Source organism: Erinaceus europaeus, chromosome 17, assembly GCF_950295315.1.
Source record: "Erinaceus europaeus chromosome 17, mEriEur2.1, whole genome shotgun sequence".
NCBI lineage: Eukaryota > Metazoa > Chordata > Mammalia > Eulipotyphla > Erinaceidae > Erinaceus > Erinaceus europaeus.
Window position 1 is genome coordinate 69106154 of NC_080178.1, and position 72089 is coordinate 69178242.

Sequence of the window (72089 nt, forward strand, 5' to 3'; positions counted from 1 at the left end):
TGCCTCCACAAATAGGTTTCTTGGTAACTAATGTAAATTTAATTTAAGATAAATATCAACCTTAGTTCTGTGACCATATTTTCAAAATGATAATTGTCAACTCTTTTAAATATAGAAATCAATGCTATATATTTTTAAATGTCTATATATTTGATGGAGCAGTAAGAAATTGAGAGGGGGACATTATATAGGAGGGAGAGAGAGAAACAGAGAGACACACCCACACACCCACACACACACACACACATCTGCAGCACTGCGTCACCACTTCTGAAGCAGTGAAACGGTGTCTTTGCACATCGCGATGCTTGTTCTCAACCTGGTGCTCCGCCACCTGGTCCCCATTATCCAACTTTTAACAGATTTTTTATTAGTGATTTACAAAAATTATAAGATAGCAAGGGTATAATTCCACATTTTCCCAATCACCACTGTCCTCATTCCCTCCACTGGAAACTACAATAGGTCACCCGAGATCACAGATATGGGTTGACTACTATTCCTAAAACTATCTATCTATATTTTTATGTATTTTTCCATTTTTTTCTATGGTTTGCCTTCTCTTCCTAAGTCACACCTACTATTTTCTACTATTTTTTTTCTTCTCTCTCTGTGTCCTGATGGAGTTGGAGATTAGAGCCCTCTGGTCTTCACAAGCAGTAAGGCAGGTCTGCAGGTATCTATCTTTCTCTGCACCTCTCTGTCTTCCCCTCCTCTCTTGATTTCTCTCTGTCCTACCCAACAACAGCAATAACAATAATAACAACAACAATGGCAACAAAAAATGGGAAAAATGGCCTCCAGGAGCAGTGGATTTGGCAGGTGGGGATCTGGGGATTCCAACCTGGATCCTTACACTGGTCTTTTGAGTTTTGCACTATGTGCACTTACCCCACTGCGCTGCTGCCTGGCCCCTCATCTCTTTTCTATGATCTGTTCAGCAACTTTCCTATGACTTCCTTCACAAATTACTAGGACACTTTGCATCCTTTCTCCCATCTATTGACGTCTATTACTAGCTACTTCATTTTTTCTTCTTTATACTATGTTTCAAGTTATTTTTCACCCTTTCAAAAACAAAGTGAATGTGATGGCCACATTTTTAGTATTAGTATAGATTGAAAAAGTAACAGTTAACATGTATGTCTAAGTATTACTCTGTCACTCTAAATATATTTTAAATAAATATCCAAGTGTCTTATTCATTGTCCCCAGAAGGGTAAAAGAGTTAGATGCTTATTATTATTATCTTACCAATATGAAAAAGACAACTATATGTATAGTTTTGCTCAGTGTTAAATAGTCAGTTCTGCTCTGGGTCAGCAAAATAAGTCCCTTGGATTGCGTGCTTCCTTGCCAGGTGCACGACCCAGGCTAGAACAGGGTCCTTTCCACATTGGAGGAACTTTTGTCGGCATGGTCACTCTCTCTGTCCCTTTCTCTGCCTCTTTGTCTCTGTCCCTCTATATCTGAAAAAGTCATCTGGAATAGTGAAGCCTTAACAATACAAAAAAAATAAAATAACAAGCAAGTATGGTTAATGGACAAGTTATTAAAAGTGAACTATAGGGAGCCGGGTGGTAGGACAGCTGGTTAAGTGCACATGGCGCTAAGCACAAGGAGCAGCATAAGGATCCTAGTCCAATCCTCTGGCTCTCCACCTGTAGGGGGGTCGCTTCACAAGCGGTGAAGCATGTCTGCAGTGTCTATATTTCTCTCCTCCTCTCTCGATTTCTTTCTGTCCTATCCAACAACAACAACAGCTATGACAATAATAACAATAACAACTACAACAAGCGCAACAATAAGGGAAACAAAATGGGAAAAATGGTCTCCAGGAGCAGTGGATTTATAATGCAGGCACCAAGCCCCAGGAGGCAAAAAAGAAAAAAGAAAAAGAGTGAACGCTAAAAGAAAAACTGAGAAGTGAACTAGTTATTTTTAAATTGCTTTAGTTGCTATTGAATCTTTTTATAATGCTATAATAGAAGTAGACATGTAATGATCTTTTTTTGTGTGGTTCTGTGAGGCAGTTGCTTGGGAGAGCTAAGCTTTGTACTGCAAAGTCATCAACATCAGCATTTAACATGCATATAATTACAGATGTGCAGCAGCGGAATAACTACAGGTTGTATTCTAAGTGATTGACATTCCACTTACTATGATAGTTGCTTATATCCACTTAGCCCATTGATTTCAGAACTTCGGAGCTATATTTGTGTGCTAATAAACATTGTGAGAAGAAAAAAGATGATCAATATTATTCATGAGATTTATCGAGATTTGACTGCATTTTTATGAAAGAGTATTACAAATGGGTCCATGCACATGAAATTCTTTTTAACATTTATTTATTTATTTTCCCTTTTGTTGCCATTGTTTTTTATTGCTGTTATAGTTATCATTGTTGTTGCTACTGATGTCGTCATTATTAGATAGGACAGAGAGGAATGGAGAGAGGAGGGGAAGACAGAGAGAGGGAAAGAAAGATAGACACCTGCAGACCTGCTTCACCGCTTGTGAAGTGACTCCCCTTGCAGGTGGGGAGCCGGGGGCTGGAACCAGGATCCTTACTCTGGTCCTTGTGCTTGGGACCACGTGCGCTTAACCCACTGTGCTACCCCCCGCCCCTCGCCCCTAATGAAATTCTATCTGTATAAAGTTGGAAGCAGATTAACCTACTTTACATCCTTCATCTCAGGTTCCCTAATCCTTCCACTTGAAATGTTGAAAGGATCTCCTGTCAGGTTTTCTTGTCTTTACTATGCCAATTGCCTCGTAGTTTTTCTTTCTTTCTTTCTTTCTTTCTTTCTTTCTTTCTTTCTTTCTTTCTTTCTGTCTTTCTTTCTTTTTTTAACTCTGGCTTATGGTGGTGCAAGGCATTGAACTTGGGACTTTGGAGCCTCAGGCATTGAGGGTCTCTTTGCATAACCATTATGCTATCTACTGTTGCCCTCTTTTTTCTTTTTTTTAATAATGCATAGCATTTATCTTTAATCTGTTCTCTGTTCTCTCTATAAAATGTATATTTTGTCACTTCTCCAAACAGAGCTTTTGTTACATTTATATAGAAAAACAGGTGTTCTGAAATAAATAAATAAATAAATAAATAAATAAATACATGACATATTTCTCACTCTAGCCTTTGCCCACGTGAATTCCACATAAATGTTGGACTCATCATGTAACAGGCTGGCTATAATAAAGGACTTGGAGAATGGGTGTGTGTGTGTTCAAGTTCTGTGACTTATCTGTTTGACTTTGGACAAAGTTTATTAACTCTTTGTCCTTCAGTTCTCACTCTGGAAAAATGCAAGAATGATAGTGACATCTACTTTCAGGGGCTTTGGGAGGAGTGAATGAGATAATCAGTTATAGAAAGTGCATAGCATGTTGCTATGAATATTATCCATGATTGATTATTATTGTATTTTGGTGAATTACAACTTATATCTTGTTTAAGTTCTAGTTTGTCTGCTTTCTCTTGCTGTGAACTGTTTTCATAACTTTTCTCCTTCTACTACCAAGAAAATTAAGCATCCTCTCTTTTTTGCCATTCTTCTTTATTCTACGGGTATTCTACTAAAATAACAGTTAACAGAAATAGAGTTATTGTATATCTATCTTGCCCAGAGTTGTGAGCCAATTTTGTACTTAGGATTTAAGTTATATTTATTTTTGTCTGTCCAATGTTTGCTTATTCTGACATAGTATGAGGACTTAGTGAACATATTAAATATATGATGAAAAGTAGGATGAAGAGATTTTAATCAGAAAATATTCTAAGGAGACTGCTAAAATACCTTGTCTGCATAGTGTAACTGCTTGGCTGGGCTGTTGACTGACCCAGGTTTGAGTCCAGAATCCACTGCTCTACACTCAAGGAAGCTTCAAGCCTGTTTTACCTTCCCTCTGTCTCTCTGCCTCTCTGTTTCTTACTTTCAATTTGAAAATTTCAGTCAAACTGCACCAAAGTAAGACTCTGGGGTGGTTGGAAGGATGGGGAGTTCAGGTCCTGGAACAGACTAGCAGAGGACCTGGACCTGGGGGGGGGGTTGTAGTCTTGTGTGAAAAAATAAAAAATGTTATGCATGTACATGCTACTGTATTTACTGTCAACTGTAAAACATTAATCCTCCCTCCAATAATGAAATTTAAAAAAATTAAAAAAGAAAAATGAAAATGGAATGAAACAAGAACAACTAGGGGGAAAAAAGACATAGAAATATTGCTAAAAATCATTTAGGAATTTCCCCTATTTCTGGGAACTATGTGACCATAAATACTTGGTAGAAAAATTTTTTCCCTAAACACATTTCCTAATATTCTGAAATGGAAACTGTATGGAAAATAGCACTTTTTCTTTCCATTTTACCTTTGAAGAATTTTTTCCCCCACTTCCCAAGTAACATGACTTCTTCTTCTTCTAGCGCTTGCCAGTAACATGACTTTTTAATTGACCTAAAAAACTAAAATGATTTGTTCAGCAAAAAGTCCCAGATGACTTTTACCAGTGTAACTCAGCAAACTATGTGAGTACAATAGTAGAAATTTACATTGAATTGTGTCATGCTTTTGTATTATTCTTAAAGCTACAGTATTGGAAGCAATATTATTTGCTATTTAGTTATATTTTTTCTGATAAATATTGATTTCACAAGCTGCAGGTGGGAGAATAAAACCTTGATTTTTATTTTATTTATTTATTTTTACTTTTTTTGTGTCCAGGGTTATTGCTGGAGCTCGGTGCCTGCACTATGAATCCACTGCTCCTAGAGGCCATCCCCCCTCCCCATTTTTGTTGCCCTTGTTGTTATTATTGTTATTGCTGTTGCTGTTGGATAGGACAGAGAGAAATGGAGAGAGGAAGGGAAGACAGAAGGGCAGAGAAAGATAGACATCTGCAGACTTGCTTCACCGCTTATGAAGTGACTCCCCAGCAGGTGGGGAGCCATGGCCTAGAGCCCAGATCATTATGTTGGTCCTTGTGCTTGGTGCCATGTGAGCTTAAGCTGCTATGCTACTGCCCAGCCCCCGATTTTAACTTTTGTACTCAGTGTTTAATTCTGACTAGAAATGTTTTCATATATCCAAAATTAGATCAGATATTCTTACTAAAATGGCATCTGCTGATCTCATTATTTTTCTAATTGTATATAAAAAATCAATTTCATGTATTTAAATTAAAAATTGTGAAAAAAAAGTAAAAAGGGGCCAAGTGGTGGCACGCCTGGTTGATCTCACATGTTACAATGCACAAGGACCCAGGTTCAAGACCCCAGTCTCCACCTGCATGGGGAAAGCTCCACAAGTGGTGTCTCTCACGTGCAGAGCTGCAGGTGTCTCTCTTCCTCTCTATGCCACCCCTTCCATCTTGATTTCTGGCTGTCTCTATCCAATGAACAAATAAAAACAATAAAAATGGAAAATATAGTATCCTTTATTGCCTACAATCAGTGTTTCTCTTATTCTTTCTTTTTTAAAAATATGTATTTATTCCCCTTTTTTGCCCTTGTTATTTTATTGTTGTAGTTATTATTATTGTTGTTATTGATATCATTGTTGCTAGATAGGACAGAGAGAAATGGAGAGAGGAGGCGAAGACAGAGAGGGGGAGAGAAAGACAGACACCTGCAGACCTGATTTACTGCTTATGAAGTGATGCCCCTTGCAGGTGGGGAGCTGGTGGCTTGAACCAGGATCCTTATGCTGGTCCTTGTGCTTCATACCATGTATGCTTAACCCTCTGTGCTAAAGCCCAACTCCCCTTTTCTTATTATTTCTTAAAACATTATTTCCATTGCCTTTTTCATGTTGACATACATTTGAAAAATTATTGTAAATATAATTTACTCGGGAATTTACCTTTAGACATTTGAGGGAAACTGTATTGGATAGTTTAGAAGGTTGACTTTTTGTTTTAGTGCATAAGTTGACAAATCATTTTATAATCATTTGCTTCAATAATAATACTATCCTGTAAAAAACAACCATACTCTTAAGAAATCTGCATAAGGAAAATATTCACTAATACCTTCAAGGTGATTTGTGTTATTTCCTGATCAGCTTTAATAGCTTTAAATTATCTGTCTTCAATCAAGGCTGTATAGTATTTTTTAAATTCAAAATCCAGATGGTTTAACCTTCACTCAACTTTGACAATTACCCCCTCCACAAGCAGTGTTATATATTTCAATTAATTTCAATGTACATTGACAAAATATCCTGGTAAACTACAGAGAAAAAGCAGTAACACTTTAGGCTCAGTTACACACTGAGTGTCGAACAGAGCCACAGAATATAGATTAGTCACGCATAAATTTTAATATTGAATATTGTAGCATGTGCTACATAGCTGCTTCCTAAAAAGGGAATGGTGGGTATGTTGAGGTTCATATTCTATAGTTCTGTTAGATTTGTGCTGGTAACTAGCTTGATTTGCCCAGATCTATATAAAAATAGTGATGAAAAGTAACAATGGGCTTGAAACTAACTCATAGATTGTCTACACAATGGAAATAAACACTGACATCAATTTCTTGTAAATTCTAATTTGATATTTTTGTGTTCTGAGTACTCAAAAATTAGTGAGTCATAAATAACATTCATTTAATTTACCATTCTGAAAACTGAGAGGGCTGGATTGAGATATTTTGCCTTTGCTGTACTCCCACTTAGTGTGAGAAGCCCCTAGACTGTAGTCATTTTCATATACCTTGGCTCATAATGACTCTTCTTTGGGGATTTACAGAGATGACTGTAACTTTGATCCAGAAACAAGTCATATTTATTTTTATGCCACATTCATAGAAATGAGTTATCTCAGTCACCTGAGATAACTGAGGGGACAAACAAGTCTACAAGTTTCAAGGTTGGAGACTTTGGGGTAAAGACGGGAGTGTAGTTACACATCTAATGGCAGATTTGCAATGTTCCAGAAAGAAATGAGGCTGTAAAATTCCATCTGATGTCCTTTCATTTTACAGAGTCCTGGTGCTGTGATCAATTGTCTATGGCAGGAATAAACAAATAGAACTTGAGGATCAGCCTGCTGTGTTTGGAAATAAATTTAACTTGAAGGCCAGGGAGATGGCACAGCTACTTACTGGTATATCAGGTTCCATCCTAGGTACCACAATAAGCAAGAGCTGAGCAATGCTCTGACCAAAAATAAAATGCAAATGAACAAAAATTATCACTTGGTGGTCCAGGAGGTGGCGCAGTGGATAAAGCATCGGACTCTCAAGCATGAGGTCCGAGTTCAATCCCTGGAAGCACATCTACCAGAGTCATGTCTAGCTCTTTCCCTCTCTCCCTATGTTTCTCATAAATAAATAAATAAAATATTAATAAAGAACAAAACCAAAAACTATCACTTGAACACAGTCACAACTATTGCTTTGCTTAGTTGAGTCACAGACTTGCTCTAGGAAATAATATTCTTTCTTACTGTTCTAACTTCTTTTCTGTTTAACAATGGTTTATTTCTTTTATACAACTTATATTTATTTATTTATTTATTTACTGGGTAGAGAGAGCCAGAAATCAAGAGGGAAGAGGGAGTTAGAGAGGGAGAGAGGCAGAGAGAGACACGTGCAGACCTACTTCACCACTCACAAAGCTTTCCCCCTGCAAGTGGGGACCAGGGGCTTAAACTTGAATCCTTGCACATTATAACACATGCACTCAACCAGGTGTGCCACTATCCCTTCATTATAATTTATTTATTTATTTATTTATTTATTTATTGCCTCCAGGGTTATTGCCGGGGCGCGGTGCCTGCACCACGAATCCATTGCTCCTGGAGACCATTTTTTCCCCTTTTGTGGCCCTTGTTGTTTTATTATTGTTGTGGTTCTCATTATTATTGTTGTTGCTGTTGTTGGATAGGATAGAGAGAAGTCAAGAGAGGAAGGGAAGACAGAGAGGGGGGGGAGAAAGATAGACACCTGCAGACCTGCTTCACCGCCTGTGATGCGACTCCCCTGCATGTGGGGAGCCGGGGGCTTGAACTGGGATTCTTATACCAGTCCTTTACTTTGCGCCACGTGTGCGTAACCTGCTGTGCTACCGCTGGACTCCCCCATTCTAATTTCTATAGACCAGTTATATTTCTTGACTCATGGTCTCTTATTTTAAATGCATCCCCTCCATTTCATTACCACATGTGTATTTCCTATTCTAACTATCTTGCCTTCCTCTGACTAGGGTCTTTGTGAAGTCAGGTCTACTAGAATAGCTCAGTTTAATATGTCATGTCTATATATTTTATTTCTCTCATATTTATAGTTGCCAACAGGGTTAATGCTCAGGCTCAGTGCCTGGACAACTACATTGCTCCTGGCAGCATAGTTTTTAACTTTTTTCCTCTTTTGATAGAGGGTAAAAGATGAGAGAGAGAGAGTGAAAGAAACAGGGGGAGACAAAGGAGAGTCACCAATAATACTGCCCCATCACTCATGAAAATTCTCTTTTGCTGGATGATGTATATGGATAAACTACCACCTGGCCCTTAATATTCTCTTTTATAATCATAAGTATAATTCCTCTTTTTTCAATAAGACTAACAAGATTACCATACATTCCAGGGATTAGGATATACACATATTTGAAAGAGCACTATTCTGCTACTATAATCAGTAAATTAAAAATGCATGGTTTACAAATTGATATCAACTACCTCATTTGGTGCTATATATGTCAAAATAGTTTCATGAATTTCAATATTTCAATTAAGCAATAAATTAAGTGCCTTCTATCAAAGAGAAGTTAAACATTCAGTAAGTATTAAGTATCTCCTTCTTATTCTCAAATATCCACCAACTACATTGAATCAAAATTATGGCTATTTTTTTATTTAAATACATACCCAGAAAACAAAACAAAATCACCTCCGTATTCTACACCTAACATTACCTTGTTAGTTTTATTAATTTTCATTGAATATCTCTACTATGGGAATACTGTAATTATTACAGAAATATCAGTAGAGCAACTCTAAATTGTTATTATTTCATAAAAAATGACCATTGTAAAATATGTATTTAAAAAAAATTTTATATTTATTTTATTTATTTATTCCCTTTTGTTGCCCTTGTTTTATTGTTGTAGTTATTATTGTTGTTGTCGTTGTTGGATAGGACAGAGAGAAATGGAGAGAGGAGGGGAAGACAGAGAGGAGGAGAGAGAGATAGACACCTGCAGACCCGCTTCACCACCTGTGAAGCGACTCCCCTGCAGGTGGGGAGCCGGGGTTCGAACCGGGATCCTTATGCCGGTCCTTGTGCTTTGCGCCACCTGCGCTTAACCCGCTGCGCTAGAGCCCGACTCCCAAAATATGTATTTTTAAGGGAAGAAAATTCACGGGAAAGGCAAGAAATCAGACTGGGGAAAATGTTTAGGAATCAAAATAATCACACTATATGCTATAAAGGTTTTATGTCCTATAAAATGTGAAGAGTAATTCAGACGTGTGAATCAACAAAGATAAAACCCTAAAGGAATCTGGAAAAGTTTTAAACACTAGATATAAGTGTAATTTATATCATCTGAGAGCTTCTAGAACTATGATTCAGAATGATGTCTAGTAGTTGAATTATTTGAATGTCCTAAGTAAGTATATACTATTTAGATATTTAAAGGCAAAAAGTCACTGTTCACACATCATCCATAGTAAGAGCATGTTTCTAGACACTTGTATAGAAACACAGCCACATGATTCACCCACACATGCCCTCATGATCTGCATCAACAGAAAAGTAAAAATGAAAATGTCTTAATACTGGGTTGTGGGAAAAGTCATGATTATTTTTCTATGCAAAAATGCATCACGACTTTATCCACAAACCAATAAATAGTTAAAGAAAACTTTACAACAATGGCTCCTTCAGCTCCTGGGAGAAATTTATCTTCCATAAAATGGAGGTTCAAATGGTTAGTAGCCCTGGAAACTAGAGATAGCTTCTCCCACTTAATAAAAGGATGATAATGATTTCTTACCTCTTCCAGGAAAAACATCCTCGGGAATACTGTTATAAATCTTGATGTGTTCAGATGCTCAGGGAGCAGTTCTGTGGAAGAGCGTGTCCCTTCCATGTGTGAGGGTCTGTTTTTCACTTATAGGAGCACCTTACAGGAGCACCATGGATGGTGGAGTGATGTTTTGGTGTTTCTCTTCTCATTCTTTCTGCATCTGAAACTATAGAATAAAACCTTGATCAGTTCCTGAGTGGCTAAAAAACTGTGGTGCATATACACAATGGAATACTACTCAGTTGTTATAAAAGATGAAGTTCTGTCCTTTGCATCCTCTTGGATGAAACTAGAAGACATCATGCTAAGTGAGAAAAGTCAAAAAGAGAAGGGCAAATACCAAATGATCTAGTTTGTAAGCAGGACTTAATAAATAGGGAGAGGGTCAAAGCACAGAGTGAAATGTGGACTCAGCGTTGGGTGGTGGCATACCTAGTTGAGTGCACATGTTATGATGTGCAAAGACCAGGGTTTGAGTTCCCAGTCCCTATCTGCAGAGGGGAAGTTTTGTGAGTGGTGAAGCAGGGCTGCAGGTCTCTCTGTCTCTCTCCCTTTCTACCTCCCCCTTCTGTCTTGATTTATGGGTGTCTCTATCTTTGTTCTTTTTATGGAATTACTATGGAAATCAGTGGTGCATTACTGGATGAAGAAAAATCTAGATTTCCAAATCAAGGTCATTGTCACATAGTATTTGAATGGCATTCTATAGGGAGTAATTTAAGGAATCCATGATTTGTCTTATCCACTTAGGCTTGTATAATTGAACTATTAATGTCTACAACAGTAGTCTTCTACATCTAGGTTGAAATAAGGTAAGTGTATTCTATTTGTACTTATAAAATATTTTAATTGCTTTTACATAATCCCACTATTTTTTTTTTTTTTTTGCTTCCAAAAAAGAAAAATAGTTTTGCTGGGGCTCAGTGCTTGCACTATGAATCCACTACTCTTGGAGGATATTTTCCCCCCTTTTTGTTGCCCTTGTTGTTTATCCTTGTTGTAGTTATTGTTGTTGATGTCACTGTTGTTGAATACGACAGAGAGAAATGGAGAGAGGAGGGGGAGACAGAGAGGGGGGAAGAAAGATAGACACCTGCAGACCTGCTTCACTGCCTGTGAAGCGACTCCCCCTACAGGTGGGGAGCCGGGGGCTCAAACCAAGATCCTTATGCTGGTCATTGCGCTTTGCACCATGTGCGCTTAACCCGCTGCGCTACCGCCTGACCTAATTCCCACTTTTCTATGGAAATAGCCAACACATTCTTATACACACATTTTGAAGTGCAAAATAATATTCATAGTAAAATCTCTAATTGATATCTGAGCAAGAAAATAATTGATATTCCAGTTTCTAATAACCTTCTCAGCAGGTACTTTCCACAGTTATGTCCTTTTAGTATACAAATGTGGGTCCCTTTATAATAACTGACTATCTTGGTATATGGTGATTTTTGAGTCATGTGTGATGCATAGCTGAAAAATAGAGAATTTCAAGCTATGACGTCTCAGTGTGAGCTCAATGGTTTGTCTCCACATAATTGAGGTGGAAGGGAGGCAGCTGCCTGGAGACCTTCTGGTTGGGCTGGGGAAACTGGGTAGGTGCAGGGGTCAAGAGGACCAGACAAAAAGTCAATTTGTTCTTTTTTTCTTCTTGGTTTAAATGGACTCATTTAAGAAAAATGTTCAGATTTAAAAAGTCAACCAGTCGGAGGGAAATGGGGTTCTTATGATCATTGTGGGTAGGCGAACAGTCATAGAGTGGCCCCTGGCTTTTAGCTTCAAATCAACGGGCAGGAAAAGCGTTACATCCTCCTGTGTCACTTTTATTTTTTTTTTAACTTTTTTTTTCTTTTTTATTTAAGAAAGGATTAATTAACAAAACCATAGGGTAGGAGGGGTACAATTCCACACAATTCCCACCACCCAATCTCCATATCCCACCGCCTCCCCTGATAGCTTTCCCATTCTCTATCCCTCTGGGAGCATGGACCCAGGGTCATTGTGGGTTGCAGAAGGTAGAAGGTCTGGCTTCTGTAATTGCTTCCCCGCTGAACATGGGTCGGTCCATACTCCCAGTCTGCCTCTCTCTTTTCCTAGTAGGGTGGGTCTCTGGGGCAGCGGAGCTCCAGGACACATTGGTGGGGTCTTCAGTCCAGGGAAGCCTGGCCGGCATCCTGATGACATCCAGAACCTGGAGACTGAAAAGAGAGTTAACATACGAAGCCAAACAAATTGTTGAGCAATCATGGACCCAAAACTTGGAATAGTGGAGAGGAAGTGTTAGGGGGATACTCACTGCAAACTCTAGTGTACTTCTGCTTTCAGGTATATATTTTGCAGTAGTTTATGGATACGTGTGAACATATGCTCTCTCTCACAGAAACTGGTGTATATTTAGGTTTTGGGACTTTGTTAGAAAGTGAACCACCTGAGATGGAATTAGAGTATACTATGAAAGGAAAGGTCTCACCCGAGTAATGAAGCTGAAGGGTTGTCATTCCACACGTGAAGTCTTTGGACACAGTCTGAAGTGAAGCATGTTGAGGTGGCAATCGTTGCATTGGTTAGGTTGTGATCGGCGGATGCAATATTATTTGGTATGGATTGGGAGATGCATACGGGAAAGTGGGCCCTATCCAAGGGTTCCAGGACTGGGGGAAGTAGAGGCTCTATAGTGGAGATGTGAGGTTCCTGCTGTTTTAAGGTTCAAAAAGACAATCGAAAAACTTCTGCACATCCAAAGAAACTATTAAACAAACAGAGAGACCCCTCACAGAATGGGAGAAGATCTTCACATGCCAGACATCAGACAAGAAACTAATCACCAAAATATATAAAGAGCTCAGCAAACTTAGCACCGAAAAAGCAAATGACCCCATCCAAAAATGGGCAGAGGATATGAACAAAACATTCACCTCAGAGGAGATCCAAAAGGCTAACAAACATATGAAAAACTGCTCTAGGTCACTGATTGTCAGAGAAATGCAAATTAAGACAACACTAAATACCACCTCACTCCTGTAAGAATGGCATACATCAAAAAGGATAGCAGCAACAAATGCTGGAGAGGTTGTGGGGACAGAGGAACCCTTTTACATTGCTGGTGGGAATGTAAATTGGTCCAGCCTCTGTGGAGAGCAGTCTGGAAAACTCTCAGAAGGCTAGACATGGACCTTCCATATGACCCCGTAATTCCTCTCCTGGTGGTTATACCCCAAGGACTCCATAACACCCACCCAAAAAGAGGAAAAAGAGGTGTGTACTCCTATGTTCATAGCAGCACAATTCATAATAGCTAAAACCTGGAAGCAACCCAGGTGCCCAACAACAGATGAGTGGCTGAGAAAGCTGTGGTATATATACACAATGGAATACTATGCAGCTATCAAGAACAATGAACCCATCTTGGACAGAGCTAAAAGGAATTATGTTAAATGAGCTAAGTCAGAAAGATAAAGATGAGTATGGGATGATCCCACTCATCAACAGAAGTTGAGTAAGAAGATCTGAAAGGGAAACTAAAAGCAGGACCTGACCAAATTGTAAGTAAAAACCCTGTGGTGAGGAGTAGACATGCAGCTTCCTGGGCCAGTGGGGGGTGGGAGTGGGTGGGAGGGATGAGTCACAGTCTTTTGGTGGTGGGAATGGTGTTTATGTACACTTCTAGTAAAATGTAGTCATATAAATCACTAGTTAATTAATATGAGAGGGGGAAAATTAATTGTCTCGAAGTTTCTCAAAACACAAACTGAATCTTTTTAATATATAGGCTGTGTAATTGATATGCAGACTCTCTCAAAAGCCTAGACCAAGTAGATCAGAAGCAACCAATAGCACAGCTATATACAAGATACTGGATACTGTACAGCAAACCCTAACAAAAGGACTTTTCAAAGTTAACCCAATTACCAAATAATGTGATGATAACATTAACTATCGATTGTCTTTTTGAACCCTGTGTCACTTTTAAAAAGAGGCCCTGCATGATGAAGGCATGATGAAGCCCTTATTCATTTCCTTCAGAAGGAAACTGCTTACTGCTGAGTTAGAAAAACCCCACTGATGAGTCTTACAGGCTCTCTCTCAAAAGAACAGAGACACAACATGCTAGAGCGTACTATTCCAGAGAGTAAACAACACAAGTGATGAGGAATGGTAGGTACCCTGAAGATTGGAATGAGAAAGACAACAGGGTGAAAACCTGCTTAACAAGACTTTACCTAAATACATGAAAGGGATAGCTGCATAGTATTCCATTGTGTATATATACCACAGCTTTCTCAGCCACACATCCGTTGTTGGGTACCTGGGTTGCTTCCAGGTTTTAGCTATTATGAATTGTGCTACTATGAACATAGGAGTACACACCTCTTTTTGGTTGGGTGTTATGGAGTCCTTGGGGTATAACCCCAGGAGAGGAATTACTGGATCATATGGAAGGTCCATGTCTAGCCTTCTGAGAGTTTTCCAGACTGCTCTCCACAGAGGCTGGACCAATTTACATTCCCACCAGCAATGTAAAAGGGTTCCTCTGTCCCCACAACCTCTCCAGCATTTGTTGCTGCTGTCCTTTTTGATGTATGCCATTCTTACAGGAGTGAGGTGGTATCTTAGTGTTGTCTTAATTTGCATTTCTCTGACAATCAGTGACCTAGAGCAGTTTTTCATATGTTTGTTAGCCTTTTGGATCTCCTCTGTGGTGAATGTTTTGTTCATTTCCTCTGCCCATTTTTGGATGGGGTCATTTGCTTTTTTGCGGCTAAGTTTGCTGAGCTCTTTATATATTTTGGTGATTAGTTTCTTGTCTGATGTCTGGCATGTGAAGATCTTCTCCCATTCTGTGAGGGGTCTCTCTGTTTGTTTAATAGTTTCTTTGGATGTGCAGAAGCTTTTCAATTTGATGTAGTCCCATTGGTTTGTTTCTGCTTTAGTCTTCCTTGCAATTGGGTTTGATTCATCAAAGATGTCCTTGAGGTGTATGTGGGAAAGTGTTTTACCAATGTTTTCCTCTAAGTATTTGATTGTTTCTGGTCTGACATCTAGGTCTTTGATCCATTTGGAGTTGATTTTTGTTTCTGGTGAGATAAAGTGGTTCAATTTCATTCTTCTGCATGTTTCAACCCAGTTTTCCCAGCACCATTTATTGAAGAGAGCCTCCTTTTTCCATTTAATCCTTTGGGCCCCCTTATCAAAGATTAGATGCCCATAGGTGTTGGGATTTACTTCTGGGCTTTCAATTCTGTTCCACTGGTCTGTGTGCCTATTTTTGTTCCAGTACCATGCTATTTTGATGATGATGGCTTTATAATATTGTTTAAGGTCTGGGAGTGTGATGCCTCCATTTCTGTTTCTTTTCCTTAAGATGGTTTTGGCAATTCTAGGTGTTTTCAGGTTCCAGATAAATGATTGTAGTGTTTGTTCTACTCTCTTAAAGAAGCTTGGTGGAACTTTGATGGGTATTGCATTAAATTTGTATATGGCTCTGGGGAGAATATTCATTTTGATGATATTTATTCTTCCAATCCATGAGCATGGGATATCTTTCCATTTCTTGGTATCAGTTTCTATCTCCTTGAGTAGCGACTCATAGTTTTCAGTATACAAGAACAATGAACCCACCTTATCTGACCCATCTTGGACAGAGCTAGAAGGAATTATGTTAAGTGAACTAAGTCAGAAAGATAAAGATGAGTATGGGATGATCCCACTCATCAACAGAAGCTGACTAAGAAGATCTGAAAGGGAAACTAAAAGCAGGACCTGACCAAATTGTAAGTAGGGCATCAAAGTAAAAACCCTGTGGTGAGGGGTAGACATGCAGCTTCCTGGGCCAGTGGGGGGTGGGAGTGGGTGGGAGGGATGGGTCACAGTCCTTTGGTGGTGGGAATGGTGTTTATATACATTCCTAGCAAAATGTAGACATATAAATCACTAGTTAATTAATATGAGAGGGGGAAATCAATTGTATGTCTCAAAGTTTCTCAAAAGACAAACTGAATCTTTTTAATATATAGGCTATGTATTTGATATGCGGACTCTCTCAAAAGCCTAGACCAAGTAGATTAGAAGCATCCAATAGCACAGCTATATACAAGATACTGGGTACTGTACAGCAAACCATAACAAAGGGACTTTTCAAAGTTAACCCAATTACCAAATAATGTGATGATAATATTAACTATCAATTGTCTTTTTGAACCCTAAGACAGCAGGAACCTCACATCTTCACTATAGAGCCCCTACTTCCCCCAGTCCTAGAACCCTTGGATAGGGCCCACTTTCCCGTATGCATCTCCCAATCCAAACCAAATAATATTGCATCCGCCGATCACAACCTAACCAAAGCAACGATTGCCACCTCAACATGCTTCACATCAGACTGTATCCAGAGACTTCACGTGTGGAATGACAACCCTTCAGCTTCATTACTCGGGTGAGACCTTTCCTTTTATAGTACACTCTAATTTCATCTCAGGTAGTTCACTTTCTAACAAAGTCCCATAACCTAGATATACACCAGTTTCTGTGAGAGAGAGCTTATGTGCTCACGTATCCATAAACTACTGCAAAATATATACCTGAAAGCAGAAGTACACTAGAGTTTGCAGTGAGTACCTCCCTAACACTTCCTCTCCACTATTCCAAGCTTGGGATCCATGATTGCTCAACAAATTGTTTGGCTTCATATGTTAACTCTCTTTTCAATCACCAGGTTCCAGATGCCACCAGGATGCTGGCTAGGCTTCCCTGGATTGAAGACCCCACCAATGTGTCCTGGAGCTCAGCTTCCCCAGAGACACACCTTACTAGGGAAAGAGAGAGGCAGACTGGGAGTATGGACCGACCAGTCAACGCCCATGTTCAGCGGGGAAGCAATTACAGAAGCCAGACCTTCTACCTTCTGCAACCCTCAACGACCCTGGGTCCATGCTCCCAGAGGGCTAGAGAATGGGAAAGCTACCATGGGAGGGGGTGGGTTATGGGGATTGGGTGGTGGGAATTGTGTGGAGTTGTACCCCTCTTACCTTATGTTTTTGTTCACTAATCCTTTCTTAAATAAAAAATTAAAAAAAAAATACATGAAAGGGAAAGTGACCACCAGCAAATAAAGGTGACTGTGGGGAGTCAGGAGGTAGTGTAGGGGGTTAAGCGCACATGCGTGAAGCACAAGGACAGGCATAAGTGTTCTGATTCGAGCCCCCGGCTCCCCTCCTGCAGGGGAGTCGCTTCACAAGCGGTGAAGCAGGTCTGCAGGTGTCTGTCTTTCTCTCCCCCTCTCTGCCTCCCCCTCCTTCTCCATTTCTCTCTGTCCTATCCAACAACGATGCCAACAATAACAGCAATAATAACTACAACAATAAAAACAACAAGGGCAACCAAAAGGGAAAATAAATACATAAATAAAAAATATTTTTAAAAAAAGGTGATTGCGTGTCAGCCAGTCCAGATCAGAGTAAGGGGTGTGGGGGCCACTAAGCCAGATGGGCACAAAAAGAAAACTGAGAGGAATAACATATACATATTTCAAAGAAATATGTCTTTTTTTTTGTAAAGTATTTCTTTTCTTTTTTTAAACGGTATTTAAAAAATATTTATTTATTTTCTCTTTTGTTGCTCTTGTTATTTTTCATTGTTGTTGTAGTTATTATTGTTGTTGTTGTTGTTAGATAGGACAGAGAGAAATGGAGAGAGGAGGGGAAGACAGAGAGGGGAAGAGAAAGACAGAAACCTGCAGACCTGCTTCACCGCCTGTGAAGCGACTCCCCTGCAGGTGGGGAGCCTAACCGGGATCCTTACGCCCGTCCCTGTGCTTTGTGCCATGTGCGCTTAACCCGCTGCGCTACCGCCGGACTTCCCCAAAGAAATATTTCTGATATGTATACATATGTGTGCATATAAAGATATGTATATATATATATGCATATATGCACTGTAAGGTCTTAATTATTCCAGATGTCTTCTAAGTTACAAAATTATTATCTCTTCTTAAAAAAATTTTTTTTCCTCCAGGGTTATTGCTGGGCTCGGTGCCTGCACCATGAATCCACCGCTCCTGGAGGCCATTTTTCCCCCTTTTTGTTGCCCTAGTTGTTGCAGCCTCGTTGTGGTTATTATTGCCATTGTTGACGTTGCTTTGTTGTTGGATAGGACAGAGAGAAATGGAGAGAGGAGAGGAAGACAGAGAGGGGGAGAGAAAGATAGACACCTACAGACCTGCTTCACCGCCCGTGAAGTGACTCCCCTGCAGGTGGGGAGCCGGGGGCTCCAACCGGGATCCTTACGCCGGTCCCTGCGCTTTGCGCCACGTGCGCTTAACCCACTGCGCCACCGCCCGACTCCCAAAAATATTTTTTAAATTTATTTATGGATAGAGCAGAAATAGAAAGTAAGAGGAGATAGAAAGGGAGAGAGAAAAAGAGACATCTGCAACACTGCTTCACCATTCATGAAGCTTGCCCCCTTCAGGTGGGGTACAAGGGCTTGAACCAAGTGTCTTCTGTGTGGTAACAAGTGCATACCAGGTGCACCACCACCTGGCTCTCCAAATGACTGTCTGTTAAGAAACTTCATAAAATAGAACTTAGGAACCAGTTATAAACAAAGAGCTCGTTTAGTTCTACAGAATTAAAAGGAAAACTGAATTATTCACTGGTTGTCTTTTATTACATATTCTGTCAAAAGGTCCATAGGAACAACTGGAAATGATTCTTCCTCTTTTTTTTCTCTCTCTAGTACAACACTCATGAGAGGTTTTATATTGTGATAAAATCTACATAACATAAAATTCACCACTGTAACCATTTTTTAATTCACATCTCAGGGGCATTAAATGTATTCACATTACTGTGAGACTACCACATAAGGCATATTTTAAGATAAATCGTGTCACATTTCCAGACTTTTAAAAGAACATTTAAATACATACAGAAAAATTGTCCATATCATAAGTCTGATTTTTTTTCTTTTGCCTTCAGGGTTATTGCTGGGGCTTGGTGCCAGCACTACAAATCTACAACACTACCCCAGGTAGTCAACTTTTCCATTTTACTGGACAGGATGAAGAGAAATTGAGAGGAAGGGGAGATAGAGAGGGAGGAAGAAAGAGAAACATCTGCATGCCTGCTTTGTGACCTGTGAAGCATCCCACTTCAGGTGGGGAGCCGGGCTTGAACCCGGGTCTTTAAGAGGGCCCTTGTGCATAGTACAATGTGTGCTTAACTGAGTACACCACCACCAGGCCCCCTCGTTTGAATATTGTTCACCAACTGAATACAACCAGAACTCAACATCAAGTGATAATAATATTGGTTTTGTTCTCTCTGCCATGCACACATACACAGATATGTATTAAATAAGCAAATGAATTATTGGAATAAGGACATTTCTTTCATGAAGGAGTATTTTAGTTTTTATTTTAAATATTTATTTATTTTCCTTTTTGTTGCCCTTGTTGTTTTTATTGTTGTGGTGGTTATTATCATTGTTATTGATGTCGTTGTTGCCGGATAGGACAGAGAGAAATGGAAAAAGGAGGGGAAGACAGAGGGGGGAGAAAGATAGACACCTGCAGACCTGCTTCACCATTTGTGAAGCGACCCCTCTGCAGGTGGGGAGCCAGGGCTTGAACTGGGATCCTTGCGTTTTGTGCCATGTGCGCTTAATATGCTGCACTACCGCCTGACCCCCATGAAGGAGTTTTATATTAAATATATGTAAGATATTCAAAGCAAAAATACTCAAATCTACTACTGAATAAATGTCCCTGTTCATAAGAAATCCATACTAAAGTCTTGAGGGTAGGATTTTAAGTCTTAAGTGATCCAGGAATGAAAACAGAACTTTCTATGTACTGTTCTTTCAAGTACATTTTATGTTTCAGATTATTTTTATTGAAGAAAAATTTATATAAGTCTTTTATATTTTCAATAGTGGATAAATTTTTAATTCCTCCGGTCTTGCCTTTTCTCATATAGAGTAGATAACTTCTGATAGTTCTGAAGCAAATATTAATCATTACAATGTGAGTATATGTGAAATATGCTATAAGTAAGCATATAACATACAAATTGATAAATGATCATGCATTAAATATTTTCTAAGGAATGGATTCCCATTTAACAGCATTAGAAATGTATTAGGAAGTATTAGAATGCTTCAACTTACTTGGACAAGCAGTGATAATTCAAGATGCTTTTGCGCAAATAGGGAAAGATATACATCTTCAAATTTGTATTCATGAGTTGTCTGAGCCCTGAGACAGTTGTTAAAAGAAGACTATCAATAACAAATGACATCTGGAATGAGAACAAAAGAGATAATCATCACCACTATGAATACAAAGTAACAAAGTGACAACGGCTCTATATTCCTTAAACGGCAGGTAGAGAAATGACTTGTAGTAGGAAATCTGGTCACCTGGAAATACACAGGAGCTCATTTCAGAGAAATGGGATTCAAGCCTTGAAAAGAGGAGGCAAAAGTTTTTTGTATCACTTGTCAGCTACAAACACTGGTGACCTTTGCTATTTGTCTCAGTGCTGATCATCTCAGTGTTCTCATCTGCAAAATGATTTTATCTTGAGAGTCTTCATGAGCCTGAATGGTTTTTAGCTTTGTGACTTTATACTTTGGTAATGAATCTCTATTTTTGTCTTTTTCACTGGTTCTCCACAGAGTTCTAAGACCGGCATACTTTTCTGAAGATTTTGTTTAATATATGGTGTTAGTCTCTACAGACAGACTATGACCCACATAGTCAACGACTGCCACCTCTCCAGATTCAAAGGAGGTCTCTAAACTTTACATCAGGCTCAACCTGACGCTGTTGACTGGCTACGGAAGAAGGGCCAACGCTAGAAGAAGAAGTCTCTAATTTCTGACATAGGAGCTCCTAAGACCCTTGGGATTTCCAGGGTGACAAGAGCACCTTACTAATGACTGAGCTTTCTGGTGATTTGGGCCCCCCTACACATCCTCAGGCTGTGTGCTAGTCTTCAGGGACTACAACTGGGGAGTGAGAAGGTTTGAAAGATCAACCCTAACCTCTAGGGAGAGAAGAGAGACTTGAGACCGAGTTCATATCTAATCGCTAATCAATTAGATGATGCTTCTGGAATGAAACCTCCGTACCAATCCATTCAGATAAGCGTGAAAGTTAGTGAACACATCAAGCTGCTGTAAGGGTAACCTACTTATAGAACAGAAATAAGTTCTATGCCTTTCTCTGATACTTTGCCTTATGTGTTTCTTTGATTTCATTATTTGTCAGTTGTATTTATACAATATTTATTTACTTATTAGAGAGAGAGAGAGAGAGCAACCAGAACATACAACTTAGCATTGACATCTGGTGAAATTGAATCTAGAACTCCAGGGCCCTCAAACATATAAGAAAACTGAGCTATCTCCCATCTCCCTGACACTGAGTTGTTTTATAATAAACCATTAATAGAGAGCTGTTCTAGCAAGTCAGCTAATTCCAAGAGAAGGTCAGTCAGGAGACCCAGGCTGGCATCTGAAGAGGGGGCAGTTGTGTGGAGATGAGGTTTTAGCTTGTTGGAATATGATGTTAGATAAAAGTGAATTAAATTGTAGTGTAAAATGGGGAATCTGAACAAAAGCTACCACACCTGGGGTTCAGGAAAATTGAGTTTATTATTAATGCTGAACTAAAATGAGCTCAGGCTACAAGTTCTGTGACCCAAATTTCAGTAGAGTTTCTTCTTATAGTAACACAGTCCACAAAGAAAGGTTGGCTAATGATTCAGCAGGACCAGGAGATTGGCAGAGGTAATAAAAGGCTTAACGCTCTCCGGGCCACACAAACACCAGAAAATGGAGTGTGATTAAGCCTGGAAGTTACGGATGTCCTAAAAACCTGGTACAAATATTTGCAATTATTTTTATACATTACTTCAGTAGGACACCCAGCTGGCTTCTGGAGAGTCAAAACATAGTTTAAGTGAAGGCAGAGATGTCCTATGGATAAAAACTGTTGTATGTAAAAAATAACAAAAAACAGGACAAGAGTCAAGGAATGTAATTTTGCTTCAGAAGTTAGGATGTAAGGATGCAAGTTAGGATGTAACTAAGTGAAGAGTTTAAGTTATAAAGTCTTTATTATATCCTACTAGTATATGAATTAAGAACAAAAACACTTTACCTAACAACTATATTAACAACTTATATTCTGATTTAGAAGTAATAAAATTCTAAAGGGTCTTAGAGAATTATATGGAATTGTCATTTGTGTCTCTGCCTAGAATAGAGACTACTTTGAGTTTTAATGTTTTATTGCTCATAGTATTGTTTAAAAATCAGTTTACTGTATAGACTATCTGTAACTGAAGACACTGATACTATTTTAATGATAAGTTTCCATAAAACGTGAATTCAGCATAGATAAAAAGAAATAATAGAATGCAAATGTGTTACCTGATCAAAAACAAAGCCACACAACATATACAGGCACATGCTACCACACTGGAGTCAGATAGTAATCTTGAGAACTTAAAACATGCATTTTTATAAAAACAGAGAAAGACTAGACATATGTGGTACCCTGGGCATTTATAAATATATTTAAAAGATCGAACAAGAACAATTAAGTCTAAGCTGAGCTGTTTAACCAAGCCTATTGATTGCTAGTTACTTCACAGTGGAGAAAGTAAAGTAAATTTTGAAAGCAAAATCAAGACAAGAAGCAACAAAGAGAGAAATAGACAAAGGGAGAGAACTTGCTGACACAGTTTTTAAGTCTATACATTTCATAAAGGTGTAAAAATCACTAAATCATGTAAAATTTGTCTTGAAAATAACAGAGTAAAAATAATGTGTCCAGAGATGTAGTTGATACATTTACAGCATTAAATCTATATAGAGAGAATCTCATAATGTGAGAGGCATTGGGAAATAGATTTGGGATGTCTTTTGCCAGAGTCATTTTTCAAATTTCAGAACTGGTAATTAGACTTCCCACAATTTTTCCAGGGGATTCTTGCTCTACTGGGAAAATTTCCATGTACCTTATGATAGTAAAAAACCATAATTTAAAAACTGCCTTTTATCCTTGGCTTAGCTTTGACTTCCACTGTTCCCACCCACTGATGTAGGAGGCCTTCAGTCTCACTAAGTACATTCCATTTTATAAATGAGACTAGGCAACCATTTGACAGACCTCCATTCTCTAACACTTCCCTCCCAGTGTTAATTTCTTTCTGTCTGTGAAAACATTATTAGTCTGGAATAATAGCTCAAATGTTTCTGCTCTGGAGAAATCTGAGGCAGAATTTACTTCATCTGTAGAGCTTTCCACCTGTTTCTAATTTGACCCTAATCACATTTATTTACATATCTCTTCAAATAAACCCTGGGTTCTTGAGTTATAGGACAATGTCTTCCGTTATTCATATTCCCAGTGCTTAGGGGCCAAATATTCTCTAATTTCAGTAATAACTTAATAAATGACTGAAGAGAGGATGAAACAAATTGCATTTTTTTTTCTTAAAGAAATCTGTATACACCAACTTGGATAGCTACATAATTTTTTTCTTTTAATTTTATGACCTTTACTGCATTACTGCAGGTTAATTTTTTTTTTCTGCTTTCCTGCCAAGTTTCTCCCACCTTCTCCTTCTTCAAATTATACCATATTGTACTGCTTGCCCTCCCCCCTTTATCGGGGGATTAATGTTTTTCAGTTTCCAGTAAATACTATAGTTTGTGCATGCATTATGCATAACATTTCTCAGTTTTCCACATAACAATACAACCCCCACTAGGTCCTCTGTCATCCTTTTCCAGGACCTGTACTCGCCCCCCACCCACCCCTGAATCTTTCACTTTGGTGCAATACACCAACTCCAGTCCCGGTTCTGCTTAGCGTTTTCGAAATACCAGTTTAATGTTCTGAGAGATGGGAGTTTCAGCCTTGAAATTATATTCAGATACCGTATTCATACTGAACAAGGACAATTGGACATCTCGATATGCTGAGGCTTGCATGTGGTGTACACAGTTGGGCATACATCCACAAGGACCCTGGTTCAAACCCCAGGTTTCCTTGTGAAGGGAGGTGGAGAGAAGACAAAGCTCCATGAGCGGTGAAACAGTGTTGTAGGTATCTCTCCCACTTCCTACTCAATTTCTCTCTGTCACTTAAAAAAAAAATTTTAGGGGACAGGTTGTGGCACACATGCTACCACGCACAAGGACCCGCTCAAGGACCTATGTGCAAGTTCCAGCTCCTAACTGCACCTAACTACAGCAGGGATACTTCACAAGTGGTAAAGCAGTTCTGCAGGTATCTGGCTCTCTCATCTTTTCTATCCCCCCTCCCCTCTCAATTTCTTGCTGTCTTAGTAAATAAAATAGAAAAAAAAAAATAAAAAGAACTTGAAGACAAGAGTAAGACAGGAGAAGCAGAATGAGACCAAAGTGCTTGACATGAGTAGTTGGGAATCTGGCATAGCCATTCCTCAGCATGGAGAAGGATATAGAAACCCGTTCTGCAGAGAGGTCCTGTCTGACTGTCAGTTGTTTGACACTGGACAAATTAATGAAGCTCTCTGATGCTCCGTTTCCACCTCTGTATTCCCTGTCTGTTGACTTTACAACCACGTTGTCAGATTCAAGAAATTGAATATGAAGGATGGTCATGCCCAGTCTTCACTATAGTTGCCTATGGAGCGCTGAAATAGTCTGTAAGTACTCGTTATTGATAATTGGATCACTTAATGATGACTTTTTTAGTCAATGCCAGGCTACTCCAGCATCTGGGGCCCTAGTCAGTCAATCCTTGGGTTCTCCCATAGATAAAATAGACTCAGACCTCTAACAGACCCCTCTCCCCACCATCACTGGTCACTTCCATTAGGAAGGTCATTATAAACTCTCTCGTGGGCCTCTTCAGGACCTTGCCCTCACTGTAGAGCAGCAATAGTAGAGACGGCCCCACTCTCTGAAGGGAGGCTGAATCAGTCTATTCTGCCACTCCAGGAAGACTGGTTCTGAAATAAGTGCAGCCTAGAATGTTCCCAGCTGTGACCATGGACTGTGAGCTCAGACTGACAAGAACTCAGGTCACACGGGCTTCTGTGCTTAATGTGAATGTATATCGGTCCTGGGTCAGGTGGATGGAGTAAACAGTTAAGTATATTTATATATGTTCTATAAGTTTGGGAGCTACTCTCTGCCCTAAAACAAATTCCATTAATGTGAAATAATTATTATTTGCACTCAAAGTCTAGAAACAACCACCAATCAGGAGCTACATCAGAGAAATACTATCTTCTAAAAATCACATTACTAGGCTTCTTATTTTCTATTACTTCTCCTTCTCTCTACATAAGCCAAGGCTCACCAGAGAACATAACACTAGAATGCCTAACCACTATAATCAAGTAAGAAAGAGATATCAAAGGAATTCATATTGAAAAGGATATTGCTAAATTATCATTATTTGAAAATGACATGATATTATCCCTACATAATCCCAACAACTCTAAAAAAAAACTACTGGAAATCATCAATAAATTCAGTTAAATAGCAGGATAAAAAAATCAATATTCATAAATTTCTGGCATCCCTATAGTAATGAGCCAGAAAAGGGAACTGAAGGAAGCAATCCCATTTACAATTGAACCACAAAAGGTATCTGGGAGCAATTCTAACAAATAAGATGAGTGACCTTTACAATGAAAACTATAGGATATTGTTAAAATAAATAGAGAATGACACAAAGAAATAGAAGAACAGAGCTTGTTTGTGGATTGAAAGAATTAAGTACTGTTAAATTGTCTGCCCTACCAAAAACAATTATAGATTCAATGCAATCCCTATCAAAATCCCAATGACATGCTTCAACGAAATTCAAGCTTATTCAAAATTTACATGAAACAGCAAAATTCATAAATAGCCAAACATGTGTGATTAGGACTGGGGGGGGATGGAATCATCACAATCCCAAACTTCAGTTTACACTATAAAGAAGTAGTAATTAAGGGGCTAATTACATGTGCACAGCGGGGCTAAATGCACATGGTACCAAGCTCAAGGACCAGCATAATGATCCTGGCTTGAGGCCCCAGCTCCCCACGTGCATGGGGGTCGCTTCACAGGTGGTGAAGCAGGTCTGCAGGTGTCTGTCTTCTCCTCTCTCAATTTCTCTCTGTCCTATCCAACAGCAACAACAGCAATGGCAACAATAACAATAACTAGGGCAACGAAATGTGAAAAAATGGCCTCCTGGAGCAGTGGATTCATAGTGCCGGCACCAAGCCCCAGAGATAACCCTGAAGACAAAAAAAAAAAAAAAAAGAGTCATTAAAACAATGTGGTACTTGAACAAAAAAGGATTTTGAACCAATGAAACAGAATACAGAGCCCAGAACTAAAACCACACATGTACAGGCACCTAGTATCTGAAAACAGAGCCAGAACTGCCTAACAGGGAGAAGAAGATCTCTCCAAAAATGGTGCTGGGAGAACTGGACAGTCTCCTGTAGAAAAGTGAAACCAGATCAGCATTTAACACCATGCATTCAAATTAGCTCCAAATGAATAAGAGATCTGTATATTACACCTAAAACTATAAGATACATAGACGAACATACTCGTGAAGCATTGCAGGATCTTAACACCAAAGATATATTTGAAGACTCAACCCCATGAGCAAGGGAGACTAAAACAAGGTTAGATAAATGAGACTATATCAAATCAAGTATCTTCTGCACAACAAAAGAAAACTTTACAAAGCTAAGCAGGCAAACCTGAAACTGGGTGAAGATATCTGCACACCATACAACTGACTGATATAAACATCTATAAAGAACTCATACAAGGGGATCGGGCGGTAGTGCAGCGGGTTAAACGCACATGATATGAAGCACAAAGACCAGAGTAAGGATCCTGGGTTTGAGAACCCAGATCCCCACCTGCAGGGGGGTCGATTCACAGGCGGTGAAGCAGGTCTGCGGGTGTCTATCTTTCTCTCCCCTTCTATGTCTTCCTCTCCTCTCTCCATTTCTCTCTGTCCTATCCAACAACAACAGCAATGACAATACTAACACCAAGGGCAACAAAAATGGAAAAAATGGCCGCCAGGAGCAGTGGATTCGTAGTGCCAGCACCGAGCCCCAGCAATAACCCTGGAGGTAAAATAAATTAAAAAAAATAAAAAAGAACTCATACATTTCAACAAAATGGAAGAAGAAACAACCCAATATAAAAGTGGGCAGAGGATATGAATAGAATTTTTTTTTTTTTCCTCCAGGGTTATCGCCAGGACTCTATGCCTGCACTAGGAATCCACCTCTGCTGGAGGCCTTTTTTTTTTATCCTTTTTTTCTTTCTATTTTTTTTTATTAGATAGGAAAAATAGGTATTGAGAGAGGAGGGGAAGTTAGAGAGAGAAATACAGACACCTGCATACCTACTTCACCTCTAGTGAGGCAGACTCCCTGTAGGTGGGGAGTGGGGACTCAAACCCAGGTCCTTGTGCTTGGTGATATGTGTGCTTAACTGGGTGTGCTCATGCCTGGCGCCTTAAAGACAATTCTTTCTTTTAAAAAAATTATAATTTTTATTTACAAAATGGAGACACCGACAAGACCATAGGATAAGAGGGGTACAATTCAACACAGTTCCCACCACCAGACCTCCATATCTCATCTCCTCCCCTGACAGCTTTCCTATTATTTATTCCTCTGGGAGTATGGGCCCAGGATCATGATGGGGTACAGAAGGTGGAAGGTCCAGCTTCTGTCTTTAAAGAAGAAATATACATGGCCTACAGGCATATGTAGAAATACTCCATTTCACTCATTAGAGAAATATCAATTAAAACCACATTGAGATTCCACCTCACACTTGTGAGAATGGCCTTCATTAACAAAACAGGAAAGGATAAGTGTTGTTGGAAAAGATGTGGAGACAGAGGAACTCTACTACATTGCTGGTGGGAATGCAAACTGATGCAGCCTTTACAGAGAACAGTGTGAAGAATTCCTATACAAATACAAATGGAAATGCCTATGAGCCATTAATATCGTCACTGAGTAGTTACCCAAAAAAACATGAAAACACCAATTCAAAGGGACATACTGACCCCCTCATTCAAAGCTGCACTGTTCACGACTGCTAACATGGAAACAACCTAAATGACCATCAACTCATGACTAGATACGGAAGTTATGGGACATGTATTAAAATGGAGTACTACTTAGGAATTAAAAAGATGATATTGTAGGGGCTTGGTTGAGGTGCGCCTGGTTGAGTGCACGTTACAACATGCAAGGATCCAGGTTCAACCCCCCAGTCCCCACCTGCAGGAGGAAAGCTTCAGAAGTGGTGAAACAGGGCTTCAGGTGTCTCTCTCCTTCTCTGTCTCTCCCTCCCTATCAATTTTAGGCTGTCTCTACCCATAAATAAATAAAGATAATAAAACATTTGTAACAAAGATGATATTGTGTCCTTTGGGACAAAAAGGACAGAACAGGAGGTAATTATGCTCAGTGAAGTAAGTAAGGAAATAAAAGACAACTCCTGGATGGTTTCTCTCATTTGTGGAATACAGAGAAAAGAAACACAGGACCTTGGAAGAAAATATAGTCAACACATATGTAAGAACTTGGGAGAACTATGGTGGTTATTGTTGGGGGAGTTAGCACAGCTTCGGTGGTGGAAATGGTGTGGAACTATACCCCTATTATCTTATTTATTTGTTTTTTGCCTCCAGGGTTATTGCTGGGGCTCTGTTCCTGCACCACAAATCCATTGCTCCTGGAGGCTATTTTTTCCCCCTTTTGTTTCCCTGTTTTTTTTTTTTTATCATTGTTGGTTTTATTATTATTACTGTTGTTGTTGATGTCATCATTGTTGGATAGGACAGAGAGAAATAGAGAGAGGAGGGGAAGACAGAGAGGGGGAGAGAAAGATAAGACACCTGCAGACCTGCTTCACTGCCTGTGAATCGACTCCCCTACAGGTGGGGAGCTGGGGGCTGGAACCGGGAGCCTTATGCCTATCCTTGTGCTTTCCGACACGTGCACTTAACCTGCTGCACTACTGCCTCACTCCTGACCCCTATTATCTTATAATCTTATAAATCACTAATATAAAAAGGAAGAAAAAAGGTTAAAAAGAATCAATCTATTGAATGCATACTAATAATATGGAGAGCCAGAAGCTTAATGAAATATAGATAATTAATAATAATAATAATAATAATATAGAAAGCTTATCTATATGTGGAATAGAGGGTAAGGAAAACCATTGATGTAGTTAGTACAGTCCATGTCAGAGTCTTAGAGAGCCTTAGAATAGGTCCATCTAAAGTCTCAATAATCAGATTCACTGAATGTGAAGAAAAGGAGAAGATGGGTGACTCATCTCACATACACACAAAGTGCAATTTTCCATTTTTCTTTCACATTTTTTTTATTCGAGCCCTAATACAGGTGCCAGGTTATATGTCACAGCATTGAAGGCTACCTTCTTTACTCCATCTATCAACCCCTTTGCTAATCTCTTTTGCAAACAGCCTTGATTACACACTCAGAAATAATATTTTACTAGCTGTTTGGACATCTTTCAGCCCTGTCAAGTTGACTCCTAAAATTACCACCACAGCCTCTTAACTACTCATGCTTCCTCCCCTTCTTTTACCTCCCTTTTCCCTTTCCCTCCCCTCTTTACTTTTCCCTTCCCCTGTTCTCCTCTTCCTCTTTTCTTTTTTCTTCCTCTAGTCAGGGTTGTTGTTAAATAGTTTATGTTCCAAAAGAATGAAACAGAAGGAGAAATAGGCTTGAGTTCATTAAGGGAATACTTGATTGAACTAAAAATCAGATATTTTGATGACAGAGTTCAATAAAAATGGACATACAATATTGAAGACAGTGCACAATCTTATTTCCACTAGATGTCATCCGTCCCATTAAAATACACATGTATCCTTAAGAATAGCATTTAGCATTGAGTTCTCTCCTTAATGCACTGAACTTTCTCAGTATGGATACATGAGATGGATCCCATAATTTATTTTTCTCTAACAAGTTTTTATTTGTACCTGCTAGGTATCAGCTTGCCTGATATATTAGAGGAAGTGGTGTTTATGCTTCTTAAAATCTCATAGTCAAATCCATGGGGGGGGGGGAGGGAGACAAGTAGCATGCTTTAGTGTGATTTAAAAAAAAAGTAACATTTACAGATAGATTATTTGTAGGTATATGAAGAAGGGGTGAACTCTTTATAAAGACAAGGACTGAGGTAAGTCCCGCTATGAGAACATCTCTGCCTACATCCTTTCTGGATTCTCTTCTTTGTCCAGTAAGCCTTCTCTGTCCCAAAGAGCTATTATTCTTGAACTAGCTTAGCTGTGCAGCAAGTTAAATCTCAGATAGGCAGAGCCCATCGTATGCTATCAATGAGTTTAGCAGGCTATGATTTTTACTCTTCATGTTCCCCTTCTCTGCCTCCCAGCTTTATGTGTATATCAGCATTTGGCTTGCAATGTAAAATAGAGAGGGTTGAACCAAATGCCTCCATAACATCTTTTCACCTCTTTAGATTCACTGTTCTCAAAAAGGCTCAATATGAAAATATTCAGCCAGAACATTTTCTACATTAATTTTTCTTCTAAAGAAAATGAAATTGCAGTATCTTTATAGTTATTGCTATCATTTCATCTAGGCCAATAGTGTTCTGAGAATTCCTAGCAATTTTGAAAATGCCATTTATTTTTTTTTTATCTAGATATGCCTTTCTTACACAATTAATCATATTTCAGGTCATTGGGGGAAATAGAAATACTATTCTTCTTATAATACTAATGACCCACACCTTCTTTCTCACTCATTCATCTGAGAATACCAATGAAGTTTTTAAGAAGGCAGGTGGGCTAATGAAATAGTTCAGCTGGATAGTATGCTGTTTTGCCATGTGCCTGGACTAGGTTTGAGTCCAGCTCTCATCACAATGAAAGAAGCTTTGCTATTATGGTCTCTTTCATCATGCCTCTGTCTCTATCTCTGTTTCTTGCCATCTGAAAAAAAAATTCTGCTCTTAGGGGTAAATCCCTAGTGATTACACACACACACACACACACACACACACACACACACACACACACACACACGAAGAAAAGAAGAAAAGCAAGATTATTGTACCCATTAATTATATAATATGCCACAGGAACCATGGAGCCAGTGTAATGATAACAAAAAGGAAACCACTATTCTTTCTTGTTCATTAAAGTAGAAATAATATTGATGTATAATTTCTGATATATCAGTATATCAGAAATGCAATATTAGTTCATTCATTTAACAGTATGGCCAATGTATGAGAAAACATGCTGTTCTACTTATTGATAATTATTCTGTTAGTGAAAAAAGGGAGATTTTTGGTTAAAGAATCAATATCTTCAAAAGTCTTTTTTGGGGAGACGGGTGGTAGCGCAGCGGGTTAAGCTAATGATTTCATTAGTCCACGCAATGACTGGCATAAGGATCCCGGTTCGAGCCCCTGGTTCCCCACCTGCAGGGGAGTCGCTTCACAGGCAGTGAAGCAGGTCTGCAGGTGTCTGTCCTTCTCTCTCCCTCTCTGTCTTCCCTTCCTCTCTCCATTTCTCTCTGTCCTATCCAACAACAACAACAACAACGACAACAACAATAACTACAACAACAATAAAACAACAAGGGCAACAAAAGGAAATAAATAAATATTTTTTAAGAAAAGTCTCTTTTGTTGCTTTCTTGGGATAAATGCTACTCAGACCATGTCAGGCTCAGCCTATCCAGCTGACTGTGAGGACAGTGAGAAAGGGAGAAAAAAACAATACACTTACTTGTTTAAATCGAACAGTTTCCATACAGTCTTATTTCGAGAGATACCTGGTCAGGTTTAAATAAAGGCACCTTTCTGAAAATTCTACATTTAAACATATCAAATTCCTAATTAAACCTCACTGAAGCTTCACAAGTCAGAACTTCATAGAAAAACATGGTCCTCCTGGGACTGATAAGAGCAAGAGCTGACAATGCAGGAATGAGAGCATCACCTTTTTTAAAATCATGAACAGATTGAAGGGTGATTCTGTTTATATTAAAGAAACACTCTTTGATAATCTATCTCTCTGAAGCAACTTTCTTGTATGGAATCTTGCCTTTTCCTGCACTGGTGTCAGATAGGTTTCATGATCATAGATAATCAGCCATATGGTTCTAGCGCCTTGGACTCTGTTTTATATAGGGGTCCCATCTTATAAATAAATGCTGAGGAACTGACTCATTTGCAAGCTTGCTTCAAAGTCCTCTTTTGCAAAAATGAAACACTACAATCTCATTTCACTGCTAGTAGCAATTACAGTTAACATTCACTGGGCATTTAAAATATAAGCTACTCTATTTTCTTTTTTTTTCAATATCTTATTTATTCCCTTTTGTTGCCCTTGTTGTTTTATTGTTGTAGTTATTATTGTTGTTGTTGTTGTTGGATAGGACAGAGAGAAATGGATAGAGGAGGGGAAGACAGAGAGGAGGAGAGAAAGATAGACACCTGCAGACCTGCTTCACTGCCTGTGAAGCGACTCCCCTGCAGGTGGGGAGCTGGGGTTAAGCTACTCTATTTTCTTCCCTGATCCAGCTTTCTGGTCCTTTTTCCAACCATGACACCATCACCCCCAGACAATATCTTAGCTTACCTGCATATTGGATGCCAGGCACAGGCAAAAACTAGTTGGACTATGGCCCCTTGGAATATACCTAAAATAGACCTACTAGCTTTTTCCAAAATGGAGACCCCAAATCTCCATCCACAATATTCTTGCCTTAGCTTCATAATTAGTCAACAATTTTCTCTGATTTCTATCTGAACTTTTTTAGCCATCAGGTTCCAGGTGCTACCATGATGCCAATCGGAACGGACTTCCTTGGACAGACGACCTGACCAATATGTCCTGGAGCCCCTCCTCCCCCAAACCCCGTCCCACTAGGGAAAGAGAGAGACAGGCTGGGAGTATGGATCGACCTGTCAATGCCCATGTTTAGCGGGGAAGCAATTACAGAAGCCACCATAATGCACCCTCTAATGATCCTGGGTCCATACTCCCAGAGGGATAAAGAATAGGAAAGATATCAAGGGATGGGATGGAATATGGAGCTCTGGTGGCAAGAACTGTGTGGAACTTACCCCTATTATCCTATGGTCTTGTCAGTGTTTTTCCATTTTATAAATAAAAACTTAAAAAAAAATACAAGATACTGCCCTCAATATTATTCAGTGTGAGAGACTACATATACACATACACACATACATATACATATATACACACATGTACACATACAGACACACACGCATAAACATGCACATATACACATACATATACATTGTCTTTTCTATCAAAGGGTAGCTTAGGTACCTTCATTTCTCTCTCTTTTTTTAAAAAAAATATTTGTTTATTTTTTCCCTTTTGTTGCCCTTGTTGTTTTATCATTGTTGTGGTTGTTGTTGGATAGGATAGAGAGAAATCGAGAGAGGAGGGGAAGACAGAAAGGGGGCGAGAGAGATAGACACCTGCAGATGGGCTTCACTGCTTGTGAAGTGACCCCCCCCCACACACACACACACAGGTGGGTAGCCGGGGGCTCAAACCGGGATCCTTAACGGCGGTCCTTGGGCTTGGCACCATGTGTGCTTAACCCGCTGCACTACTGCCCTAACTCCCAACCCCCACTTCTCTCTCTCTCTGTCTCTCAAAAAAAAAAATATATATATATTAACTTATTATTGAATAGAGGCAGAGAGAAACAGAGAGGGAAAGAGACACACCTGCAGTCCTGCTTCACCACTTGTGAAGCTTTCCCCCTGCAGGTGGGGGACCAGGGGCTTGAACCCGGATCCTTGTGCACTGTAATGTGTGCACTTAAGCAGATATGCCCCTATCCGGCCCCTCCATTTCTTTTACTAGAAATGCGCAATTCGATCTGTCTGAGTCCTGCTGGCAGTCAAGTAGCTCTAAGATAAGAACGCGGGATTTGTGTTGACCCTCAGGCTCTTCCTTCTTTTCTCTCCTCTTGGACAACTTCCTTAGCCATCTGTGATAAAGTCGTGAAGACTTGCCTCCAGTCAGTGGAGGAAAAGGTTCAGTTTCAAGTCTGTGTTAGGCATAAAAGCTGGACAGCCTTCCCACCACATGTGCTTACTGCTGGATTTCAGGTAGGTTGGCCCCCTTCCGCAGAAGTATAAAATAGATCTTACAAATTTGTTCGCGTGTGCATGCCTTCTCATTTTGGTGCTTCAAACATTTCTACCATCATGAATTGACTAATGTGTGTATTACTAGACAATAAATTTCAATTGCAATTTATTTACTTGCCACCAGGGTTATGGCTGGGGCTCAGTGCCTGCACTACTCCATTTGCTTCAGACAACCCTTTTCTTCTTTTTAGTTACAGAATGAGATAGGGAGAGAAGAGAAAGGAGAAACAACCCACTACTCTGAATATTTTGAAGCTCCCCTCTGGTTGGACTTCCCTTGTGTTGCCTGGGGCTCCAGCACTGACCTTGCACATGGCAGTGAGCACACTGTATTGGGTAAGATCCCTTCTGTTCCCTCTAAACTGTGCTTCAAAAGAACCCGAGATGAGGGTCTTTGCATGTGGCTAAAAACCATGAGCATGCAAACTGAAACTGGTTATGAAATCCTGCTTTCTGGCTGCCAGCTATGAGAAGGAAGAATGTTAATTTGCTATTTATGCTTTTCACTGAAGTCTCCACTGAATTTGGGATATGTAAAAGCTTATGAACATTATAGGTATGACATCCACATAAAAGTAAATTATAAGTTGGCATAACCACTTCTCCAATAAGCATTAGTATGCTTTATTATGCAGCTAATTGGCCTTGCACTCTCAATTATTAGCAAAGGCAGTTTCTCACAAAGGCATGCCTATATCTGCCTTTTAATACCTGACATACCACAAGGAACACAAGTATAGGCTTTCAGGAAACATTTTATTGAAATCTAACATGCATAATAATGTGTATTTGTAAAGCACTGCTCATGGAGACATCTAAACTATCTGAATCAAATTTCTTTGGAACTGAAGGTGAGGGAGTTGTAAATTTGTGCCCTGATTCTCTTCTTTTCTTTCTTTTACTCCTCCCCCCCCTTCTCTCTCTTTTGCCTCCTGGGTCTTTGCTGGGGCTCATCCTCCATTACAAATCCACTGCTCCTGTGACCATTTTTTTTGATTATTTCGGATAGGACAGAGAGAAATTGAGAGGGGAGGGGAGATAGAGAGGGAGAAAGATAGACACCAACAGACCTGCTTTACCTCTTGTGAGTGGGGAGCCAGAGGCTCAAAAAAGATCCTTGTGCTTTGTATTATGTGCTCTTAACCCTGTGTGCCACCGGCCCTAAAAAACAAACAGCAATATTAAGAGTATAATTTGGGCATCTCTAAAGGCTCATAATATATCATGACACCATGAATCCTCTGCACACACACACACACAAAAAGCCACCACCCAGTTCCCTGCCATGATTATCAATGACCAATCCTTCACTTAGCTGATTCACTTTCTTATAACTAAGCAAGAAGGAATTAAAAGGAAGGAATCAAGAAGATCCTTGCCTCTCCTCAATTTGCAAGCTAGGAATTATCACTACAAGGAAGCATTAAAAGAACCCTTAGGGTTTGAAAACAGACATTTGTATAGAAGAATTCAAAGGACTTCTCCCTCTCTGTGTAGCTGCCCTGGGGCCAGGGAAATGGAGCTCCATCCAGCACCACCCCTTTTCCATGAGGTCATAAAATGCACCTTCCAGGCTCTGCCAGAGAGAAACCTGGAAACCTTTAAAAGGTTGTGACAAAGGAGGTGGATTTAGCATGAGGTATCTCTATTTACACATAGCACGATATCTGTTTTCCCTTAATTTCACTTCTAATAAAGCACTTTTCTCACACAGATAAGGTTATGGGACACTTCTGGGCCAGGAGCAGGTAAACCCAGAGACGCCTAATTTGGTGTTATATTTCTGTCTCAGTTCATTCTTTTCATGATAAAATGTAAACTCGGGGGAATTGAGACACACGTACATGTAAATAATATCTGTTGACCCTCAGTAGGAAAAGACACATCAAGATTTCACAAATTGTCTGTGTGTCACCAGGAATTAAACTCAGCATAAATGTCTTATCTCTTTTGCTTGTTAATCAGAAGTCTGTGTACTATGAAGTATATCAAACAGTGTGGGGAGTTGGGCGATAGCACAGCGGGTTAAGCACAGGTGGCACAAAGCTCAAGGACGGGCATAAAGATCCCAGTTCGAGCCCCTGGCTCCCCACCTGCAGGGGGGGTCTGCAGGTGTCTATCTTTCTCTTCCCCTCTGTCTTCCCCTCCTCTCTCCACTTCTCTGTCATATCCAACAATGACAACAACAATAAAACAAGGGCAACAAAAGAGAATAAATAAATATATATAAAAATATATATAAAAATATAAAAAATCTGTGAAACCTAAGAAAGACTTTTATCTGCTGGATCATATACCTTAAATATGCATTTTCATGTTCAAAGTAACACTTCATAATTTGATAAAGCTCTTCATACAAGAAAGTTAGTAAACTGAGAGGCATTAGTTAAACTAATTTGGGGTTTAATTTTTTTTTAATGGGCAGAGGATTCATGATATCATTATATCTTATGAGCCATTAGATATACCCAAATGATTCTCCTAATATTTCTGTTTGTTCTTATTTGATTTAGAAGACAAATAATGCTCCCAGGAGAGAGTATAGTAGTTATGCAAAAGAGTTTTCTAGCCTTTCATGCCTGATATTCCAAGGTGCCAGGTTCAATCTCAAGAACCACTATCAGCCAGAACTAAGTAGTACTCTGTTAAAAAAACTTAATAAAGGATGAAAAACAAAACTATTGAGAGCTCTATTAGGGGAATTTCTGAGGGACAGCAAGGCTTGCCTGGAACCTCAGTTACTTAGGACTGTTAGTGCTGGGCAGGTAAATCAGAGAAACACCAAGTGCCCTCCAGGTGGCAGGGCCCACCTGTCCAGGGGAGGGTTCCAGTCAGGGCGGCCTGGTCAGGGACACAGGGCCCATCCACCTGTCCAGGGGGTGGGTGCCAGTTGGGGCAGCCTTGAGGGGTTCCTATAATCGGGGGTGCGGGCCTTTCTGGGTGATATCTGTCTCCTCATAACATTGTCTGAGACTATAGCCACTTCGTTTTGTGTGATCACGTTTCCCCTGTGAGTGGGGAAAGGTAGCATCTGGGAAGTAGTAGGGATGATTTTTCTAAGCACAAGGAAAGCCTTTACACTGTGTGTGTGTGTGTGTGGGGGGGGGGGGATCTTGAGAAACGTAGCTACAGCTAGGAAGCAGCGACACAATAAAAAAGACAAGTGATCTCAGATAACCCAGTGGGAACTTGGCTCCAGATGGGACTGGAACCCAGAATTTAAGAGAAAGAAGTATTCACAGATGGGCTTTTTCTCTTCATGGTCCTCCTGTATTCTGTCACACAAGCTGTCACTGCCACAAATACTGTTTCTGCACAACTTCTAACCTCCTATCTCTCTAATGAACAGTTTGCACTTTGCACAGCAGATCACTGAGTCATTTGTGATTTTTCCAAGTGACATCATGACCCAACTCCACCCTGGAAGTAAATTGCCCTGCTAGGATGGGGCACTTAACCAGCTGTGCCAGCAGCACCCAGCCCAGGAAATGAGCTTAAAACAATCAGTTGTTAATACACACAGGAGAAATCGCTTCTCAGAGTATTTACATCTTCCATAAAGCCAGTTAGTGACAAACCTGACTGTTCATGTAAATATATCTATTCCCACAGTTTACCATTAGTGATATATATTCTATAGGGTTCAACTTCCATCATGGTCATGGTAAGAGCTCAGATGTCACTATATCAACTAAACTTGTTACGCTAGAGTGAAACAAGGTAAAATGCTGTCTATTTATTGTATATTAGGATGTGTTAATATGCTAACTTTTAACTTTTAAAAGAAACAATAGTGTTGTGAAGATGAATATTAGAAAAATATGATGTTTACTGACTTCTTATGTATGCTGTGTAAAATGCTACCCACATAGGTTTATTTTATCTTTTAAAAATTAAGAACAGGGAGTAGGGTGGTAGTGCAGCAGGTTGAGTGCACGTGGCACAAAGCGCAAGGACTGGCGTAAGGATCCTGGTTCTAGCCCCCGGCTCCCCACCTGCAGAGGAGTCGCTTCACAAGCGGTGAAGCAGGTCTGCAGGTGTCTATCTCTCCCTCTCTCTGTCTTCCCCTCCTCTCTCCATCTCTCTGTCCTTTCCAACAATGACAGCATCAATAACAACAATAAAACAACAAGGGCAACAAAAGGGAATAAATAAATATTTAAAAAAATTTAAAAAATTAAGTACAATAGAACTATTATAGAGAACACAGAGAATTGAATTTGTTGAAATATCACAACTAATTACCACTTTTTAGGAAATAAGCCATGTTTTACTCAGAATTTGACATATTTTTAAATTCTATAATAGGTAGCAAGATAGGTCAACAACATTTTTTTCCTATTAAATGAGTTTCTTAGAGAGAAAACTGCACCCCTGGTTGAGTGCATAGGTTACAGTGCACAAGGACCCAGGTTTGAGCCCCCAGTCCCCACCTGCAGGGGGAAAGCTTTGCATGTGGTGAAGCAGTGCTGCTGTCTCTCTGTCTCTCCCCCTCTCTATCACCACCTTCCTTTTAGATTTCTGGCTATCTCTATCCAATAAATAAATAAATAAAGATAAAAAATTTAGAAAGAAGAAAAAGAGAAAAAAACTTGTTGGTTCATCTTTTTCTTGCTTCCTTGTTTATCCTCTTTAATCAATCGTATTTGGTTTAGAAGCTTAAACACCTATAGGTTATCAATGATTCTGTTCTGAATGATTAGCCACTGTTATTGATCTCTGAGTTTTGTTAGAGTTATCATTGGGGATACGTGCCTGCAAGATTCCTCTGTGCCCTTTGAACTTTTTTTTAAAATAGAATTGTAGACAGAGAGGGAGAGAGAGAGAAAGAGAGAGAGAGAGAGAGAGAGAGAGAGAGAGAGAGAGAGAATATGAGAATGGAACAGAATAGAATAGGAGAGAAGAGAAAACACAGTACTGTCCCACTGCTGATGAAGCTTCTCTGTGTAGGTCCTATATGGTAACTGGGGATTTGAACCTAACTCAGGGTTCTGGTATGTGCCTTGTCAGGGATCAAACCCATGCTCTCAAATCCTGCATTCTACTCCCAGAAGGACTTGCATGACTACAAAATGTCATATTTAGGACAGTCTCTCAACCAGCCTTTAAACAGTTAATGTTCATTATGCTATATTTTCTGTGTGACTCAATATATTTTTCATATATTTAGACACACATTTTAATATCTAAAAATTCCATCTGTGCTAATAACCACCTTTGCAACACCTAATATTTAGGGAACTAGTGGTACATATGTATAATGTATGTTAAAATGTTAACATAATAATTTCAGATTGCGTTTATAGATTTATTGACCAAAGAGTAGGTGATTATAACCCACTTTCTTGTAATACATATTTGATAGTTTCCTTCATGGGTATTCTAATTGAAGTGATGTGGTTAATTTAAAAAGAATAATAACCCTTTTTACATAAGACATGAATTATTTATCTTTTTAATCATTCAATACTTTCCTCTTTAACCTGTAAACAAAGTGGGGATTAGAATGACTCAATTCACCTCATGTGTAACTGAAGGAAAATTACTTCTCTTATCCAGTTTCCCAATTTTGAATTTGAAATAGTAATAGGCATAGTTGTGATGTAATATATTGCAATGTTTACAATGTAGTTGTATTATCTTCTAGTACAGCACGAAAGTTCCTGAGCAGTCATTAATATCACTACACCCTCTAGCCCACTGGAAAAGAGGTAAATTCATTTATATTAGTCATGTCATCAAATTTCACAGAAAGATCGGAAGAGAAAAAAGTTTATTCCAATTTAAGTTGGTAAGTGTGTCTGGAGATACTGTAGGTCATAGAACAAACTTCCAACAGAGTAAGTGGAAAGAGTGATCCTTCTCTTCCCTACCCTTCTCTTTACTTTTCCTTTCTACATTTATGTTTTCCTCTCCTTTTTGCTGAATTGAGTTAGGATGATAATAGTCTACACGTATCTAGGAATTCCTTTGGAACATGAGGAAGGAAGGTAGAGGGAAGTGCAGTAGAGGATATGACATGCACAGAAACTGGTAGAATAAACTTCAGTGGGTGTGAGGGGTATATAAATATTTTTTCTTTAAAATATGGAATGCTTCACCAATTGGTGTATCATCCTTGCACAGGGGCCGTGCTAATCTCTGTATCATTCCAATTTTACTATACGTGTTGCTGAAGCGAGCATGGTGTATTTTTCAGTATGATAGTAAGGAAGTAAAAGACAACAGGTCACAATGGGAATCCATTTTATATCCACCACAGACCAGTTCAGAACAGCCATTGGTCTTGGGTAGATATCAGTACAATGGTATTTCTAAGACTCTTCCTTGGATTAATTAAAGCAAAAATAATCTAACAAAATCACAATTCCAGGAAAAGGTTATTTCATGCTCCAGACTACAAACTACAAGTTTCAAGTTGGTTCGTTTTTCAGCTCTTATAAACCCCAAAATCCATCTCAGCTTTCTTAGAGAAAAGAAAGGGAACAACAGTGCCAAACATTTTGATGATTTGATTACTGTCCAGCCTCTAAATTGATAAGTTTCTCCATTGTCTTCAAACATGTTGTACATTCTTTCAACATGCTTCTTCCTTCTCTCTTCCAATCCTGATTATTTGCAGTTGAGTCACTTTCTGCTTACCAACCACATTCATTCAGTTCTATGCTAAAACCAATTAATAAATTATTTGCAAGATCTTAACATTATAAACAACTCAGTTACAAGCTATGAATTTAGGGGTGATTACTCAGATGAATTCTAATATAACCAAAGACTTATTTCATATGCATATTAATTAGTCAAGGATTAGTAATTCAGCTTAGTAATATTCATCTTCAGAATTCTTTGGAAGTATTAACATCCATTTTTCATTATTGATATAGGGTAATACTCTTCTTGAATACATAATGTGTTATTTACATCAATTTTATCTCATAGTTTCTTTTCACTTATAGGCACTTAGGCTAAGCAATATAGAAAATCTACAAAAACTTATTTTATGTTCTTCTCATCTGTTTAAATGTTAACAGAATTGTTTGACAATGATGAAAGTTACACATAGCAACTTCATGAATAATTACATGTGAGACTGCAGCGATCAGTTTACAAGTACTGGGATATGTGTTCCCAAACATTTTTAGTCACTCAATACTTGGTTCAAATTCAAATCCCAGGAAGCCTCTCATAGTTTGAGTCCATATGTTGAGAATGGCAACTGATACATTAAACTATGTGTAGGAGGCTTCATTCCATATCCTGTAGGAATGAGGCTACACTATAGGAATTCAGTTGTTGGTAGCCAGGGAGCAGAAGTGACAACGTAAGGAAGCAAAACTGGTCCAGATTCAATATTTTTATCAGAAGTGAATTTCATAGGCATATCTCGAAGGCAGGATGGCAATTACTTCTTTGACTAGAGTGTCTACTAGGGAGGAGCAGGTGAGCTTGGGCCATCAGGCCTGTGCTACACTGTGCTCTTCTCAGTTTACCTTCCTAACCAGCCCGCCTTTTCTCCTTTTCAAAGTCGCATGTTAGCCAAAGCTACTTAGAGATAGGGCTAGAGGGTGAGTGTAAGGTAATTGTGAAAGCATGCTAAGCATTGGTCTGCTTCTAATTCTGCTTCTAAGACCCCTTCTGTTTTGATCATCATGTTAGGTTCGCTTGCATTGCTTAATGCTGTGGTCTATTTACATAATGATTGCTTTACCTGAGACCTTTCCTGCCTACAGGGCATTGGTTTAATCCCCACTGGTTAGATGGAAGCTTGATACTTCCTCACATGCTTTTTCCTTCTCCCCACCCCATCCTACATACTTCCTCTTCCGACCTGACACGTCCCCCTCAGGAGATATAAAGGACAGGATTTTCTAATGAAGAGAGATTAGATTGATTGCACTGCATTCCTGCTCATCAATAAAGATAGAACTGCGTTCCCAGCTCAGCCATGAGTCCCTGGTCACTTGTCTCCTGCCCTCAAAGCTAGCCCGGCAGGTAAGAGCATAGGGGAACTCCCATCATAAAGATGGAGGTCTGAAAAGACACCCCACCTGTCAGCCTCTCCCTTTCAGGGATCAAGCTTTCCTGACTCAGTTTCCTCTTGTCAGTATCCCAGGCATCACAAAGGTCTACACCTCCTAACACTTAACTCATTTCCTTGTTACAAACCAAATGGTTGCCTACTTAAAGTTCACTATAAGTTCACCATCTTTGATCACATACAAACTATATTCCATCATCCTACCCTGTCAGTAGAATAATAGTAAGGCCCACACTCTATTTCCTCGTTCTTTGATCACTACTCCATGTATCAATATTCTGCTTTTCTCTGTTTACCTCTCCCTTGCTGGTATAATTAACATGTTTTTCTAAATACCTTCAGTTAATTAACTCTCTTACCCAATAGCCAGTTATCATCTATGAACTCTCCTCTACCCCTATCAATTCTCTTCATGCCTTAGATCCTTCACTATGAGGGTTCTGACCTTTAGAAACCCATCATTATTGTCACATGTGAAAAATGTCCTTTGTTCCATTCTGCTATTTAAACCCTGCTTTCTGTACAATAAATTAGATTTGTTCGTAGCTTAATGATCCCCTGGTCTCTGTATGTTTGTGTAGTCCCTGGCACTAGCACGGGAGATCAGTTGGCTTACTCGGTTGTGAGGCCAGCCACACGAATGCCAGCACAAGTCCTCAGACTTTGGGGGTTTCTCCCTTGCATATAATCATTAAGTCATTATCTCCTTAATAAAGCAATAGAAAAAAGACAAAGGAGAATGCAGAGTGGGTAGAGAGACAACAAATGAGAGGGACACCACAGTGCACCACTGCTTGTGCAATTGCTCCTTTTGCAGGGTGCCTTCATTTGGTGGCTAGGGGGTCAACTCGAGTCCCCCATGTGTGTTCTCCTGGAAGGCTAGCTAATGGCCACTCAAATGTGGAATCTTCTAAATTTGATAGCTATCTCCAAAGTTAACTACTGCAACAAATAGCTTTTTTTTTAAAAAATTTATTTACAAAAAGGAAACACTTGACAAAAACCATAGGATAAGAGGGGTACAACTCCACAAAATTCCCACCATCAGAACTCCATATCTCATCCACTCCCTGGTAGCTTTCCTGTTCTTCATGCCTCCGGGAGTATTGACCCAGGGTCACCATGGGGTACAGAAGTGGAAGGTCTGGCTTCTGTAATTGCTTCCCCGCTGAGCATGGGTGTTAGCAGGTCGATCCATACTCCCAGCCTGTCTCTCTCTTTCCCCAGTGGGGCAGGGCTCTGAGGAAGTGGGGCTCCAGGACATATTGGTGGGTTCATCTGCCCGGAGAAGTCCAGTTGGCATTAAAATAGCATCTGGAACCCTCTCCTGAGAATCCCAGGCTGGAAACTGCTTCTTTTTGGAGCTCACACCAGGTGCTGTCTCCAAGTTGCCATCTTGGCTCCACCAATAAATAGTTTTCAAATGAATGTTATGAAAGAAGGTATTCATGCTGTTTATAAACTATTCTTTGCTTGACCAGTCTTCCTGTTTGTTTATTTGCTCAGAGGGTACAGGATGGTTTCTTACCACTGGACAATCATGATGAGATACTCATTAGCTGACTTTGTCAGCCTGAGAGTCCCTTGGGCACAGTGATCTTTGATTGCAGGCTTCTAGCACAATGCTGAGAGGAAAAATCTAATAAATGTTTGCTACCATATAGGGCTGTAGGAAAGAAAACTGGCATGTTTTTATAACATAATTATAAACATGGAAACATTTGCTGTCCTCAGCAATTACTTTTTATTCTCCTCTTTAGCCTAAGGATCTGTGTCCTGAAAGTGGCTAAAAGGAGGAAAAACATGTTGAGTGTAAAATGTGAACTAGATTTAGCAGACACATTGGTGGAAAGGCAAAATGTCAGAACTCTTGGGGCTTCCAAGAGAATCAGTCCTGTGGGTCCAAACTTCTGTTAGTTATCACCAAAAATTTGTAACCTTTATAACTTCCACTAAAATAAACCTCAAGCTGAAAACTTCCAGTCATAGAGGAGTTCTTTCACACATTTTCTTATGTACAATGAGGTGTTTTTTTTTTCTTTTCTGATATTAAGTACAAATATGAAACCTACAGACACGGTAACCTGAATACATTAAATCCAAAATGGTAGGGGTTATATTTAATTGTGCCTGTGAAACTGAATTTACTTCTTTGTGCAAGGATCTTGAGATAGCCCAGAGAAATGAAACCGATTATTGCTAAGGGGGAAAAAAGGGTGTTTTGCAATTTCTAAGTTCTTATAAAAAAGCTATGTAATAAATTAAATTCATGTCTGTCTTTATTCAACAATCTAAAAGTACTTTAAAATGGGTCCACTCCCTGATAATGAGATTCATTTATATTATTTAACCTACAGCTGCAGTTTCTGCTCTAAATTTCTGAGGAGACAGTCTGCATTAGCCTTTATACTTTATAGATCTTGTTAATTTTGCTGTCCTGTTGACTTTGGTGATTAAATAGATTTTAGGTAGATTAAAGTGACTGCTTTTGATCCTTGCTAATGTGTTTCATTTTTATTGTTTTCCAATACTAAGTCTTTGGTGTAGGAGTCACACCTGTCTTAACTTTCTATACACAAATTAAAAGCCCCACACTTATTTAAAAATGTCATTTTTTCATAGTTTACTCCCATGGACCCTGCCCAAATTTGAAGGTTCTATGGTTTTATCCAACTTTCTTCCAAAAAATGCAAAGCCTGACATCTCACCCAGGTGTCATGTGTGCTGGTCATGTGCCCTACAACAGAGATACTTCCCAGGCACTTACTAATGTTCTCTTTAAATGTAAGATAAATGCCGACATTTTGTAGATTTTGATATTAGCCCTACACCAAGAGTATTTAACTCCTTTGTTGCCTTCTTAATAGTGCCTCATTGTTATATTTAGTGTGTTTTAATTATGTTTCCATATTGCTCTCTACTCTTCCTGACAGTAGCTAAATAACACTGTACCTCTCTATTGGATCATTTAACATACTCTCCATGTATAGTCCTTAAACAAATAAAAATGGAATCAGTTTATGATTCAGTAATACCACTTGGGTATTTATGCAAAGGACATGCAAACACTAACTTGAAGAGACATACCTATGGTCACAGTTGCATCATTCATAGTAGCTGGAGAGTGAAAGTAACCTAAACGCTCATCAGCATACCAGTAGATAAAGAAGTGATAGCATATTAGACTTGATGGAATACTACTACGCTATCAAAAAAATGATGCTGTGGTGGTGGTGGTGTTGTTTTTTGACATTGATGGAACTAGAGGTCATTATGCTTCGTGAAATGAATAAAGAGTTGAAAGGCAAATACCAGATAGTTTAGCTCATCTGTGATTACCACTAGTAATCACAAAATAAAAGATGACTTGAGGGGCCGGGTGGTGGCACACATAGTTAAGTGCACATGTCACAGTGCACAAGGACCCAGTTTCAAGACCCCAGTCTCCATCTGCAGGGCGAAAGCTTTGCAGGTGTCTCTCTCCCTCACTATCTCCCCCTTCCTAAATTCTGGCTGAGTCTATCCAATAAATAAAGATGATTTTAAAAAGATGACTTGAAAAATAAAGTCATCTCCATGTATTCAGCCGACAGAAGTACAGATTCTGTCACTCAAATCCCTTCCTGACTTTGTATGGTTACAACCCAGAGCAATCTTACTCTAGCTTCTTACACTAAGCATACTTTTCATAAACCAAGGCTTAGCCTGCCTTCTTATAATCTAACTAATTACTAGACTGTGTACATGCCAAGCACAGGTACAGCACCTTTCAAATTTTTGTATCCACATGCAGCATCTAGATCAGAGCCCAGGCTTAGTTTCTTATTAAAGTGTAATCGTGTACTATAATCAGACTCCAAAATTGTAAAACTAATTCATATATAACAGGGTACAATTTAATTAACATTTTTGTTCAGAGAAAAGATTCCAGTGGGAAATCAGAAGAGGTTTTATATAGGAATAAACACAGAGAATGAGAAGTAAAAGAAAGTTACGTCTATTCAGATTTCATGGCCAAGTTAAACTTCAGTAAGTTTACAGAGGAGAAGTTTTCCCCAAGTGTGTGTTTACTTCAAACCACTTTAGATTTGTGTCCACTGAATACATTTACTAGTGAAATGTGATGTGTCACATCTGTCTCTGAATTTTTGATCATCTATTTTCTGAACAAAAATTATTTTATGTAATGTTAACATCAGTTTTATAAATAGTACCCCTCCTTAGTTACATAAGTTCTTTCTTTTTTTCACTTTTTGTTGTCCCTGTTGTTTATCATTGTTGTTGCTATTGCTGTCGTTATTGTTGGATAGGACAGAGAGAAATGGAGAGAGAGGAAGACAGAGAAGGGGAGAGAAAGACAGACACCTGCAGAACTGCTTCACTGCTTGTGAAAATACCCACCTGCAGGAGGGGAGCCCAAGGCTCAAACCAGGATCCTTGTGCAAATCATTGTGCTTCGCAACATGTGCACTTAATCCATTGCACCTAAACCACCCGACCCCCATGATTTCTTAAAGTCATGTCTCTAGTGTATCTTGAGTTAATTTTTATTTATTGTGTAAATTCTTTGTTTTATTTTGCTTTTTATTATTATTATTTGCATTTGCAACCCAGTCATTCCAGCATAATAGGTTGATAGTGACAGTTTAGCTCTATTATAGAACCTTTGTTCCCTTGTCAAAGATCAGTTGAACAAAACAGTGTGGACCTGTTTTGAGGTTCTGTACTCTGTTCTGTGGATCTATATTTAAAAAATTATTTTGGGGATCGGGCGGTAGTGCAGTGGGTTAAGCACACATGGAGCGAAGCGCAAGGACTGGCACGAGGATCCCAGTTCAAGCCACTGGCTCCCCACCTGCAGGGCAGTTGCTTCATATGTGGTGAAGCAGGTCTGCAGGTATCTATCTTTCTCTCCCCCTTTCTGTCTTCCCTTCCTTCTTTATTTCTGTCCTATCAAAGAACATCAATGGCAACAATAACAATAATGACAACAACAAGGGCAAAAAAAAAAGGGAAAAATGACCTCCAGCAGCAGTGGATTCATAACGTAGGCACTGAGCCCCAGCAATAACCCTGGAAGCAAAAAAGAAAAATTTTTTTTTTCCTCCAGGGTTATTGCTGGGCTCGGTGCCTGCACCATGAATCCACCGCTCCTGGAGGCTATTTTTTCCCCCCTTTTGTTGCCCTTGTTGTTGTAGCCTCATTGTGGTTACTATTATTGCCATTGTTGATGTTGTTCGTTGTTGGATAGGACAGAGAGAAATGGAGAGAGGAAGGGAAGACAGAGAGGGGGTGAGAAAGATAGACACCTGCAGACCTGCTTCACCGCCTGTGAAGCGACTCCCCTGCAGGTGGGGAACCAGGGGCTCGAACCGGGATCCTTATTCCTGTCCTTGCACTTTGCACCACATGCGCTTAACCCACTGCGCCACCTCCTGACCCCCCCCCCCAATTTTTTTTAACTACTAAACTATCTTGCTTACTGTGACTTTATGGAAAATCTTGAAATCGGATAGTGCCTGTCATTTAATTTTGTTCTTCTCCTTCAAAGTTGTCTTGGCTAACATGTTTATTTTATTTTAATTTATAACGTGGAAATACTGACAAGACTATAGGATAAGAGTGGTACATTTCCACACAATTCCCACCCCCAGAACTCCATATTCAGGCTAACCTGCTTTTTAAATTTTGTTTTTTCCTGCCCTCCCTAGTTCAGACTCTATTTTATCAATATCCGTAAAGTGTCTTAAGATTTTGATTGGAAATATATGTAATATATAAATCAAGTTGGGAAGGACTGATATCTAACAGTATTAACTCTTTCTATCCATGACTTAAGAAACAAAATCTGTTTAAGAGTAAGCTCACCTGGGTTAGTACCTGCTCTGTCACTGGAACAACCCAGTTGTCTCCATCTGTCACTCTGTATTCAGAAGCTGTGTAGGAGCAGTAAAGTTCCAAGTCCTGACAGTATGAAAGAAAAGAGAAAGAGAGAGGGGGGTTAGATTAAGGGAGAAAGAAAGAAGAGGGGGGAAAGAAGGGGAAGAAAGGAGAGCAGAAGAGAGGAGAAAGGGAAGGGAAGGGAAAGGAAGGAAAGGGAAGGGAAGGGGAGGGGAGGGAAAGGGAAGGGAAGGGAAGGGGAGGGGAGGGAAGGGAAGGGAAGGGAAGGGAAGGGAAGGGAAAGGAAGGGAAAGGAAGGGAAAGGAAGGGAAAAGAAGGGAAAGGAAGGGAAAGGAAGGGAAAGGAAGGGAAAGGAAGGGAAGGGAAGGGAAGGGAAGGGAAGGGAAGGGAAGGGAAGGGAAAGGAAGGGAAAGGAAGGGAAAGGAAGGGAAAGGAAGGGAAGGGAAGGGAAAGGAAGGGAAGGGAAGGGAAGGGAAGGGAAGGGAAGGGAAAGGAAAGGAAGGGAAAGGAAGGGAAAGGAAGGGAAAGGAAGGGAAAGAAAGGGAAGGGAAGGGAAGGGAAGGGAAAGGAAGGGAAAGGAAGGGAAAGGAAGGGAAAGGAAGGGAAAGGAAGGGAAAGGAAGGGAAAGGAAGGGAAAGGAAGGGAAAGGAAGGGAAGGGAAGGGAAGGGAAGGGAAGGGAAAGGAAGGGAAAGGAAGGGAAAGGAAGGGAAAGGAAGGGAAAGGAAGGGAAAGGAAGGGAAAGGAAGGGAAAGGAAGGGAAGGGAAGGGAAGGGAAGGGAAAGGAAGGGAAAGGAAGGGAAAGGAAGGGAAAGGAAGGGAAAGGAAGGGAAGGGAAGGGAAGGGAAGGGAAGGGAAGGGAAGGGAAAGGAAGGGAAAGGAAGGGAAAGGAAGGGAAAGGAAGGGAAAGGAAGGGAAAGGAAGGGAAAGGAAGGGAAAGGAAGGGAAAGGAAGGGAAAGGAAGGGAAGGAGGAAGGTAGTACTTTCAACACGGGAGTCACCAGTGTCCTTACTTTATGAAATCTGCAACACAGCACTACATTCCTATCAGTATTTAATTGAACAATAATATATACAGAAAGAGAAGCCATGAGGCATTCATAGCAGGGAAAATATTTAGCATTTAAATATGTATGTACTTACTGAACTCTTGCAATTCAAATCACACAGGTCCTTATATGTCAGTGAAAATCTTTTAAGTGGTATTTCGGATGCAAGAAAACTCACATTCAATGAGATTGAGAAATATGGCCAAGATCATAGGTTTAGTGTTAGTTATCTATACATAACTTTTCTTTTAAAAAAAGAAAGCTAAAAGATCTGTGGGGCTAGCATCTGGGCACAGCTGTGCTTATTTACATGTTTCTGACTGATTTCTTTCCCAGAGTTTTAGTCAAGGTATCAAGGAGTGTACAATCACTTTAAGCCTAAGTCCAGATGACCTACCCAGAATCACATCAGCTTGTTGGCAGGAGATCTGATTTCCTTGGCTCTCATGGCAGGACTTTCCCTGGAGTGAAAGCTCCAAGTCAACGAAAGGAAGCCTAAGATAGAAATCAGGACATCTAGACGTCATAAATTCACCTGCGCCGTAAATAAACAGATCTTGGAAAGAATGTGCTCTCTCTTTTGCCATAGTCTATGCACTAGGCAATAATCCAATCCACACTCAATCACAGGGGACGTAAAGATCCACCTCTTAGAGAGAAGAATAGATGAATGTGTGCCAAACAGGTTAGATTTTAAACAAAGAGCTAGTATAATTTGATATTACTATTGTGAGCACATAGCAAAAAAAAAAGTCTCACTCATCCTTGTAAGATAACATCAGAATGACCAGAGAACACACTCTCATTATTTTTTCCAGTAGAAATGTTGTAAATTACTAATTAGATGTGTACACAATTCATGTATTTAATATCACTGGAGTTCTGTGTCATTAACAGTGTTGTGTTCCACATGATACAATATTATAGAGGAGATGAAAATAACAAGGTTTATATGAAATAGATAGTACTGAAGTTATTGTAGAAATGACCAAAGAATTTATGGGAACAATAACTGGGCAATATTATTATAGACTCTAAAGTCATGGGTGAGCAGCTGGGAAAATCATCCTTGATAGCTGAACATTAAAGTAAGGCAATGATGTAAAGAAGGTAGTTAACTCAAAATGTGTTTTCAAGTAATAAGAGAAAAATTACAAATGAAGTCATGGACACACTACTTTTCCTGGGTTGTGTACACGAACTTAGAATATTCTGATTAGTGACAAGTACAGGCAAGTATGTTGCCTGCTTTAAAAACATGCTGGTGGGCAGTTACTAACTTCATTTTTAAAAAGCTTGCTTAATTATCTTCAGATTAAGGACCTGGGTGTTGGCAAAAACAGTAGAGTGCACACAGTGCCCTGTTTCAAGACCTGGGTTCAAGTTTCCACTCCCCACCTGCAGGGAGGAAATTTCATGAGTGGTGGTGAAGTGCTTCCTCTTTCTCTTCCCCCTTCTCCTTGTCTATGTCTGCCTCTATGTGGAAGAAGAAAAAGAAGATTGAGAAGGAAGCGGAGGAGGAAAAAGAAAAGGAGAAGGAGGAAACCACTAGAAATCACTATGCAGTTATAGCCAGTCCCAATAATAACTCTTACAAGGCTCGAAGTGGGGGGTCGGGCGGTAGCACAAAAGGTTAAGAGCACATGGCGAGGGAGTCGGGCTGTAGCGCAGCGGGCTAAGCGCAGGTGGCGCAAAGCACAAGGACCTGCGTAAGGATCCCCATCTGCAGGGGAGTCGCTTCACAGGCGGTGAAGCAGGTCTGCAGGTGTCTCTCTCTCCTCCTCTCTGTCTTCCCCTCCTCTCTCCATTTCTCTCTGTCCTATCCAACAACAACAGCAACAATAATAACTACAACAATAAAACAACAAGGGCAACAAAAGGGAATAAATAAAAAATATATATATAAAAAAAAGAGCACATGGCGAGGGAGTCAGGTGGTAGCGCAGCGGGTTAAGCACACGTGGCGCAAAGCCAAGGGCCGGCATAAGGATCCCAGTTCGAGCCCCCAGCTCCCCACATGCTCCGGAGTCACTTCACAGGCGGTGAAGCACGTCTGCAGGTGTTTACCTTTCTCTCTCCCTCTCTGTCTTCCCCTCCTCTCTCTATTTCTCTCTGTCCTATCCAACAATGATGACAATAATAACTACAACAATAAAACAGCAAGGGCAACAAAAGGGAATAAATAAATATTAAAAAAAGAGCACATGGCGCAAAGCGCAAGGACTGGTGTAAGGATCCCAGTTTGAACCCCAGAAACCCACCCTCAGGGGGGTCACTTCACAGGTGGTGAAGCAGGTCTACAGGTGTCTTTCTCTCCTCCTCTCTGTCTTCTCCATTCCTCTCCATTTCTCTCTGTCCTATCCAACAACGACATCAATAACAACAATAATAATAACCACAACAACGTTAAACAACAAGGGCAACAAAGGGGAAAAATAGCCTCTGGGAGCAGTGGATTTGTGGTGCTGGCACCGAGCACCAGCAATAACCCTGAAGGCAAAAAAATAAAAATAAAAAATAAAAAAAGAAGGCTAGAAGTGGACCTACCCTATGGACCATGCAATTCCTCTCCTGGGGATATATTATATGAAAACAAAACACACCCATCTAAAGAGGTCTGTGCACACCTATGTTCATAGCAGCACATTATGTTATAGTTGGGCAACCTAGGTGCCCAAAAACAGCTGAATAATTAAGAAGGGTGTGGTCTATATACACAATGGACTATTACTCAGTTATGAAGAACAATGAAGTCACCTTCTTCACCTCATCTTGGATGGAGTTGAAGGAATCTCATAAAGTGTGATAAGCTAGAAAGAGAAGGATGCATATGAGATGATCTCATGGGCAGAACTTAAGGAAAATAACATAAAAGGGAAACACAAAATCAAGCTTGGGCTGACTGGGTGTATTGCACCACCAAATCCAAGGATTCTGGGGAAGGAGGGCAGGGAAAGCTTGTGGAAGGAGGTGGAGCTTTGAGGTCCTGGTGCATAATGGTAGAAAGGACCTAGGTTGAGAATGAGAGTATTTCCCAGCAAGGCAAAATTTGAAATTTTACCCAGGTGTCAACAACTGTGCTGTGAATCATTACCCACCCCATCCAGTAAAAGCATTTAAAAGAAGAAAAAAGGAATAGAAAGTACATGGGGAAGATTTCTATGTTGGTATTAGAGACATAATACACTTGAATATCAGCAGAGAACTCACAGGCCACATGTAACTACTGGAGGCTTGTTAAGCCAGTTAGAAAATAACATTTTATTTTTCTTTCATTTTTTTTCTTTTTGTTTGTTTAATAGGATAGAACTTAAAACAGATCATCGAGACTTAAAAGAAACATGAACTTTTCAGTTTGGAATATGTTCAAATTACTCTCAACGATATTGTATGAATGATAACATTGAAGGGACATATCAAGGAAGTAAGAGATGTTCTGTATTTGCCAAAAAAATATTTCTTTAGCCTGTAAATGCACTTCTTATAGCTTTCATAGTATAGTAAGAACAAGTATTCGGCCTTTGAAATTTAGGGACTCCATTTTAATGTTTGATTTTAAATGACTTTGCAATGTTCCCAATCTTAGAGGCAAAAACATTTTTTAAAAATTTTCTGGGAAAATGAAAAGCAGCAATGATTTTTAATTAGCTCTGGGACCTCATGCTCAATATCCTGCATTCTACTTGCTTATACATTTCTGACTAGGCGGATTTCATTTGAAAGCAGAGTATTGTCGAGGGACAGTGAGAAGTGAGAATGAATAAAAAACAAATCCTATAGCTGAGAGAGGAAATGTCTTCCAGTTTTTTGAAAGTTAGAATTCAAGTTAAAAAATTGTGTTGTGTGAAATTCTTTTTGTTGTACTTTATGTTAATTTTGTGGTATTTACATGCTAAGATGAATTGCTGGCAAACATTTGGTTTAAAAATGTCCCTACATGGTAAAATTCCTACTTACTGGGGTCACAAAGCCCACATGCCAATATTACTCTGGTTAAAATGTATCAAGCCATCTAAAATATTTGATTTTATACACAACATTCTCATTTCACCAGGTTTTAATTTTTTTTTTTTTAGAAAAGCCAGTCTCTCTCTAGGTAGGGCAGATTTAATGTGTAGTTTCTGAGGTCTCTGGACCAACTGGCTATTTTTTTTAATTAAGCCTCAGTCATCACTTATGTGAACTTGAAATCATCTCCCTTGAAATAAATATACTGTTTCAGCTTCTGAGTAAATGAAGAGAAAGCTGGAGGGAATTTTGTTTTGGCTTATTTTCAATGTGTTACAGATATTTTTTTCTGTTAACATTTCTAGCTGCTCATTTGGGTATTTGACTTAATTATGACTAGTTTTTAAAATGTAGAAGGAGAAGGATATGGCATTATAACTTGTGACTCTGGGAATGTAAAAGAGGTGATTAGTACCAGTAATGAGATTAGGGCAGCAGGGAGGGAAAACAGAACTAAACCCCAGAAGTGCCAAGAATAATTGTTAAAATGCTCCATCTGGATGCCTTTTTAAAGCTGCAAATTCAAGCATAGGGCTTTTGACACAGGCCTTACTAATAACAATTTTTAAAGCAAAGAATATAGTGCATATAAGGTACCCATTAAAAGCAGAGCATGGACCTGATCTCAAAAAACGAGAAAACCTGACTCAAAACTAAAAATGTTGAAAATCTATTTCATTAAAGAATGGTACAATGACAGGTATTCTTTTCAGAGCACAGGCATAAGAATAGCTCTACAACAGAAGCAGGAAAACATAGTTAATGGGGATATTTCAAAAAGTTAACCCAATTGCCAAATAATGTGATTATAGCAATAACTATCTGTTGCCTTATTAAACCCTAAAACAGCAGGAACCTCCTGCTTCCTCTATAGAGCCTAGATTTCCCCAAGTCTTGGAACCTCTAGGGTGGGGCTCATTTTTCTGCATGCTTCTCTCAATCCATACCAAATGATATTGCATCCGTGGACCCCAACCTAATCAATGCAACAAGTACCACCTCAGCATGCTTCAATTCAGACTGTGTCCAGAGACGTCAGGCATGGAATGTCAGCCCTTCACTCTCATTACTCCAGTGAGACCTTTCCTTTAATAGGATTCTCTAATTCCATTCCAGGTGGTTCACTTCCTAAAAAAGTCCCAAAACCTAGATATAGACCAGGTCCCGTGAGGTAGAGCATATGTTCACATATATCCATAAATTAGAGAAAATATATACCTGAAAGCAAAAGTACACAATAGTCTGCAGTGAATCAGTATAAAGTTAATAATGAAATAATGGCTACTTAGACTTAGATACCCTCCTCACCTACTTTCTAATACACTTCCCTCACTCAATCCAAAGCTGACCCTATCGTAGCAAGGACTGCAAAAACTGAATAAGGGCAAGAGACTGGCATACTGTAACAATGACTCTTTAGTCACTATCAGGCCACCCCATCAGCTGGGGCCCTATTCAGGGAGTCCTGAGATTCCCAAACAGACAAGATAGGCCTAGACCTCAAATAAATCCCTCTCTCCATTGTTATTGGTCATCTCTATCAGGAACAACACAATAGACCCCTTTGTGGGCCCCCATAGGACCTTGCCCTCAACTTGATTCAACAACTATAGAGAACGTTCCATCCTCTGAAGGGAGGCTGGACAACATACTCTATGTTCTACCCTAGGAAGATGGGTCCTGATATTGGGGCAGCTTGGAATGTTCCTACTCATCACCACAGAATGTGAGCTCAGATCTAGAGGGATGCAGAGGTCACATAGGCTCCTAAGCAGAATATGGGCCCCAGATCAGATCAATCGATAGGGTTTACAGTCAACAATGTTTATACAGCTTTCCCATATTAGGGAGCTACTCTCTTCCCTTATCCAGCTTTCTGTTCCTTTTTTCAACCATGACATCATCTACTTGTATCCACCTGCATATCAGATTTCAGGCTCAGGGAAAAACAAAAATAAACAAAAAAATAGTATAGCCACAGGCTCTTTGGAATATAACTATAATATGCTTACTAGCTATCTACATACAAAATGGAGACTCCCCCAACTTTTCATCTGCACTATTCCAGCCTTTAGGTTCATGATTATTCAACATTTTGTTTGGCTTTGTATGTTAACTCTCTTTTCAGCCACCAGGTTCCAGATGCTAGCACGATGCCAACCAGACTTCCCTGGATAGCAAAAAAAAAAAAAAAATTGTGAATATATTTGTTTAAATTTTCTTTTTTCCTTCCTTTTGTTGTCCTTGTTTTTTTTTATTGTTGTAGTTGTTGTTATTGATATCATCTATATTGGATAGGACAGAGAAAAATGGAGAGAGAAGGGGAAGACAGAGAGGGGGAGAGAAAGATAGACACCTGCAGACTTGCTTCACCTCTGTGAAGGAACTCCCCTCCAGGTGGGGGGCTGGGAGTTCAAACCAGCATCCTTACTTAGGCTTATCCTTATGCTTTGCTCCACGTATATTTAACCTGCTGCGCTACCACCCGACTCCCAAAATTGTGAATATTTTGCAGTCAGAAGATGCCTTACCCAGTTATCTGAGAAGGAAATATTTATTTCTGAATTAGCTTCAGGAGGAATAGAACTGTCATTTTAGTTAGTTTCTCATGAAACAATGTGAGATTAGCTAAGGGGGAATTTACTGTAGTCAGAAAGTTCTGGCGGAAGAGAAAGGTCTGTGTTTAGACTCGTCATCTCTCTTATGGGAAGTTTCTGTGGAAGACAAAGATGTCCATGAATCATAAAGAAAATCTGCAATCTTCTGGGTAAATTTTACCACTAATGTTAGACCAGAAACTATCAGATACTTAGAGGAAACTATTGGCAGAACTGTTTTCCACATAAATTTTAAAGACATCTTCAATGAAACGAATCCAATTACAAAGAAGACTAAGGCAACTATAAACCTACGGGTCTACATCAAATTAAAAAGCTTCTGCACAGCAAAAGAAACCACTACCCAAACTAAGAGACCCCTCACAGAATGGGAGAAGATCTTTACATGCCATACATCAGACAAGAGGCTAATAACCAGAATATATAAAGAGCTTGCCAAACTCAACAACAAGACAACAAATAACCCCATCCAAAAATGGGGGGAGGACATGGACAGAATATTCACCACAGAAGAGATCCAAAAGTCCGAGAAACACATGAAAAAATGCTCCAAGGCTTTGATTGTCAGAGAAATGCAAATAAAGACAACAATGAGATATCACTTCACTCCTGTGAGAATGTCATACATCAGAAAAGGTAACAGCAGCAAATTCTGTAGAGGGTGTGGGGTCAAAGGAACTCTCCTGCATTGCTCGAGGAAATGTCAATTGGTCCAACCTCTGTGGAGAACAGTCTGGAGAACTCTCAGAAGGCTAGAAATGGACCTACCCTATGATCCTGCAATTCCTCTCCTGGGGATATATCCTAAGGAACCCAACACACCCATCCAAAAAGGTCTGTGTACACATATGTTCTTGGCAGCACAATTTGTAATAGCCAAAACCTGGAAGTAACCCAGGTGTCCGACAACAGATGAGTGGCTGAGCAAGTTGTGGTACATATACACAATGGAATACTACTCAGCTATGAAAAATGGTGATTTCACCGTTTACAGCCCATCTTGGATGGAGGTTGAAGAAATCATGTCGAGTGAAATAAGTCAGAAACAGAAGGATGAATATGGGATGATCTCACTCTCAGGCAGAAGTTGAAAAACAAGATCAGAAGAGAAACACAAGTAGAACCTGAAATGGAATTGGCATATTGCACCAAAGTAAAAGACTGGGATGGGTGCGGGGGCCGGGGGGGGGGGGATACAGATCCAAGAAGGATGACAGAGGACCTAGTGGGGATTGTATTGTTATATGGAAAACTGGGAAATGTTATGCATGTACAAACTATTACATTTACTGTTGAATGTAAAACATCAATTCCCCAATAAAGAAATTAAAAATAAAATAAAAAAAATTACCACTAATTTGGAAAATTCATTATTTCAGCTTTCAAGTCACAAATATGAGACTACTTCATCCTATTATCTTAAGAAAGCTGATATTACTGTTAAGTAGTAACAGGTAATGAGCTTAAAGCAACAGGCATTTATTCCTCCTCATCCTGGAAGCCAGAGCCTGAAGTAAGTTCCAAGGAAGGTTTTCACAGAACTGCCCTCTCTCTGGAGAACCTAGGTGAGAATTTGGTGTTTGCATTCTTTCCATTTCTTGGGTCTTTCTTTGATTTTTCATCACATCCTTCATATGTGTTTATGGCTAGCAAATTTAAACCTCTTCTGGCTTCATCTCCCTACAGTCTTCTCTCTGTACATGTCAAATCCACTTATTCCACTTTGTCAAAGGAGGGAAGTGTGAATGGGGGAAGAAAGGTGGGAATCAGCTGACAGTTGACAAAATCTGCCAGATATAAGTCTGATGTGCTCTGTGTATCCAGTGGACAATATATCACCACACCTAATAACATTGGCTTTATATTTTCAAGTTGCTAAGACAGCAGTGTATTAAAGGCTCCATCAAAGAGATAAAAAGGATGGAATTGCATGAAATGATAGGTTAACTAAACTATTTATTTATTTATTTATTTATTTATTTATTTATTTATTTATTTATTTTTTTGTCTCCAGGGTAATAGCCTAGTCTCAGTGCCTGCACTACGAATCCACTGCTCCTGGAGGCCATTTTTCCCCCTTTTGTTGCCCTTGTTGTTTATTGGTATTGCTGTTACTATTTTCATTGTCGTTGTTCTTGAATAGGACAGAGAGAAATTGAGAGAGGATGGAAAGGCTTAGAGGGGGAGAGAAAGACCTGCAGACCAGCTCCACCACCTGTGAAGTGACTCCCCTGTAGGTAGGGAGCAGGGGGCTCAAACCAGGATCCTTCTTCTGGTCCTTGCGCTTGCGCCACGTGCGCCTAACCCACTGTGCTACTGGTCAATTCCCAACTAAACTATTTCTAATAGTTCTATACTATGTAGTAAATCATTATGCTGTGAACCTATAATTTATTCGGTATAATAGGCCAATTATATTTCAGTGTAAGTGTAGGAAATTAAAAAAACACAACACTTTGTGATTTTATTTAGGGCTCACTTAGGTCCTCAGCTTAATCTATGCATCTCAAGATCATGAGCTTAATTCCATGTGTAAAAACTTTCTTTCTGCATAGAATTTAACATTTGTAAATCTCATTTTTAGGGTCTCACTTCTATGGAAGTAGTCCTGAGGAGCACTGAGTATAGGAATTTTGCAGTTAAGTTGTTATGCATTCACCTGTGTCTAGTCACTACATACTAAATAATTTTCTACCTCATGAGATGTGACAGTTGAATTTGTGATAAAAGTGATAAATATTAAGAGTTATAGTTCTTCATAAGAACCATCTAAACTTGCAAAATCATACAGGTATTTTCTCCAAATCCACACAGTTATTAGTGGTAAATGGATTCTGATCTAGGAAGAACATTTCTCTCTCTCTCTTTTTGTTTTTTTTTTGTTGCATTTTTATTTATAAAAAGGAAATACTGACAAAAACCATAGGATAAGAGGGGTACAACTCCACACAATTCCCACCACCAGAACTCCAAATCTCATCCCCTCCCCTGATAGCTTTCCTATTCTTTATCCCTCTGGGAGTATGGACCCAGGGTCATTGTGGGATGCAGAAGGTGGACGGTCTGGCTTCTTTAATTGCTTCCCCACTGAACATGGGCATTGAGAGGTCGATCCATACCTTAGCTGTGTTTACAAAAAAAGTGGGCAGAGATGTCAATTCACATTTTAATGCAGTTACTATGTATTTTCTAGGTGTTTCATTCATTTTCCCTCTTATTTGTCTATCAGTATTTTCAACTTAATTGGCTGCATTTTATCTTAAAATGAATACTAAATGCCAAATAAGTATCGTCCGAGATTTTGTTTGTGTTTCCCATGCACTGAGCATGGACAAATGATACATTGAAAAAGTAATGAAGTTTTCAGTGGTTCTGAGATGCCCAGAGAATGCATGGGAAAGTGAAACAGACAACTAATTGTGCTTTTCGGAAAACACTATCGTCAAGAAAATACCACAATCTGTCTATCTAACACATTATCATATATAGTACGTGGGAGCACTGATATTTCAAGTTACTTGACAATAAAGCCTGTTTACGTCCAAATAAAATGCTCCTACTGATTACTAAGAACAAGAAAATATGCTATCTCTACCCCTCATTGCTACTGTGTGTTGCCTCTATGAAAACAGTAATTATCAGGCCTGTTTTGACCAATCTACAATGATGTTTCCTCGCCAGTGGCATTTTATCACAATTTGGCAGATGACTGTTTATTGTAAAGAAAAAAAATAATAAAGAACACTAATAAACCAAATGTCTGGTGGTGTGTGTGGAAGCATACATGTAAGAGAAAGAGCATGATTTTAAATATAGTCACTTTCAGGGTTTACCTCATTTCACAATTTACAGACCCAGCTGTTGTCTTCCTACGTCTTTGCTATGATTGAGTGGAGGAGCTACATACTGAGGTAGCTAGCTGCACATTTCACTACTTGAATTTCCAGTTATAGGTAGTTTGCTAATGAAGTTGAATTTTTAAATCATTGAGATAACAGAATTGGTTAGAAGAACCATGCTTGATCTTTGACTGGACTCTTTTGCACAATTCTCAAGCCTAAGTATTCTAATGTTTTGCTTTTATTATTATTTATTGATAAAAAGGAAACACTGACAAAACAATAGGATAAGAGGGGTACACCTCCACACAATTCCTGCCACTGAAACTCTGTATCCTATCATCTCCCTTGATAGCTTTCCTATTCTTTAACCCTCTGGCTTTCTTGTCCTTTTTCCAGCCATGACATCATATCCCCAGACAATAACTAGGATCCACCTGCATATCAGATTTCAGGCTCAGGGAAAAAACCAACAACTAGTATAGCCACAGCCCCTTTGGAATATAACTAAAATATGCCTACTAGCTATCTACAGAATGGAGGACCCCTCCCCCCAACTCTTCATCTCCACTACTCCAGTTTTTAGGTTCATGATTAGTCAACAACTTGCTTGGCTTTATATGTTAACTCTTTTTTCAGCCACTAGGTTCCAGATGCCAGCATGATCATGCCAACCAGACTTCCTTGGACATATATTTTGACTTTTTAACATAGAAAGTAGTCCATAGAGAGTTGGTTAGTAGTGCATTGGGTTAAGCACAGGTGGTGCAAAGCTCAAGGACTGGCTTAAGGATCCCAGTTTGAGCCCCTACCTCCCCACCTGCAGGGTAGTTACTTCACAAGAGTGAAGCAGGTCTGCAGGTGTCTATCTTTCTCTCCCCCACTCTGTCTTCCACTCCTCTCTCCATTTCTCTCTGTCCTATCCAACAACGACAACATCAATAACAAGGGCAACAAAAGGGAATAAATAAATAGATATTAAAAATTAAAAAAATTTAAACAGAAAGTAATCTGCAAAATTTATATACTTTCCCCATATTTGGGAGCTACTCTCTTCCTTGATCCAGCTTTCTAGTCCTTTTTCTAGCCATGACATCATCTCCCCAGACAATAACTTGGGTCCACCTGCATATCAAATGTCAGGCTCAGGCAAAAACTAATCAAGTCATAGGCCCCTTGGAATATACCTAGAATAGACCTAATAGCTTTTTCCAAAACGGAGACCCCAAATCTTCATCTGCAATATTCCAGCCTTCAGGTTCATTATTAGTCAATAATTTGATCTACTTTATATCTTAATTCCTTTTCAGCCACCAGGTCCCAGATGCTAACATGATACAAACCTGACTTCCCTGGGCAGATAACCCCACCAGTATGTCCTGGAGCCCTACCTCCACTGATCCCTACTCCACTAGGGAAAGAGAGAGACAGGCTGGGAGTATGGCTAGAACCTGCCAACGCCCATGTTCATGGGAGAAACAGTCACAGAAGCAGACTTTACACTTTCTGCACCCCATAATGACCTTGGGTCCATACTCCTAGAGGTATAAAAAATAGGAAAGCTATCAAGGAAGGGGATGTGAGATGGAGTTCTGGTGGTGGGAATTGTGTGAATTGTACCCCTCTTATCCTATGGTCTTGTTGGTGCTTCCATTTCATAAATAAAAATTATATAGACAAAAAAGACAGTAGTTCCTTTGTAAAAGGGATTACCCATACACTTTATTACATCACATACATACTTTATAATGGTGAATTACACTGTGCATTTTATGTAAATGAAGAAAAGTGGAATCTGGAACTTTCTTTTACTTAAAGAAAGTTCATTCAGTGCTCACTTAAATTTTTTATTATCTTTATTTATTGGATAGAGACAACCAGAAATCGAGAGAGTAGGGGAGATAGAGAAGGAATGAGAATGAGAGACACCTGCATCCCTGCTTCACCACTTGCAAAGCTTTTCCCCTGCAGGAAGGGACTGTGGGCTCGAACCTGGGTCCCTGCGCACTGTAACGTGCACTCAACTAGGTGTGCCACCAGCCCACAGGGCTCACTTCTTTGACAACAGATATAAAAGAGTTCTATTTCTACATATATATGTATATATTTATACACACACATTTTAGTCCTGAGAAAAGTATTCAGTTTTACATTTGTATTTAGTTTTAATTTTAAGTCACTATTTTAAATCTATAAAGGAAAGATGTAAGATAGAAAAGAATATGATAATTACAGTTAAAATCGGCCTTATTAAGCTGTGTAACTTCTCCACATGTCTTTGTTCTGCTCCTTACATGGCACTACCTATCGTAAAAGATCCTCATAGGAATTTATGAAATTTATGAAATCATCACTAGAGAATTTCATAAATTATCAATACTACAGAAATTTTAAAGAATATGTGTTTATTTTTTCAAATACATGTTTTTGTTCACCAAGTTCAGTGGCTACGTAAGTCCACCACTCCTGGAGACCATTTATTGATTGATTGATTGATTGATTGATTGATACCTGTTTCTTTCCTCTTGATACAAGGTGCTATACAGAGAAGAGGCTAGAGACAGAGATCAAAGAAATGACGGCAACATTGCTACACTACTCATTAAATTCCTCCGCTGCAGGCATCCCAATATCAAACCTAAAGGCTCACACATGGCTGGACCCTCAATATGCTGGGGCTTAGTGCTGGCACTATGAATCCTAATGATAGGACAGAGAGAAGAGAAAGACACCTGCAGACCTGCTTCACTGCTTGTGAAGCAACCCTCCTGCAGGTGGGAACCAGGGGCTCGAACCTGGATCCTTGCACGATTCCTTGCACTATGTACTATGTGCCCTTAACCTGACCCCCTCTATATGCATTCTTTATGAAATGCAACATTTTGTATTAATTTCTAAGCATGGGAAGGGAATGAGGGGAACAGCAAAAGGACCATGACACTCTCCTATTCCTGTGGGAAACACAGAGATGTAACCCCACCCTATCTTCTTGCAAACATGTTAACCGATAAAAAATATTATTTACTCTAAGCAAATGCTCTTTCATTAATAATCGCTTCTAGAAGAGCCTGATATGTCTAGGATTGCTTATGACAAATATATCTGGAATCTGAGTTCATGGGTTACTGCTTGTTCTTTTTTTTTTTTTAAAGAAAGTTTTAAAAAATTTATTTATTCCCTTTTGTTGTCCATGTTGTTGTTGTTGATATTGTTGTTGTTGGATAGAACAGAGAGAAATAGAGAGAGGAGGGAAAGACAGACACCTGCAGACCTGCTTCACCACTTGTGAAGCAACCCCCTGCAGGTGGGGAGTCTGGGGCTCAAACCGGGATCCTTAAGCCGGTCCTTGCACTTCATGCCATGTGTGCTTAACCTGCTGCGCTACTGCCTGACTCCCAACTGCTTGGTCTTTTTGAAAATAAAAATGTATTAGAGATTGTTTATGTTTAATGTGTGCAATGCATATCCTGATGCAAAAGAAAGAAGTTGAATAGTATTTGAGTACCCACCATTCTTCTTGGTTTTATTTGTGGATTTGTCATTTAATCAGAGCTAAATTTGTTAATTTAAATATTTTGGGGGGGGTTTAATTTAATTTTATTAATTTTATTTATTTATTTTTTATTTAAGAAAGGATTAATTAACAAAACCATAAGGTAGGAGGGGTACAACTCCACACAATTCCCACCACCCAATCTCCATATCCCACCCCCTCCCCTGATAGCTTTCCCATTCTCTAGCCCTCTGGGAGCATGGACCCAGGGTCATTGAGGGTCGCAGAAGGTAGAAGGTCTGGCTTCTGTAATTGCTTCCCCGTTGAACATGGGCGTTGACTGGTCGGTCCATACTCCCAGTCTGCCTCTCTCTTTCCCTAGTAGGGTGTGTCTCTGGGGAAGCTGAGCTCCAGGACACATTGGTGGGGTCTTCAATCCAGGGAAGCCTGGCCAGCATCCTGGTGGTATCTGGAACCCGAGTAATGAAGCTGAACGGTTGTCATTCCACACGTGAAGTCTCTGGACACAGTCTGAGGTGAAGCATGTTGAGGTGGCAATCGTTGCGTTGGTTAGGTTGTGATCGGCGGATGCAGTATTATTTGGTATTGATTGGGAGAGGCATATGGGAAAGTGGGCCCTATCCAAGGGATCCAGGACTGGGGGAAGTAGGGGCTCTCTAGTGGAGATGTGAGGTTCCTGCTGTCTTAGGGTTCAAAAAGACAATTGATAGTTAATGTTATCATCACATTATTTGGTAATTGGGTTAACTTTGAAAAGTCCTTTTGTTAGGGTTTGCTGTACAATATCCAGTATCTTGTATACAGCTGTGCTATTGGATGCTTCTAATCTACTTGGTCTAGGCTTTTGAGAGAGTCCGCATATCAAATACACAGCCCATATATTAAAAAGATTCAGTTTGTGTTTTGAAAAACTTTGAGACATACAATTGATTTTCCCCCTCATATTAATTAACTAGTGATTTATATGTCTACATTTTGCTAGGAGTGTACATAAACACCATTCCCACCACCAAAAGACTGTGACCCATCCCTCCCACCCACTCCCACCCCCCACTGGCCCAGGAAGCTGCATGTCTACCCCTCACCACAGGGTTTTTACTTTGGTGCCCTACTTACAATTTGATCAGGTCCTGCTTTTAGTTTCCCTTTTAGATCTTCTTACTCAACTTCTGTTGATGAGTGGGATCATCCCATACTCATCTTTATCTTTCTGACTTAGTTCACTTAACATAATTCCTTCTAGCTCTGTCCAAGATGGGTTTGATGAATCAAACCCAATTGCAAGGAAGACTAAAGCAGAAACAAACCAATGGGACTACATCAAATTGAAAAGCTTCTGCACATCCAAAGAAACTATTAAACAAACAGAGAGACCCCTCACAGAATGGGAGAAGATCTTCACATGCCATACATCAGACAAGAAACTAATCACCAAAATATATAAAGAGCTCAGCAAACTTAGCACCAAAAAAGCAAATGGCCCCATCCAAAAATGGGCAGAGGATATGAACAAAACATTCACTACAGAGGAGATCCAAAAGGCTAACAAACATATGAAAAACTGCTCTAGGTCACTGATTGTCAGAGAAATGCAAATTAAGACAACACTAAGATACCACCTCACTCCTGTAAGAATGGCATACATCAAAAAGGACAGCAGCAACAAATGCTGGAGAGGATGTGGGGACAGAGGAACCCTTTTACATTGCTGGTGGGAATGCAAATTGGTCCAGCCTCTGTGGAGAGCAGTCTGGAAAACTCTCAGAAGGCTAGACATGGACCTTCCATATGATCCAGTAATTCCTCTCCTGTGGTTATACCCCAAGGACTCCATAACACCCACCCAAAAAGAGGAAAAAGAGGTGTGTACTCCTATGTTCATAGCAGCACAATTCATAATAGCTAAAACCTGGAAGCAACCCAGGTGCCCAACAACAGATGAGTGGCTGAGAAAGCTGTGGTATATATACACAATGGAATACTATGCAGCTATCAAGAACAATGAACCCACCTTCTCTGACCCATCTTGGACAGAGCTAGAAGGAATTATGTTAAGTGAACTAAATATTTTTTTAAATAGACAACTTTTAAAAAAGTTTTTATTTATTTTATTTTATTTTTGAGAGAGATGCAGAGAGAGAAAGACACAGAGAAACACTAGAGCACTGCTCAGCTCTGGTTTATGGTAGTGCAGGGGAATTGAACATGGGACTTCAGAGCCTCAGGCATGACAGTCTCTTTGCATAACCATTATGCTATGTACTCCCGTCCCTTTAAATATTTGTTCTATATAGTTGGTTGACATATGGAGCTTCTGTATTTTTTGATGTATGAATTAACTGTATTTAAACATTAATTTTCTGACGCCCCTGATTTGATCCCCAGCACAACCAAAAGCCAATGCTGAACATTGCTAAGGTCAAAGATACAGAAGGAAAAGATATACTGAAACAGGCAGAGAGACTGTATCTATTTCCAAGATCATATAAGGACAGATGCCCAATGCAGATGAGTGACTGCTCAATGTGTGGCTATTGTATACTCAATGCCATGCTACTTGGCTGTTAAAAATGATTCAGACCTTCTTTGTCTCATCTTAGATTTTGAAGGAATCACACTAAGTGAGAGAGGCCCAGAAGCCTTGCAGTGGCACACCTGGTTGAGCACACAGATTACCATGAGCAAGGATCCAGATTCAAGCCCTGGCCCCCACGTGCAGGGAGGATGATTCACAGCTCACAGTTATCTGTCTTTCTCTCCACCATCACTATCTCCCTTTCTCTTCTTCATTTACTTCTATGCTCTAACAGTATACATTAGTACTTCTGTACTAGTGAAAAGGAGAGAGATCTTATTTTTCCTGTAGGGAAAATTATTAACATACATGGTAACAATTGCCTCCAAATATGTCTCCTGTTGCCATCCTTATCCTCCTTCAGTCCACATTCCGCATTCTACATCACAGATTTTTTTTTTTTTTTCCTCTAAGAGTCTCTCAATGGTTCCTTGGAACTTTCATTCTATAGGTAGTTTTTTTTTTTTCTTTCTTTCTTTTTTTTGTTTTAATACCATTTAACACATCTCTGCCTGCTCTGGCTTCCTTCTCATCTAATCACAGCATTTTGCCCCTGAATTATACTACATTTTAACATGTTGCTTTCTCAGGTGGGGAAGACAGCATAATGGTTATGCAAACAGACTCTCATGCCTGAGGCTCCTAAGTCCCAGGTTGAATTCCCTGCCCCACCATAAGTCAGAGCTGAGCAGTGCTCTAGTGTTTATCTCTGTGTGTGTCTCTCTCTGTATCTCTCTCAAAAAATGTAAAATTAGCAAGAAAAATAAATAAACATGTTGCTTTTTCTATCTGGATCTACTTTCAGATAATGTACATCTCAGATATTAAGTTTTACTTCCTTCCAGAAAACCTTGGACCACAGTAGCTAGTGTGAAATTTATTATATAGTTTCAGTGTTTCTTTAACATTTTCGAAGAACTTTCTCCTGTTACAATTAGTCATCATTTAAAAATGACCAGCCTAATTAATGTAATGTCATTAGTACACCAAAGCCTATTAGTACACCAGACACTATGCCAACAGACAATAATAGAGGTGTAAAGTCTACCAAAATAAAAAGTCATTTTCATGTGATGAGATCACAACAACTGGGTATTATTTACTGTCAGATATATAAATCAGAATGGAGTGGTTTCTTTTTCACCCTCACATCTGTTTTTTAAAATTTTTTTATATTTATTTATTTTCCCCTTTGTTACCCTTGTTTTCTTATTGTTGTAGTTGCTGTCCTTCTTATTGGATAGGACAGAGAGAAATAGAGCGAGAAGGGGAAGACAGCGAGGGAAAAAGAAAGACAGACACCTGCAGACCTGCTTCACAGCCTGTGAAGCGACTCCCCTGCAGGTGGGGAGCCAGGGGCTCGAACCCAGATCTTTATGCCGGTCCTTGTGCTTTGTGCCATGCGTGCTTAACCCACTGCACCACCACCCGGCTCCCCCTCACATCTGTTTTTATCAATGTTGTATAGGAATGGCTCTCCTACTAGGAGAAAGCAGTTACTGCAAAGAAACATCAGGGTGCTCTAGGAGATTAACATGCTACTTATAAAATGGAGCTAACACCACAGAGACGCTTGTATACAGACAGCGTTGTTTGCAAGTGAAGCCTGTGACACACCTCCTTTTAATTAAAAGACTTCAGTGTTCATAGAGCATAACAGATGAATGTCTTCTATAGAAGACAGAGATGAGTTACAAGCCTAGGATCAGAAGTAGGGGCCAGCCTTTACCAGGTAAAGCACGCATGTGTGTGAGGACCCGGGTTCAAGCCCTCTGTCCCCACCTGTGGTGGAGTAGTGCCATCCCCTCTTCATCTCTCTTTACTCTAATTCTCCATCTCTCTCTCTCTTTATAAAATGAAGGAGAATAAAAGGATCATTGGGAACAGTGCATTCATTATGCTATCACTGAGTCTCAATGATAACCCTGGTGAGGAAAAAAAAAAGCTGTAAATACTAAAACAGGGCTGGGGAGGTAGCATAATAATTAAAAAAAAGACTTTCATGCCTGAGACTCTGAGGTCCCTAGTTCAATCCCAAGTAGCACCATAAGCCAGAGCTAAGCAGGTCTCTGGTCTCTTTCTGTGCCTTTTCATCTGCAACTCTATTTTTTTTTTTTTTTTAAAGTAGAGCGTGTGGCTTAGATGGGATTTCCACTCTACTGGGCATTTCTTTTTTTTTAAAAATTAATTAATTAATTAATTAATTCCTTTTGTTGCCCTTGTTGTTTTGTTGTTATAGTTATTATTGATGTCATTGTTGTTGGATAGGACAGAGAGAAATGGAGAGAGGAGGGGAAGACAGAGGGAGGGAGAGAAAGACAGACACCTGCAGACCTGCTTCACCGCCTGTGAAGTGACTCCCCTGCAGGTGGGGAGCTGGGGGCTCGAACCGGGATCCTTCCACTGGTCCTTGTGCTTAGCCCCACCTGCGCTTAACCCGCTGCGCTACCGCCCGCCTCCCGCAACTCTATTTTTTATTAAAATTTTAAAAGTCATTAAAATGAATAAATAAATCCAGAGCAGGTATGGCAGACTCCCAATTTTCATGGAAGCTGGATTTATTAGACAAAATATGTGCGATCAGAAGAATAGTCATACTATTAGCTTTCGTCCAGAACTCTTTTTTCACTGTTTCTTTTCTAAATATGGAGTGAGTCTGTGTTTCTATGCCAACCTGCCAAGGTCTCATTTATCAGCATGCCAAATGGGAAGGAAACTGGAGTCTGACACAATAGTCGTTAAGCGTCTAGTAGCTGATGTGAACATCTGGTTGTTCTCAGAGATTTTCCTGCCTTTTAACAAGGCATCAAGCAATAGAAACAGCTACACATTGCAAAAAATGAGTTTTTTTTTTTTTTCTCAAATGATTTTTACCCTCTATTTCATTACCAATAAGGCTTCTGGATTTAAATTTTCACATATTTCCCATGTCACTGGTAAAAAGTGCTTTGTGGATATATCTGTTGCCTTACAAAATACCAAAGCTTTTACGAATATCTTGGCTCAGTGGCTTGATAAAGTCTTAGTGACAGATGTCAGTCCTATTACCACCTGACATTACAGCTACTACTTATTTGGTATCAGAAAAGTATCAGAAAAGTCTTTTTTAAAAAGATTTTATTTATTTATTTATTTATTAATGGGAAAGATAGGGGAGAGAGAGAGAGAGAGAAAGAGAGAGAGAGAGAGAGAGAGAGAGAGAGAGAGAGAGAGAGAGAGAGAACCAGACATCACTCTGGTACATGTTTTGCCAGGGATTGAACTCAGGACCTCATGCTTGAGAGTCTAGTGCCTTAGCCACTGTGCCACCTCCTGGACCACACAAAAGCTTCTTTTTTTCTTTTTTCTTTGGAAGATATGAGGAGAGAGAAAGAACCAGATATCACTCTGGTACATATGCTGCTGGGGACTGAACTCAGGACCTCATGCTTGAGAGTCCAATGCTTTACTCACTGCATCCCTTCCCGGACTACCTGAGGAGACTTTTGAGATGTTTGTATTTCTATTGAAGAAATGGGATGGCATGGCATGATGTAATGAAGTGTCTCCTAAGCTGTCAGTTTCAAACACTTAAACTGTGTTTAATGCTCCATAGAATTTGTGAGGAGTGTGTACTTCTTTAGATAAAAATACAATTCATAGTAAAGTACTGCTTATGAGGTAGTACAAACCTGGAAGTAAAAAGACCCTCTCACCTGGGGCCCTAGTCAGGGAGCCCTGGGATTCCCTCAAGGACATGATGGGCCTAAACCTCTAACAGATCCCTCTCACCACTGTCACTGGTCATCTCCATCAGGAACAACATAATGGACCCCTTTGTGGGCCCCTAAAGGACCTTGCCCTCAATGTGGATCAACAATGGTAGGGAATGTTCTATTCTCTGAAGAGAGGTTGGCTAACATATTCTACCTACTACTCAAGGAAGATGGGTCCTGAAATTAGTGCATCCTGGAATAATATTCCTAGCTGTGACCACAGAATATGAAAATACGAGACCTACAGGGATGCAGAGGTTACATAGGCTCCTGTGCTGAATCTGGGCCCCAGATCAAACCAATGGAGTTTATAGTTAATGGTGTTTATATTGTTTTCCCATATTTAGGAGCTACTCTCTTGCCTGATCTAGCTTTCTAGTCCTTCTTTCAACTATGACACCATCTCCCCAGACAATAACTTGGGTCCACCTACATATTAGATGTCAGGCTCAGGCAAAAACTAGTAAAATCACAGGCCCCTTGGTATATACCTAAAATAGACCTACTCGAGTCTTACAAAACAGAGACTCCAAATCTTCACCTACCATATTCTTGCCCGTAGGTTCTAGTTATTTAACACTTTTTTCTGCTTTATATCTTAACTATTTTTTCAGCCACCAGGTTCCATGTGATACCATGATGCCAACCAGACTTCCCTTGGCAGATGGGTTCCCCACCAATATATCCTGGAGTCCCACTTGTCCCAGCCCCACTTGGGAAAGAGACAGGCTGAGAGTATGGATCAACCTGGCAAAGCCCATGTTCAGCGGGGAAGCAATTACAGAAGCCAGACCTTCCACCTTCTGCACCCCATCATGACCCTGGATCCATACTCCCAGAGGGATAAAGAATAGGAAAGCTATCAAGGGGGGGGGGATAGGATACGGAGTTCTGGTGGTGGGAATTATATAGAAATTGTACCTCTCTTATCCTATGGTCTTGCCAATATTTCCATTTTATAAATAAAAATGAAAAAAAGAATCTAAAAAATGATCAGAGCTTATAAAGTCTGTAAGACAGGAAAACATTGATTTAATGGCTTAGGCATAGGCCAATAAATAAATAAATAATCAAACGAATAGTAATGACAGAATTCTTTCTTATAATTTTCTCAAACAATAGCAACGTATAGCAAGAATCGTGAACTTTCATACTTTACTTCAGTTTCACTTAGAGTGACATAAATGTCAGGAATGAAGTTTTTCTTTCAGTTGTTGTAGCTCACTTGGAGAGTGTGCTGCTTTGCCATGTGCATGGCCCAGGCTGGGCCTGGCTCCCATGACAGTAAAGGAAATATTAGTGGTATGTTTTCTTTCACTCTCTCTGCTTCTCTGTCCTGTTCTCTGTCTGAAATAAAGAAAGATCTCAGAATAATATGAATAATTTAAAGGAATAAAGGAATGGGAATCTATAGTTATGAAGAGCAGATGGCTTCATATATGTGAACAAATAGAGACTATAATTATGAAAAATGAAAGCAAATAGTTAAAGATGAGTTAAAAGAAATTCTATGTTGTAGTTGTACTTTTATTGGTGAATTATTTAGTATATACTGATGTTTACCTATAATGGTAAACACCTGAAATAATAGTAGTATAATACAATGCTACTTTAATGAAAGTCATTACAAAATTACACAAAATACATCATTATTGAAAATACTTGAAGGTCAGCAAAATAGATTACATGGATAGTGTATCTGCTTTGCCTTGATGTGCATAATTCAGGTTCAAGCCTGGCCCCCCTGAATTCAAAGAATCTTTGGCTTTGTAATATATTTCCCTCCCTTTCTATCCTTTTCTGTCTGTCTCTTTCTATCTGAAATACAAGCTCAGAGGGGTGATGCCCCAATACTGACAAAATCAATTAGTTAATTAATTTGGAGTTTAACAAAATAAGATACCAGTCCTGATTTCAGATATGATTGCTGATTAAAAAGAGCATATAATGTAATGGCATATCATTATAATTTCTTTATTATACTTACAAATACTATGGATTTGTACATTATTGTAGCTACAGTTAGGGTGTCACTTACAACACCATATCTGGTACCTCTACCAGAACTTCTCAAACAGCAGCTCAAGTATCTAGTCCCAGAGAAGCTAAATATGAAGGAAGAAGTCCCAGTGAAAATTCTTCAATTACAATTTATTTCTAGGCTGCCACAGAATATGCATCCTCTCCACATGGACTACTGGACTTTCCATCCATGGGACCAATCACCAAGAAAGTTGAGAGTCTCACAGCAGTGGATTCTATGACTAGACTCTTGAGTGTGTGTGACTGAGAGCGATTATTTCAGGACAATGTCAAAGGAATTGTAAGGTCAGTATTGTCTTTTATAGCTCTGACTTTGAAGTTGTATAACATAATTTACAGTTATTGATTGTAGAAGTTACAATTTCACTTATTGCCAAGAAAAGGTCAATAAGCTCTACCTCTTAATGAGAAAATTGTCAAAGAATCTGAAAACTATGTTTGTAAATACCACAATTATTAGCCCA

The 72089-nt window shown here is 39.5% G+C and overlaps 1 non-coding gene across 1 annotated transcript; it reads right to left on the reverse strand.

The window, feature by feature from the left end:
* Positions 1–40368: 40368 nt before the first annotated feature.
* Positions 40369–40472, reverse strand: LOC132534132 (U6 spliceosomal RNA). The gene has a single exon (XR_009545809.1). It is a non-coding gene; the product is annotated as a U6 spliceosomal RNA (small nuclear RNA).
* Between the last annotated feature and the right edge of the window lie 31617 nt (positions 40473–72089).